A 71729-nucleotide genomic window follows, 5' to 3' on the forward strand; every position below is an offset into this window, starting at 1 on the left:
GGTCGCCGTGGAGACATGAGTTAGGGTTAGAGAAAGGTATCCTGTTGCAGCACCCTTCCCTACCCTTCCCCTCTCCAGAGCACCTCGTGCCTGCGCGCCCTGTTGCCTAACCAGATACCTTACCAGAATGTGATGTACTCATACTGTGGTGAGTATCTGGGATATACTGACTGGTATGTGGTTTAAAGGTCATACACAGACCTTAGACTGAACATGCATAGTGACTGTATATCATATACACTGTACTGTAAGGGCCATGCAGATAGGTACTGTAGTCACATACTATGGCTGTTGTATGACATGCAAGTATAATAGCAACCAGCAACCTGTGGTTGAACATGTGCATTGAGACATCCAAGCATAGCAGGGTACAGTATGTATTGTATGTACATGAGCAACCTCCAACCTAGACAGGCTGACACTATTCTTTAGTCTGTTGGCACACAGACCCTGTGTGGGTGATTATTAAATGAAGATCAGGCGCCACAGGCTAAAATGTCATTTTTTGGTATTGGTCCCTTTAATATTTTCAAAAAGTATCATATTACCGTCATCAAAATGTCACGAATTGTAACCGCTTTAAATGGACATACATCCATCATTTCAAAGCTCACGACATTGAATCACACATCATTTAAATGCCCATTTTATAGAGAATGTTACAAACTGGACTATATTGGGACATTGACACATTTTGTGTTGTTTTGGCTCTGTACTCCAGCACTTTGGATTTGAAATGATACAATGAATTTGAGGCTAACGTATTCTCATACCCTCATGGCAGGTAGCCTAGTGGTGACAAGGTAAAAATCTGTCGATCTGCCCCTGAACAACCCAGTTAACCCACTGTTCCTAGGCAGTCATTGAAAGTAAGAATTTGATCTTAACTGACTTGCCTAGTTAAATAAAGGTTAAAAAAAAAATCCATATCAGGTGAACTGTTTTGAAATTACAGCCTCTTTTTGTGTATAGTCCCCCAATTTGAAGGGACAAAAAGTATTGGGATGAGTTCACTTATATGTGTATTAAAAATGTCAAAAGTGTAGTATTTGGTCACATATTCCTAGCACGCAATGATTACGTCAAGCATGTGACTCTACAAACTTGTTGGATGTATCTGCTGTTTGTTTTGGTTGTGTTTTAGATTTTCTGCCCAATATATATATATATATATATATAAATAAAGGTATTCAATTTGTGCCCACATTCAACTGTGATATGATTAAGGGGGAAAAATACACTTATTGGGGTGTGGTGCCTGGCCTTAGATGCATAAAGCTAGGCAGACTATGTTTCTGTGCCCCCCTCAAAAGAAACACACAAACACGCACAAACAGACAAGCACGCTTGCGCATACATTCATGAGTATCGTATTTGAGGGGTACAGCAGTACTATGTTCATTCCGCCAACATACACTACATGGCCAAAAGTATGTGCTCGTCAAACATCTCATTCCAAAAGCATGGGCATTAATATGGAGTTGGTTCCCCCTTGGCTGGGATGGCTTTCCACTAGATGTTGGAACATTGCAGCGGAGACTAGCTTCCATTCTGCCACAAGAGCATTAGTGAGGTCGGGCACTGATGTTGGGCCATTAAGACTGGCTCGCAGTCGGCATTCCAATTCATCCCAAAGGTGTTTGATGGGGGTTGAGGTCAGGGCTCTGTGCAGGTCAATCAAGTTCTTCCACACCGATCTCAAGAAACCATTTCTGTATGGACCTCGATTTGTGCATGGGGGCATTGTCATGCTGAAACAGGAAAGGACCTTCCCCAAACTGTTGCCACAAAGTTGTAAGCACAGAATCGTCCAATATGTCGTGTTAACATTTCCCTTCACTGGAACTAAGGGGCCTAGCCCAAACCATGGAAAACAGCCCCAGATTATTATTTCTCCTCCACCAAACCTTACGGTTGGCACTATGCATTCGGGCAGGTAACGTTCCCCTGGCATCCACCAAATCCAGATTTGTCTGTCAGACTGCAGATGGAAAAGCGTGATTCATCACTCCAGAGAAGGCATTTCCACTGCTCCAGAGTCCAATGGTGGCGAACTTCACACCACTAAGATCACCATGCACAACGATTGGCACTGTGCACGGTGATCTTAGGCTTGTTTGCGGCTTTTCGGCCATGGAAACCCATTTCATGAAGCTCCCAACGAACAGTTCTTGTGCTGACGTTGCTTCCAGAGGCACTTTGGAACTCGGTCGTGAGTGCTGCAACCGAGGACAGACGATTTTTACATGCTACGCGTTTCAGGACTTGGCGGTCACGTTCTGTAAGCTGGAGTGCCACTTCAAGCTGAGCCGTTGTTGCTCCTAGACGTTTCCACTTCACAATTACAGCACTTACAGTTGACCGGGGCAGCTCGAGCAGGACATGACATTTGACAAACTGACTTGTTGAAAAGGTGGCATCTTATGATGGTGCCACGTTGAAAGTCACTGAGCTCTTCAGTATGGGACATTCTACTGCCAATGCTTGTCTTTGGAGATTGCATGGCTGTGTGCTCGGTTGTATACACCTGTCAGCAATGGGTGTGGCTGAGCTAGCCAAATCCACTCATTTGAAGGGGTGTCCACATACTTTTGGCCAGTGTAGCTCCTGGTTCAGACTTGCCTGGTGCTGACTAGAAACAGAGTGTCATAGTGTCACTATAAAAGTAATTTAACTGTAATAACAGATCTGCTTTGATCAGGACACCAGCCCAATACTCAACGCTATTCCCAGAGAACATGCTCCCAGTCGGTTAGATACATCAGAACAGAAGTTATGACATAAACACTGGCTGTACATTAATGTAGTGCATTAACCTTGGGGGCACCTTGGACCCTAGTCTATCTCTGTAACACCCATGTGCATCACCTCCTTGTGTGTGTGTGTGGGTGGGGGAGGGGTGACAAACTGACTTAGGTGCACCAAGTTTGTCTCATATTGGCTTCTCTGTCAGTCATATAACTGTATTCCCTCTCCAGCTGATCAATCCTTTGTGTAGTGGATATGTCCTCTGACAGCCCCTCAGAGCCAGTTTAATCCAGCCGCAGCCTTTCCTTAGGGCAGCTGTTGTTGTTGGGGTGAATGGGGAGACTCACCTAAGTTTATAACAGTCAAGAGTCAGGATCACCGTCAAGAGTGCAGCCGGAAGACCGACAGGACAGATAGGGAGTGCAGTGAGTGATCCATGTGATCTGAATTTAGCTTTAAAAAGAAGCCAGTGAATGATAGATGGTCAGTAGTATTCTGAGGGGTACAGATTAGATTAAAGCAACTGTGCCAAAGCAGGCCTAGTACTGTGATTCATAATAATCATTCTGATTCACAGTAGTGTTTTGTGCTATTGCTGTAGAAATAGTTCCGTACTTCAATAAGGCTTTTGGTGCAGTCAGTGCATGTGGAGACAGCAAGGGTGGATGGGACTCTGTGCATTGTACTAACCAGGGACAGCAGGGACACTGGAAATCAATTATCACATTCCGTGTTGACCTGGCCCCACTGAGAGGCCAGCCAGAAAAGCAACAGCATGCTGGGTTAAAGCCAAGTCCATCAGCAGACAGGGCTCTACTTGGGTAATAGTAAAGGGTCAAACTCCCAACACACACACACACACACACACACACACACACACACACACACACACACACACACACACACACACACACACACACACACACACACACACACACACACACACACACTCTCACACAGGACCAGAGAGGAACAGGGGCCTCATTTATCAGTCATGAGTTAATGTCTCACTAAATAAATCAAAGGCATACAACACTGTATTTTTGTGTTCTCGTGAACGAGCGTTTACAACCCTGTCTGGAAAACGCTGTCCATTCACCTTTTATGATAACACAAATGCCTTTGCTGTTTGATTTGGAGATGTTGGAACTGAGCCACAATAGTTCCTAAAACTAAGCGCAACGGAAATGTAATCACATTTCTGTAGAGGTGTGGGCAGAATGTATTCATCTTTTGCAGTGACTTTTTCAAACTAACATCGCATGCGCCTATAGCGAGTACCAAACACTGGCCGCCACGCATTCTGTAAGATTGAATGTCTATTCGAGCAATTTAAAAGCAAATGCTACAGCCCACACTTTTATGCAGAAGACAAATTGTTGTTCAACATTTTGTTAAATCAATACATGATTCTGTTTCTATCTCCTGCCTTGGCAAAGGCTCTGAGATGAAATAGGCTGTGATGTCACACTCCTGATAAATGGGATTTGTTGTGTTGCGGTCATAAACCAGTCAGGACATCAACCAGTCATGACATAAACCAGTCATGACATAAACCAGTCATGACATAAACCAGTCATGTCAGAAAAGGAGAGATGTCCTGCAATATGAGTATGATTAGGCCTATATAATAAAACCATTAGGAACACCTGCTCTTTCCATGACACAGACTGACCAGGTGAATCCATGTGAAAGCTATGATCCCTTATTGATGTCACTTGTTAAATCCACTTATATCAGTGTAGACTCCAGCCACTTTAATAATGGGAATTGATGGGAAATTATGTAAAATATATCACTAGCCACTTTAAACAATGCTACCTAATATAATGTTTACATACCCTACATTATTCATCTCATATGTATATGTATATACTGTACTCTATATCATCTACTGCATCTTTATGTAATACAGGTATCACTAGCCACTTTAACTATGCCACTTTGTTTACATACTCATCTCATATGTATATACTGCACTCAATACCATCTACTGTATCTTGCCTATGCCACTCTGTACCATCACTCACTCATATATCTTTATGTACAGATTCTTATCCCCTTACACTTGTGTCTATAAGGTAGTAGTTTTGGAATTGTTAGCTAGATTACTTGTTGGTTATTACTGCATTGTCGGAACTAGAAGCACAAGCATTTCACTACACTCAGATTAACATCTGCTAGCCATGTGTATGTGACAAATAAAATTTGATTTGATTTGATGAAGGGGAGGAGACAGGTTAAAGAAGGATTTTTAAGACTTGAACCATTGTGACGGATTGTGTATGTGTGCCATTCAGAGCTTGAATGGCACACATACACATGGCACACATACACATTAAGTGCCTTTGAACGGGGTATGGTGGTAGGTGCCAGGCGCAGCGGTTTGTGTCAAGAACTGCAACGCTGCTGGGTTTTTCACGCTCAACAGTGTCCCATGTGTATCAATAATGGTCAACCACCCGAAGGACATCCAGCCAACTTGACACAACTGTGGAAAGCATTGGAGTCAACATGGGCCAGCGTCCCTATGGAACACTTTCAACACCTTGTAGAGTCTATGTCCCGACGCACTGAGGATGTTCTGAGGGCCAAAGGGGGTGCAACTCAATATCAGGAAGGTGTTCCTAATGTTTTGTACATTCAGTGTGTATGACTATGACCATTCAACTCTCAATCAGGCACATCTATGTGTTGTCTCTCGTTTTTCTTTTAAAAGGGAGTCAATAGAAATCCCAGTGTGCTCTACTTTGAAGTTTCTTCTTAATCTCTGCCATCCTATGACATCACAGGTTTTGTAGTTCTGTGGGTTACGAGGCACAGCCGGAAGGGGGGCTACAGGGAGGAGTCAAACCACTATGTGACCAGTGTTTTTCAAACCTCCATTGCCATCGTGACGACCCCCGCTCCCCGTGCCAGGTCCTGCGCCCTGCTCCACCTCATCCTCAGGGTCCATCTGCTCACTCTTCTTCTTGACGTAGCGTTCGTACAGCACCATGACCACCCCGATGGCCCACGCCGACACCGTGCCCGCCGCGAAGATGACGAAGCCGATGGCGATGAAGAACAGGTAGTCCCACGATCCCAGGCCCTGGTGGCACCGTGACCGCAGCTGCAGCCCCAGCTCACCCAAGCGCTGCCCCCGCAGGTCAGGAGGACCACCACACACCGTCTGGCCCTCGTCTGGAAGAGAGAACACAGCACAGGTGGGGGTTAATGACATTACTTACGTAAGTCATACTGAAACCTGCATTGGAGACACAGCAGTAAAAGCCTATCACTAGCTGTAATGATTGGAGGTTTTCTTAGGCATGTCACCTGACCAGTAAAAACTCTGGGTCCTAGTCATAGGCTACAGTAGTGCAGACTGTTTTTCCTGGTCAGGTCACATGACCAGGAAAGAGTGCGGGCCCTAGTAGTCATAGCAATTAGTACTGAGCCCATACAGTATTACCAAAACAAGAACAACTAACTGACACCATTATTATGATCAATTCCCTAACCCTAATTTGAGAATAACTCTTAGGACTAGGCCTGCCAAGGTTAAGACAACAGTAGTAGTTGGTTTTTCTCTATAAAAGCTGATGTGGGAAATACTCTAAGTCAGACGCATTAGTCAGCACACTGCGTACACATAATAATGATGAACATGTTCTTTGAAGCGTTGCAGTGTTGGGGAGCGCGTAGGTTACCCACCCAGGGAAGGTGATATCAATATTATAATTCATCAAATCGAGATCTCTGGCCTGTTGAATAATTCACACACATTACATTATATAGTTTTACATAACATTCATGAGAGATGGACAACACACACACACACACACACACACACACACACACACACACACACACACACACACACACACACACACACACACACACACACACACACACACACACACACACACACACACACACACACACTCCCTACTGAAATATCTTTCCATTTGCAGCTATAATAAAAACTACCATGTAGGAAAACAGTACCTGCTAAATCATTTTCTATTGCTAGATATTGCTCCACTGTTGGACATAGAAGCATGAGCATTTCGCTGCCCCTGCGACAGCATCTGCAAAACTGTGTGCGGGACCAATAAATGTTGATTTGTTTCCCTTGTCAGAAAATAACCGAACAGGAGTGACAGCCCGCTATTGGTGTGTTGTCACGTCGATATTACATCACACCAAGTTCAAGGCATTTGAATAATTCAAGTGCATTTCAGCCCCTCTGGATATCACTGGGTATACTCTCTGTCTTTTGTGTCTGACTGGTATGGTAGTTAGCATGGCTTTTCATCTTCTAAGCTGCCTGGCACCAACAGGCTCCTAGTTGGATCATGACTAAGCCCCTCACTCACTCAGAATTCGTGAATCTCAATAGAAAAAAGGGGATGTTTGTTTTGAATGTCAGAACAGGGAACTGCTGTTCTGTAGCTTTAAACACCTGACTGACAGGTGACACCTATTGTACGGGGGTGGGGGAGAGGAAATGTTTGTGTTTTGGGATGCATTAGTTTGATTTAGTACGTTGGTCTAATAACAGATGCTATCGATCTAATGATGCTAATACTGTGTGTGTGGCTGCCTGGGTATCATCTGAAAGTCCCCGTTTGTTAGGGGTAATATTTCGAAAGAAGAAAAAAGCCTGGAATGTGCTTGCAATACTCATAGTGTTGGAGAATTTAAAAGGACACGCTTTAATTTGCTTTTGTGTTCGCAGCTTTTTGTGTTGGGGGGTCTCTCTCGGGATGAGATCAAACGACTTTAGCTTTTTCTGCCTGGCTGGCTGGCTGACTGGCTGGCTCGCTGACTGGCTGGCTCTGCTCTGTTCTGTATTCCGTGTTTCATTCCAGCAGACTTTGTTAAGGGCTTATTTTGCCCAACAGAACCTGTGCAGGCAGGCTTTGTCCATACATTGTGCATGTACAGTATGGACTTTTTGAGGAAATGGAGACATACAGTATGTTGTGCTCGTTTCACTTTAGAGACATTTCAAATCCTTAAGTACAAATCTGAATGGAGCTACAGACAATGATATGTACTGAAACAGAATAGCACAAGGGAAGGGCCATAATATATCCGATTTACATCACATGAATACTTAAGTGTTCCATTGTGGAAATCCACACCATATATTCTTGATTTGCCTTAGCCTACACCACAACTGAACCTTTGCTCTCCGTCTTTGATTGTTTAATTAAAGGCAGGGCAGATGCATGACCCAGTAAATAAGGGGGTACATAACTACCAATGGAGTTAGGGATAAGGGATAACAACAGAGACAGGCCGAGATTTGCTGTTGCCTCCAAAGACATTCCATTTTGTCTTCAGATGCCCTGAGAGTTTAGAAACATATATAGCAGCACAGATGTGTGACACACACAGCACTACACTTGGAACTGTCCTCTGACCTAGCTAGCCTCAGACCTCCTGACACCACTACAGTAGCACTCCTTTCAATAATACAACACGCTACCCTCCTCTTCCCAGTGAACATGAAGTACTCCTTCCACTTCCTCTACTTAGCTAGAGTTCATTCTCTCCCCAAGGCATGGAAGCCCCCGGGCCACACTCTCACCCCCCTTTGTGGCCGACATCAAAGGAGAGGCTTCCTCTCCCCGTCCCGTCCGCACACAATGCTATTCCTAGCGTCTCTCCGTATATATAACTACTAACTACAGGCAGTATGCTAATCTTCGGGAGGCGAGACAGCAGTGGAGAATCTGTTAGTTGCTTCTGTGAGTTTTTCTTCCCTTCTTCCTTCTATCAATGCATTATTTCTAAGCTGCTGAGAGAACGACAGGCGGTGCCTCTCAGAACAGGTGAGATCCAGACGGCTGATGGTGACGATCAAAAACACAGCATCTCTATACACCTTCTGTCCTTCTGCTTTATACAGTACCCCCCCCCGTCCCCTGTCCCCTGTGTGCATGTGTGTGTGTGTGTGTGTGTGTGTTCTCCCTTTCTGGGAGCTGTGACTGGAAGGGACTCCGCTCCAAATGAAAGCAGACAAAGGAAATAAGCAGCAAGTAGAAGAGCTCTTACAGGACTAGTTTAGGATTCTGCCTGAGCTGCAGAGGAGAGGAAGACAAGCTGGTCTGTGTGCGCATTTGATGGGAGATGCCTGTTAGTAAGTGTATCATGGTGTGACAGGCGCTTGCTCAGCGAGATGCACTATAAATACACTTGAAGTCGGAAGTTTACATACACTTAGGTTGGAGTCATTAAAACTCGTTTTTTTTAACCACTCCACAAATTTCTTGTTAAGAAACTATAGCTTTGGGAAGTCGGTTAGGACATCTACTTTGTGCATGACACAAGTCATTTTTCCAACAATTGTTTACAGACAGATTATTTCACTTATAATTCACTGTATCACAATTCCAATGGGTCAGAAGTTTACATACCCTAAGTTTACTGTGCCTTTAAACAGCTTGATAAATTCCAGAAAATTATGTCATGGCTTTAGAAGTTTCTGATAGGCTAATTGACATCATATGAGTCAATTGGAGGTGTACCTGTGGATGTATTTCAAGGCCTACTTTCAAACTCAGGGCCTCTTTGCTTGACATCAAGGTGGAGAAAAAAAATCAGCCAAGACCTCAGAAAAAAAATTGTAGACCTCCACAAGTCTGGGTCATCTTTGGGAGCAATTTCCAAACGCTTGAAGGTACCACGTTCATCTGTACAAACAATAGTACGTAAATATAAACACCATGGGACCACGCAGCTGTCATAACACTCTGGAAGGAGACTGACTGGTGCACTTCAGCTGTCATAACGCTCTGGAAGGAGACTGACTGGTGCACTTCACAAAATAGATGGCTTCATGAGAAAGGAAAATGATGTGGATATATTGAAGCAACATCTAAAGACATCAGTCAGGAAGTTAAAGCTTGGTCGCAAATGGGTCTTCCAAATGGACAATGACCCCAAGCATACTTCCAAAGTTGTGGCAAAATGGCTTAAGGACAACAAAGTCCAGGTATTGGAGTGGCCATCACCAAGCCCTGACCTCAATCCTATAGAAAATGTGTGGGCAGAACTGAAAAAGCATGTGCAAGCAAGGAGGCCTACAAACCTGACTCAGTTACACCAGCTCTGTCAGGAGGAATGGGCCAAAATTCACCCAACTTATTTTGGGAAGCTTGTGGAGGGCTACCCGAAAGGTTTGACCCAAGTTAAACCATTTAAAGGAAATGCTACCAAATACTATTGAGTGTATGTAATCTTCTGACCCACTGGGAATGTGATGAAAGAAATAAAAGCTCAAATAGAAAATTCTCTCTACTATTATTCTGACATTTCACATTCTTAAAATAAAGTGGTGATCCTAACTGACCTAAGACAGAGCATTTTTACTAGGACTAAATGTCAAGAATTGTGAAAAACTGAGTTTAAATGTAGTTGGCTAAGGTGTATATAAACTTCCGACTTCAACTGTAGCTACCCTTTTAAGTATTGCTACATCCCAAAAAAGCAGGGAATACCACTCCAAACTGAACAAAGCCAAAATCTGATGTACAGTACATTAGTTTGTCAAGATACAAGAATACAACAGAAAAAGAAAAAATTCTTATTCAAAACTAATGTTGTTGCATAGTGTAACTGACTGGATTTGAACCCAAGTCTATCGCGCACAACTAGACTGTTAGTCCACTGAGCTAAAGGCCTAAGGCACTAACTGAAGTGTTCAAGTCTAAGGCAAGGTCACTGATCACATGAGTGTGGTTCCATGAGGCACGTTCGTTACATATAGGCATATACACGGAGTATACCAAACATTAAGACATTAACACATCCCGCCCCTCTTTTGCCCTCAGAACAGCCTCAACTGGACGGGGCATGGACTCTACAAGGTGTCGAAAGCATTCCACAGGGATGCTGGCCCGTGTTGACTCCAATGCTTTCCACAGTCGTGTCAAGTTGGCTGGATGTCATTTGGATGGTGGACCCGTCTTGATACACACAGGAAACTGTTGAGTGTGGAAAACCCCAGCAGCGTTGCAGTTCTTGCAACAAACCGGTGCGCCTGGCACCTACTACCATACCCCGTTCAAAGGCACTTAAATGTTTTTGTCTTAACCATTCACACATACACAATGCACGTCTCAATTGTCTCGAGGCTTAAAAATCCTTCTTTAACCTGTATACATCCCCTTCATCTACACTGATTGAAGTGGATTGAACAAGTGACATCAATAAGGGATCGTAGCTTTCTCCTGGATTCATCTGGTCAGTCTGTGTCATGGAAAGAGGAGGCGTTCATGTTTTGTATACTCAGTGTAGTTTGTTGATTGAAGTGTTTCCGGTTGGTGGGGCATGTGCAGGTGGACCCAGGCAGAGATTCACTGGTCATTTTATATATATTTTCACATCTCGACACTGTGGGTTTTGGGATTAAGTCTTAATTGCGTGTTATTTGATCGTCTACAATTGCTGTTTCAAAACGTATCCTAGGCCCCGTGATGCAGGCAACCACGCATGAAATGTATGCAGTAAAGGAATACAGATAACTGCCAAAATAAAGGAAACACCAACATAAAGTTTCTTAATAGGGGTTTGGTCCACCGCGAGCCAGAACAACTTCCATGTGCATTGGCATAGATTCTACAAGTGTCTGCAAACTCTACTGGAGGGATGCGACACCTTTCTTCCCCGAGAAATTCCATAATTTGGTGTTTTGTTGATGGTGGTGAAAAATGCTGTCTCAGGCATCGCTCCAGAATCTCCCACACGTGTTAAATTGGGTTGAGATCTGGTGACTGAGACACACACACACTTTAAAACCCCTATGCTCATTTGAGACCCCTCTTTCAAACTCACTGAGATCTATTTTTTTAGCCATGGTAGCCAAAATAATGTGCAACTGGGCATTTTTATACATGACCCTAAGCTTTATAACTGTCTTAAATGTCTTAATGTTGAGGTGTAGCAGACCTCATTCATGAACTCATAATGAAACACGTATTGAGGAGATCCAGAATGCACTTTGTGCACCAAACAAGATCAGGCTTAGAGTCCTGAAGAAGAACCCACTGAAGAACCTGAGATTTTCCCATAAATCAGCAGCTTATTTCTAAACTGCTGAGACAAGGACAGATGGTACCTCTCAAAACAGGTGAGATCCAGACGGCTGATAGTGACGATCAAAGGGACTGAGCTGATATCTTAGAACACAGCATGTGGTTGTGAAAGTGAAGTGCTTTTCAGTGAGCATTTCAGGAGTGTGAACACTCTAAAACAAGTAAATCAAATCAATGATGAGAGAACAGTCAGATTAACTGATAATGGACACAGACATGGTGGTGTAGCAGGAAGATTGGCTTGCTGTGAACTAAGAGGTTGCGAGCTCAAATCCCAGGAAAGGACAAGTTGAAAAAGTATTACTGTATAAATGAACATGCACAATGTCAATTGTTGGTCAAATATGTAACCACAAAGAATAGATCAAATGTCATAGTTACATATTGTCTCTGTATGTGTATTTCTCTCTGAAAGTGCATACAGTTTTACCTTGAAACTTGAATCCCTCAACGTGGATCCAAAGACAGAGGTCTTCATTGTCGCAGTCGCAGCTCCAGGGGTTCCCGCTGAGGCCGACAGAGCGCAGGGTGGGCAGCCCGATGAGAGAGCTGATGTTGAGCACCGTCAGGTTGTTTCTACTAACGTCCAGCACCTGCAGCGCCGAGTTCTCCGCAAAACTGTCTGGGTGAATGTCCCACAGGCCGGGGTTGTCCGTCATCCTCAGCATCACGAGGCTGGACAGCGGCCCGAACGTCCTGTCCTCTATCCGCGTCAAGGTGTTGAAGGACAAATCCAGGTAAGCAAGTTTCCGCAGGTTACCGAATGTGGACTCCGAAATCTCCGTCAGTGAATTGTTGCTACAGTCCAAATACACCAAGTCCGACAGGTAGTTGAGCTGAAGCGGCGGAAGCTCCATGATGCGGTTGTTGGAGATGATGAGCTGCCTCGTGGAGAGTGGCATTTCGGTGGGGAAGGTGGTGAGGTGCTGCCCGGCGCACTGGACCACCAGCTGGTCATCGCACACGCAGCGTGCCGGGCATCCCGCCGTCAGAGCCGGGGACGGCGCCACCCCCATGACGAGGATCAGCAGAATGATGAACCGCAAGGATTGCGCGCTGGGCTGCGGGGCAAGACGCATGACACCGCCAAGGACTTCATCAATTCCGTTTGAACAAACCACCCACTGGGGACAGACGTCAGTTCAACGTCTAGTTTTGATTTACATTTGTTTGGTAATTGAAATCCACAAAAAAGTTACCATGTCATTCGATTAAGGTTAAAAGTTGAATGAAAAAAATACGAAATCCCCTTATGTTGATGACTTTTGGCAAATCCAATCAGTTTTCCACGTTGATTCAAAGTCATCACATATAATTTTATGGTTGAAATGACATGGAAACAACGTTGATTCAACCAGTTGTTGCCCAGTGGGCACGCCGTCGCATTCTTCATTGATAGCATATGTCCTCTGCCAGTTATCAGTTAATGTTAATGCTATTAACCAGGCTAATTTAAAATGATCATCCAATTATAGTTACCTGATATTGAGGTTTGTTGTTGGCCACTTGTCCTCGCAAGTTGTCATTGTAGTTCATTCCGAGAGTCGCCTCACGTTTGGGTTTTCGTGCGTATTCATTATAGGACTCAAGACGCCCGAGCTCTCCACTCAGTTCCAATTCAATGGTATTCGATTTGGTCGATTAGAACATTTTTCCTCCAGTATCAATCTTTTTTTGCGTAACAACTGCCATTTGAACTCACTATGCAGGAGAGTTCATTGGCGCGTCGTAGACAAGTGTTATAATGGTATTTTGGTCTCCTGCAAGTGTGGTGGAGTGACTGCCTTCTCTGAAACTGAGCAACGAATGAGAAGGTGGGCGATTTGGTGTGCTCACTGCTCACGCGTTGCATTGAGTGTGTGGGGAGAGAGAGGAGCTCAAGGAAGCATAAACAACTGGAGTCAAGCTGTCACAAAAGCTAGAAGAGGCTACCTAATTCTACCAATGTACCCAAAGCGTTCTAGAAATAGAATGCCTAAGTTGTAGCCAATTGTGACACTATAATGATCCAACATAATACTCTATTTATCTCAGTTTAATAATAACAATAATTCATTACATTTGTAAAGCGCTTTTCTCAAATCCCAGGTTCAACAAGAAAAATAGGGTTCTGGGGGTAACTAGCCCGTCTAAGCGCAATGTCTAATTGCTGACACATAAAAGCAACATTTGGAGAAAAAAAATAGTATGTGGATGAAGGTCATTCTCGGGTGACTAAACCATAAAGGGAAATAAATGGCTACAGTTGACACTTGAGTTATTTCATGAAATGTTGTTTTTAGAAAAGGGGCATTTTTAAAGTACTGTGGTAACGATACCCCCCCTAAATTGCATAGGGTTTAAGATTATGGCATAGGGTTCAAATCCATTTAATCTGTTTTATTTAGAAATGCTTTAGTAAGTCATACTTAGAAGCTAAGTCTATTTGTCCTGTTTTAATTGTTTAAATAAAATATGGGGGGAAATGGTGTTGCACATGTCACCATTAATATCTGCACTATGAGGAGATTTGATGTAAAGTCCCTCTTTTTAACTCACCTGCACATTCATTGTCTTTGTTGTTCCTTTTCTATACAATCAATTATGTACAATTGCACTAAATATTATTTGAGTAATGCAATATTTTAAATCCCAGCGGTCTTCAAAATGACATTCAGAAGCAAAAGGTTTTCAATAGTTGTTTATAATTGGGCTCCTGAGTGGCACTGCATCTCCGTGCTAAAGGTGTCCCTACAGACACACTGGTTCGAATCCAGGCTGTTTAACAACTGGCCGTGATTGGGAGGCGCACAATTGGCCCAACGTCGTCCGGGGTAGGCCGTCATTGTAAATAATAATTTGTTCTTAACTGACTTGCCTAGTTAAATAAAGGAAGAAAAAAAAGTATTTATTGGAATGGAATATATCATTTAATAACAATGACTTAACTAATTAATTCAGTGTAACATTGATGTGGCAACTCTCTTATGCTCTGCTAATTTGTAAATACGTCACAAATAAAACCATCCCCAGTCAAATTGGGGCCCACCTCCACTGCTCACACCTAATCTAGTCCCCACCTGAGAGAAGCCAATTGAAAAGCTTTTTCTTAAAAACGTAGCTAGCTATCAAGCTATATGACATACATACAATGCTGTGTAAAATAGCTAAAAGGCTATAAAATAACATTAACTGTAAAGCTATCAGTCACTAGTGGAAACATTTACAACTGCAATTAAGTTACGTTATCTTTTTCATGTGTTTTACCTCAGACAATCTGGTAATAAGGTTGCTAGCTAGCCCTCCTAGCAGTTTATGCTAACTAGCTAGCTGGCTAGCATTTACTGCTAGTGAAGTTGCTAGCTAGCAAGTAAGCATTAACTAGCACTAACGGTGCCAGTCATTGTCGAAATGACAAATAGAAACATTCATAACCATAAAGGGGTAGCTAGCCCCCAGGGTCCTAGTAGGGGGGGCGAGTTTCCCACAAAGCGCTCATGCAACAAATTGCTAACTTACTCAAAAAGTATCAAAAATTTTCCCGTCTAAACAAGTGAATTATTTATCTTAAGGCTTTCATACTTGTATATTTAAATATATTATATATATATCTAACTTCATTGGCATATATCTACAACATATATCTACAAATAAAAATACATCAACTTACTACAAAATCGTTTTGTTGAAAGTTGTGCTAACATAATTGCAAAAGGGTTTTCTAATGATCAATTAGCCTTTTGAAATTATAAACTTGGATTAGCTAACACAACGTGCCATTGGAACACATGAGTGATGGTTGCTGATAATGGGCATCTATGTGCCTATGTAGATATTCCATTCAAAATCAGCTGTTTCCAGCTACAATAGTTATTCACAACATTAACAATGTCTACACTGTATTTCGGATCAAGTTGATGTTATTTTAATGGACAAAACATGTGTTTTTCTTTCAAAAACAAGGACATTTCTAAGTGACCCCAAATTTTTGAACGGGAGTGTATGTCCCTGCTTCAAAAAGAACAAAGAGGCATCAAAAATATTAGTGCATTTATTCACACTTCTCATAAGGAGATAGTCACAATCCTTTCAAGACCAGTCTCAAAGCTTCTGCCATTCAGAAAGTGTACTTTGGCTGCTGTTTACGTTTACTGAGAATATAGTGCCATCTAGTGTGGTAGTATTGTTAAATCACTACCTCTTGTAAAACAGGATTCCATTCCCTTTGATCAACAGATAGAATGCACATTGAATGTATGCATTCAGTTGTTTACATTTTATATTGAGAATAATTAAGAATACAATTAGGAATTAGAATACTAAAATGGACATGAAAGTTCTTATCACAGTATAACATGTCAGCATTTTGGTCAGAGACTTGGTCACCCATGGTCACCCAGTGGTGTGATGAGGTATTGTGTACAACAAAGAATGTTAAGATAATCATCATAGCCTACTGTGCAGATCAGCTAGATTCGTAGCCAGTTTAAGTGGAAACATTCCAATAATTTTTCAAATTAACTGCCAATATGGCAACATTCCATATAGACAATGGAGTCAATCAGTACCAGCCAAAAGTTTGGACACACCTAGTCATTCAAGGGTTTTCTTTATTTGTACTATTTTCTACATTGTAGAAAATGAAATAACACACATAGAATCGTGTAGTAACCAAAAAAAGTGTTAAACAAATCGGTGACAGCTTTGCACACTCTTTGCATTCTCTCAACCAGCTTCATGAGGAATGATTTTCCAACAGTCTTGAATGAGTTCCCACATATGCTGAGAACTTGTTGGCTGCTTTTCCTTCACTATGCGGTCCAACTCATCTCAAATCATCTCAATTGGGTTGAGGTCGGGTGATTGTGGAGGCCAGGTCATCTGAGGCAGCACTCCATCACTCTTTCTTGGTAGCCCTTACATAGCCCTTACACAGCCTGGAGGTGTTGGATCATTGTCCTGTTGAAAAACAAATGATAGTCAGATGGGATGGCTTATCGCTTCAGAATGCTGTGGAAGCCATGCTGGTTAAGTGTGCCTTGAATTCTAAATAAATCACAGACAGTGTCCACAGCAAAGCACCCCCACACCATCACACCTCCTCCTCCATGCTTCACAGTGGGAACCACACATGCAGAGATCATCTGTTCACCTACTATGCATCTCAAAAAGACATTGGTTGGAACCAAATATCTAAATTTTCGACTGACCAAAGGACACATTTCCACCGGTCTAATATCCATTGCTCGTGTTTCTTGGCCCCAGTAAGTCTCTTCTTCTTATTGGTGTCCTTTAGTAGTGTTTTTTTTGTTGCAGCAATTCGACCATGAAGGCCTGATTCACTCAGTCTCCTCTGAACAGTTGATGTTGAAATGTATCTGTTACTTGAACACTGTGAAGGATTTATTTGGGGTTCAGTTTCTGAGGCTGGTAATGAACGTATCTTCTGCAGCAGAGGTAACTCTGGGTCTTCCATTACTGTGGCGGTCCTCATGAGAGCCAGTTTCATCATAGCGCTTGATGGTTTTTGCGACTGCACTTGAAGAAACTTCAAAAATTCTTGAAATTTTCCAGACTGACTGACCTTCATGTTTTAAAGTAATAATGGACTGTCATTTGTGTTTGCTTATTTGATCTGTTCTTGCCGTAATGGACTTTTACCAAATAGGGCTATCTTCTGTATACCACCCCTACCTTGTCACAACACAACTGATGGCTCAAATGCATTAAGAAGGAAATAAATTCCACAAATTAACTTTTAACAAGGCACACCTGTTAATTTAAATGCATTCCAGGTGACTACCTCATGAAGCTGGTTGAGAGAATGCCAAGAGTGTGCTTACTTTGAAGAATCTCAAATATAAAATGTATTTTTATTTGTTTAACACTTTTTTGGTTACTACATGATTCCATATGTGTTATTTCATAGTTTTGATGTCCACTATTATTCTACAATGTAGAAAATAGTAAAAAAATAAAGAAACCCCCTTGAATGAGTAGGTGTGTCCAAACTTTTGACCGGTACTGCATATTTATACAGAACGTGTGAATAAAACATGTATAAACTGTGTTCATAATTATATGACAATGTTGTAGGTTCAAATTATATTAGACAATTTCTGATATATCACATTCCTTACTTACTTCATCACCTATGCCTCTACTAACATTTAGACTGATTTGGATTTCTCCATGACCACCACGGCTGTCATTTTCATACTACTCTGGAACGTTGAGGGTTTATGCCAGCCTCTAGTAATTTGATTTGATCTCTATGGTTGTGAGTGAAATATAGCCCTGTTTAAACTCATTAGGAAGTTTCACACTCCCCCACCTATATTATGGTATGGCCCATGAACTCTACCCCACTACGTGAAAGCGCCACGCCTCTCCTGTGTGTTAATTTGTGACTCATCTATGCAGGAGCAGACGAGGCAGGATTACTGACAGGAAGAATACAGACAATTTGCGAACATTATTCAGATAATTTACAGGTAAATACTATTTGTTTTACAAGTAGTATTCAATGTGATGTGTTGTTGCTGGATATAATGCTGCACTCCTAGTTCTCCATTGGCTTAACCTTATTTTGGTTATTAGCGCACCAAGTTTAACTGCATTTACCCGGTTGAAAATGCGTCAAATGCGCATTTTATGTTTTCCCTGGTAACTTTTATGTACTACACATGCATAGACGATATTTCGAATCAAGCAGCTGGTCTCATATACTTACGTAACATAGTAAACGTAAATCTGGGACACTCAATAGTATGATATGTTATGTTTGGTATAGTTACTTACGGCAAAAAGTTGGGTGGTTAATCTGTTTTATGAATGTATGTTTACCCCTGCGTCCAGGTTGAATCAAGGGGTGAAACCTTGGTAAGGGTAAAGGGTTTTTAGTAGCCTAGTTACACCATAAACTAGCCTACAAATAGACAGAATAAGTACATTTCATATTTGCATAGAAGCCTATGCTCCATGGCAGTGGAATAGCTTTCATGTATAATGTCCTTTAAAACACAAGGCCTACGAACTAATCTGTTACCTGATTGGATTGAACTTTCAACCAGTATTTTATCTACAGTGAAAGTGGGATAGACCAACTCACCTATAGTAGGCTATGCATTTTCCTCTTGCAGATCAGTGCCAGGATGGTTGTGCTGTCTAAAGAATATGGGTTTGTCGTTCTCACTGGTGTTGCCAGCATAGTCATGATCGGCCACCTCGCCGTGAAAGTTGGCAAAGCCCGCAAGAAGTACCAGATCAAAGTGAGTGGCCCGGGACCTGGGACAGCTAAATGGATACGGCTTACCATGTGACTTCCTCTGACCAGGAAACATTTTGGGCTTAAGTTACAGCCTTAAAGAAGGACCCAGTTTTCCTAACCTCACTAGTAAGCCTACTCTGTGTTTGCTAAGAAAACCTAATCTTCTCTTCTCTGTTGGACAGTACCCTCAGATGTACAGCGATGACCCAGATACCGGAAATATCTTCAATTGCATCCAGCGGGCCCATCAGAACACGTATGTAGTAATACTATAGTATGTACATGTACATGTAGTAAGTAGCTGACAGAGTCAGCAGAAAGAACACAAGATGTTTTCACACACAAGAGTTAACATTTCTTACTGTGATATTAGGTCCACTAATAGTTGTTATTTCTTTACAGCCTGGAGATCTACCCCGCCTTCCTCTTCTGTCTCACCATCGGTGGCCTGCATAGTCCTGTAATTTGACTTCCATTTATTAGTTTACTCTATGTTAAATTCACATACCGTGCATGCCAGACTGTACAGCTGATTACTCAAAGTATATTCGGAAGCACACTCATCTGTGTCTCTGCAAAATTTGATTCCCATTCATTAATCCTTAACACTTTTACGATGGTCATACCAAGGATCATTTAGCAATTTGATTTGGAATTTTAGGACCCATTTAGGTATAAAATAAAACATAAAATATGTTATTTGATGAAACATTGAATTTGGGCTTACTGCTATTAGCCCATAGAAACACATTGAATACAGATTCATACATGTAAAAGCAAATAGTAACAAATTAATCAAAAGGAAGTTTGTTTTAAAGTGTCTGTCCTATATTTGAGAGAGAATTTTCTGAAAAAAAAAAGGTTTTCACCTATATTTTCACCTATATTTTTAACACTTATATTGGGGGCCACTTAACTACTTCCATGTATACTTCCATTAATTATTTTAACTGATACTGGGCTACCTTCAGGGCGTCCTGGAGCAAAACATTAGTGTGTAGCCAAAACTCGGCGGTACCGGCTTAAGATGAGTCCTATGATGAGTCCCATGACACTTGTGGGCGGCGTAGAGCAAAACGGAGAACACCATTGTGTTCATGAGAGTCCTCTTTCCATAGACTGGTCATATTAGTCAGTAGGCCAAACCTCGGGGGGCTACAGACGTTTTTGTGAGAAGACCGATTTTTGGGATGTTTCATGGTCTGACAAACAAACACCTCTGTAGCTCGGCTACCTTCCACCACAGATGTGGAAGACCACCATTGGCGAATGAGGTGGATTGAGATCCAGCCCATGATTAAACAGACACATTTTGGAGTTTTTTATTTATTATACTAATTAGATTTCTTCGGGGGTGCGGACATTGACTTTTTTTTTTTAAGGTATTAAGAGTCTTCTGTAGTATACTAACAGGGAGCCTTGTGTGTTACAGCGCCTAGTCAGTGGTCTTGGAATGACTTGGGTTATAAGCAGGGAGATCTACGCATACGGATACTCCACTGGAGGTAAGACAATAGATATGCTTATAATACAATAGTTGATCAAAACAAAACCATATGGCAGCCATTACTCAAGGGTTTTGTTCTATGTTATCCTTCCAGATCCTAAGAAAAGGATGCGTGGGGCGTTCGGGAACATTGCTCTGCTGGGCATGATGCTGATCGTAGCCAACTTTGGCAGAACCCTGTTGGGCTGTGGTGACTGGGTGTGGTCTGGGATGAGACCGGGCATGAGGTTCTCAGCTCCCCTTCCTGCTACCATTCCCCAGTGAGGTACTGCAACCCCATCCGACCCCAATCTAATAGTAGTAGAATGTCTCTTGGGGTCATCCATACATGTGTATGGCATATGTAGAAAGACATAGTTCAGTAAACGTGGAAACGGACAACCACTGCTGTTTGTGCCTCATTCCATAACTACACCACCCCAACTCCTCCCTGACCCACTTACTGAACACTGACAGGCCCAGAGAACCTTCTGCAACGAACGACAGAGGCGGCACATGCTTCACCACATTGATGAACCTATTCTTTGTGAGCGTGATGTTTTAATAAATATATTTGCCAAAACTGTATTCTTAATTAAATAATGACTTTAATGCTGGTATCCATGGTCATGTGTGAAATGTGTGTTTTAATGCTGTTATCTATGGGCGTGTGGGAGATGTGTGTAGGTGTATTAGGAAAAAGGTTGCCAAGAGGTTAATAATGTGTGTTTGTCCTCATTGTTCTGAGTTGCATAGTTGTCCAAAGTTCACACACTACCTCTAAGTCTACATGCAGACACAAACACACTATTACCTTAGCCATTAGGCAATTTCTGTCCTTGATTTGTTGAATAGGTTTGGATTAAGGCTGGGGACTGTACTAAGTAACAATACAATAACTCTCTAAACTTGTGAATCCCTCATCTGCTGAAGAGTTGAAAGCACACAGCTAAAAGGGTTTCAGTTTTATTATCAAACAAAGGAACAAGTCCTTAAAACATATTTCTTACAGTTAACTCTGCAACTGTATATCATCCTGTATCACTTTAGGCACTTACAGGTAAATCACAAGTTAAACACTAAATGTGATTTGTTGCAGTGCAAGACAAAACATGTCATTTTCAATCTAGATGTAATTTAAAACCTCAGTTCTTAGACATTGCTGTTTCTTCATTTAGGTATTTCCAATTTACAAATCTAAAGGATCATTTGGTGAGACAACTATCAACTGAATAGTTAATAAATATGTAAGTGTACATTTTGCATTCACATTTTGATAGTAACATTTTTCATAATTTGTGTTTCACAAAGTTCCTTAACCGATCACTTTCACATGAAAGCTTCTTAACACCCTGCCTGCTTAACTCAAAAGCCAGCCACACCAACATGTCAGAGGAAACACCATTCAACTGATGACGAAGTCTACCGACAGGCGACCAGCCTGCTACAAGGAGCCAAGTAAAGCCCCCCTGGCCAAACCCTCCCCCAACCCAGACAACGCTGGGCCAATTGTGCACCGACCTATGGGACTCCTGATTACAGCTGGTTGTGATCCAGCCTGGGATCAAACCCAGGTCTGTAGTGATGCCTCTAGCACTGTGATGCAGTGCATTAAACCGCTGCCCTACTCAGGAGACCTAGATATGGTTTTTAATCAAGTCACCCTTATTCTAGGGGACCCCCTTTCTGTCACTACCCCCTAAAAAATGAACTTCTCTCTGTACATTGGTTAAATGTTTTTTATTTTGCCTTTATTTAACTCAGCAAGTCAGTTCAGAACAAATTCTTATTTTCAATGACAGCCTAGGAACAGTGGGTTAACTGCCTTGTTCAGGGGTAGAACGGCAGAATTTTACCTTGTTTGCTCAGGGATTCAATCTTGCAACCTTTCAGTTACTAGTCCAATGCTCTAACCACTAGGCTACCCTGCCTTTTTGGGGTTACAATTACAGAATCTTTACCAGTTCTCATGCAAGTAAGACCAAGGATGGGTGTTTTTCAAGAAACTCAAGCCCTTGTTAAGACAACCCACTAGGCATTCTGGTTTGAAAGAATACTTCACTCATGGGGTGGCAGGTAGCCTAGTGGTTAGAGCGTTGGGCCAGTAACCGAAACAGCTAATCAATTTTCTGACAAGGTAAAAATCTGTCGGTCTGCCCCTGAACAAGGCAGTTAACCCTAGGCCGTCATTGTAAATAAGAATTTTTTTCTTAACTGACTTGCCAAGATATATTTAAAAAAAATGTTTGGCCAGGTAATGGATTAGAATAGTCCCATAACATGGAGACTGGTGAACATTTAAATCACCTATGGTCCCTCTACAGTAAGCATCTTTCACTCCCTGTCTATTTCCCCTCTATCATGGTCCTTGGCAACATCATCAAATGTGGCATCGTGTTTTCTTCATACATTACCAACTAATTTGGGGACTCCACTTCCACTCATATCCCCTAGAGGGCACTGTGACTGTTTCTATAGCACAATAAAGTGGTCTGTGCTGTGTATGACCTGTATAAGGAGGGGGGGGGGGGTACATTACAAAGAACAAAACAGACCTCTGTGCAGATGAAATGTCTGAAAGCTTCAAAGGGAATAATGATGGTGTTGGCCTAATGTCGAAACGGAACCTCTGATGTCCTAATACTGCAACCCCTGATTGGGTATTGAATGCCTTCTAATTGTTAACATAATACAATCAAATTGGAAACTGCTCGGCAGGGGGAATCATAGTGAGGCAACATGGTCACTGGCAGAGGGCCTCCAATCCAGTCAAAAGCTTTGCCAGGATCCAAAACGGTGGTCGATTGGGTGTCTGCTGTGTAGCTGGGCTAGAAGTAAAGTTGACTGTTGATGATGAGAGGGTTCCGTCATCAGTAGGTGTAAGTGTATCTGGAAAGTGGTGTGCCTTCCATCAAGTCATCCTGGACAGGAAGACAAGAATAGGACTAGTTAATGTTGAAAAACACTAGATCACTTCAAATTCATCGAAATCATATATCCCACATCAAATGACATGCCATAGAAGACCTGAATCTAGCATGTCCAGTAGAGGATGCTCACCATGGGTAGATCCTGCAGTCGGTGGAAGTCAGGGTGATCGGTCCGTTGGCGGAATTTGAGGAAGAGGACAACAGAGACGATGGCTGTGGTGATGATAAAGATAGAGACCAGGCTAGCCAGCAAAGGGTCCAGAGGAGAGTGGAGGTGTGGCCCTTTGTCTGAAACAAAATGTCAAATGCTTTGATTGATTCATTGGCTAATTTGATGCGTAATTTGCTATCTGGATAATCAGTGAATTAGTTGATTGGTTAATTGGTAAATTCTCCCCTTACCCTCATCTCCAACGGTGAGCTCTGATGGAACCTCCTGGTGAGGCGGGCCAGCAGGGACATGTACTGGGGTGGAGGTCTTGGTGTGCTCCGTGGTGAGGGTTTGGGTTGGAGCAGGGGTCAGTGCTGGGGTGCTGGGTTGGACAGAGGACTGGATCGGTGTTAAAACATGGGATGGAGGTGGGGTGGTATCTAAAACAGGAGGAGTAGAGGTGGTGAGGTGGCCTCCAGCAGGGACAGGGTATGTTGTGTCCCCTAGGGTGGAGGTCAGTCCTGCAAGGGAGGTGCTCTTTACAGGGGACGAGGAGGAGGAGCTGTCTGAGAGAAAGTCCCAGAGAAATAGAATTACAACATTATTATACATTGAGTGTACTAACACCTGCTCTTTGCAAGACAGACTGACCAGGTGAATACAGGTGAAAGCTAAGATCACTTATTGATGTCACTTGTTACATCCACGTCAATCAGTGTAGATGAAGGGGAGGAGACAGGTTAAAGAGGATTTTTTAAGCCTTGAGACAATTGTGATATGGATTGTGTATGTGTGCCATTCAGAGGTTGAATGGTCAAGACAAAAGATTGAAGTACTTTTGAACGGGAAAAGGTAGTAGGTGCCAGGCTTAGGTTTGTGTCAAGAACTGCAACGCTGCTGGGTTTTTCACGCTCAACAGTTTCCGGTGTGTATCAAGAGTGGTCTACCACCAAAAGGACATCCAGCCAACTTGACAAAACTGTGTGAAGCATTGGAGTCAACAAGGGCCAAGGGCATCCCTGTGGAACGCTTTCGACATCTTGTAGAGTACATGCCTCTACGAATTGAGTGTCACGTCTTGGTCTTAGTATTTTGTGTTTTCTTTATTTATTTGGTCAGGCCAGGGTGTGACATGGGTTTATTATGTGGTGTGTTTTTGTATTGGGGTTTTAGTAGGTATTGGGATTGTGGCTGAGTAGGGTTGTCTAGGAAAGTCTATGGTTGCCTGAGGCGGTTCTTAATCAGAGGCAGGTGATTTTCGTTGTCTCTGATTGGGAACCATATTTAGGCAGCCATATTCTTTGAGCGTTTCGTGGGTGATTGTTCCTGTCTCTGTGTTAGTGTTCACCAGATAGGCTGTATAGGTTTTCACGTTCCGTTTGTTGTTTTTGTTTGTTCGTGGTTTCATTCTTAAAGATGTTTGTTCGTGGTTTCATTCTTAAAGATGTATCGAACTAACCACGCTGCATTTTAGTCCGACTCTCCTTCAACGGAAGAAAACCGTTACAGAATCACCCACCACACCAGGACCAAGCAGCGTGGTGACAGGCAGCGACAGCAGAAGCAGCGAATAGAGGAATGGACCTGGGAGGATGAATTGTTCGGAGAAGGACCCTGGGATCAGCCTGGAGAATATCGCCGCCCCAAAGAAGAAATGGAGGCGGCGAGAGCTGAGAGGCGCTGGTATGAGGAGAAGCAACAGCGGCAGCAGGAGCAACAATGTCGGGACTACACTACTTGGGAGGAAATAGACAGGTGGGCGGTCGACCCAGAGAGAGTGCCGGAGCCCGCCTGGGATTCGTTGGAGCAGTGCGAAGCAGGTTATCGGAGAATGGAGTTGGCGAAGCAAGCATGGCGGCGCGGACGGAAGACCGAGAGTCAGCCCCCAAAATTTCTTGGGGGCTCAGGGAGAGTGTGGCAGAGTCAGGGTTCAGACCTGAGCCAACTCCCCCTGTTTATATTGCGGAGCCAAGGAGGAGACCAGAACCAGAGCCGGTGTTGGAGGTGAGTGAAGCAGAGACTGTGAAGGAGTTAATGGGGAAAGTGGAGGAGAGAGTTATGAGGGAGTTGCTAGTTTGGTGCTTTAAATACGATATTCACCCGACGGAGCGTGTCGGGGATTTAATGGCACCTGGGTCAGCGCTCCATACTCGTCCTGAGGTGCGTGTTAGTCGGCTGGTGAAAATTGTGCCAGCCTCACGCACTAGGCCTCCTGTGTACCTACCTAGCCTTGCACGTACTGTGCCAGTCATGCTCTCAGGCTCTCCAGTACACCTTCACGGTCCGGTCCATCCTGTGCCACCTTCACACACCAGTCCTCCGGTGGCAGCTCCCGACACCAGGCTTCCTGTGCGTGTCCTCGGTCCAGTACCACCTGTGCCAGCACCACGCACCAGGCCTTCAGTGCGCCTCGCCTGTTTAGCGCAGCCAGAGCCTTCCTCCTCTACAGCGCTGCCGGAGCCTCCCGCCTGTTCAGCGCTGCCAGAGCCTTCCTCCTCTACAGCGCTACTGGAGTCTCCTGCCTGTTCAGCGCAGCCAGAGATGCCAGCCTGCACGAAGCAGCCTGAGCTGTCAGCCTGCACAGAGCAGCCAGAGCTGTCAGTCTGCACGGAGCAGCCAGAGCTGTCAGTCTGCACGGAGCAGCCAGAGCTGTCAGTCTGCACGGAGCAGCCAGAGCTGTCAGTCTGCACGGAGCAGCCAGAGCTGTCAGTCTGCATAGAGCAGCCAGAGCTGCCAGTCTGCATAGAGCAGCCAGAGCTGCCAGTCTGCATAGAGCAGCCAGAGCTGCCAGTCTACATGGAGCAGCCAGAGCAGCTAGATCCGCCAGTCAGCCAGGATCCGCCAGGATCTGCCAGTCAACCAGACTCTTCCAGATCTGCCAGTCAACCAGACTCTTCCAGATCTGCCAGTCAACCAGACTCTTCCAGATCTGCCAGTCAACCAGACCCTTCCAGATCTGCCAGTCAACCAGACTCTTCCAGATCTGCCAGTCAACCAGACTCTTCCAGATCTGCCAGTCAACCAGACTCTTCCAGATCCGCCAGCCAGCCAGGATCTGCCAGAACCACCAGCTAGCCAGGATCTGCCAGAGCCTACTACCTGCCTGAGCTTCCTCTCAGTACTTGGCTTCCTCTCAGTACCGGGCTTCCCCTCAGTGCCGAGCTTCCCCTCAGTGCCGAGCTGCCCCTCAGTGCCGAGCTGCCCCTCAGTCCCGAGCTGCCCCTCAGTCCCGAGCTGCCCCTCAGTCCCGAGCTGCCCCTCAGTCCCGAGCTGCCCCTCAGTCCCGAGCTGCCCCTTAGTCCAGTGGGGTCCTTGGTGAGGGTTATTAGGCCAAGGTCGGCGGCGAGGGTCGCCAATCAAAGGACACGTTACAGGGGGACTAAGACTTGGTTGGAGTGGGGTCCACGTACCGAGCCGGAGCCGCCACCGTGGACAGACGTCCACCCGGACCCTCCCCTATGGGTTTAGGTGTGCGGCCGGGAGTCCGCACCTTTGGGGGGGGGTGGGGTTCTGTCACGCCTTGGTCTTAGGATTTTGTGTTTTCTTTATTTATTTGGTCAGGCCAGGGTGTGACATGGGTTTATTATGTGGTGTGTTTTTGTATTGGGGTTTTAGTAGGTATTGGGATTGTGGCTGAGTAGGGTTGTCTAGGAAAGTCTATGGTTGCCTGAGGCGGTTCTTAAATCAGAGGCAGGTGATTTTCGTTGTCTCTGATTGGGAACCATATTTAGGCAGCCATATTCTTTGAGTGTTTCGTGGGTGATTGCTCCTGTCTCTGTGTTAGTGTTCACCAGATAGGCTCAGTCACTTTGGTTTTTCTTTTTTCCTTGTTTTGGAAGAGAAGAGAAGGGCACCCCGGAGCCAAACACTATTCCTGCATCCTGGGTTGGTGAGATGGAGGAAGAGGGGGGATGTCGGGAGTACGGATGGTGTTCTCACCGGTAGATATGGAGCAGGGGAGCATCGGGTGAGTCTCCTGTTTTTTTTCTGTCTGGGTTTAGAATTTGAGTATTACATGTTTTTATTTTATTCTTTCATGGGGTCTAATTTTACTTTTGTTAGTTTAAATGTAAGGGGTTTAAGGGATTTTGTTAAGAGGAGGGCGGTTTTTAGTTATTTGGAGGGTGTGGGGTTTGATTTTTGATTTTTACAGGAGGTTCACCTGAGGGATGGAGGGGATGTTAGTAGGTTTAAGAGGGAGTGGGACAAGGGGGAGTCGGTTTGGGGTATTGGGGGGGTGCACTCATCGGGGGTAGGGATTTTGTGTGGGCACAGGGAGGTCAAAGTGGAGGATTCTTTTGTGGTAATGCAGGGGAGGGTTATAGGGGTGGATGTCACGATAAGGGATTGTAAATTTAGATTAGTGGTGGTGTATGGGCCACAGGTGGTGGCAGACAGGAGGGAGATGGTGGACTGTCTGACGCCCCTGTGTGTCACAAATAGGAAATTAGTGATTGGGGGGGATTCTAATACAGATTTAGGAATAGGGGGGGATAGCAGTGCAGGCGCCATTGCCGGGCTAATGGCTTGCCATGGTCTGGTAGATGGTGGTCTGCACACTACTCCGAAAATGGCCGGTCCTACATGGCGCAACTCCAGGGGGGTTGAGCGGAGGCTCGACTATATTTTTGTACCCAGGTCTTTGGGTAAAGTTGTCTGGGCGGCTGTTGCCTGTTTTCTTTTCGGATCACGACGGGGTGCTCCTGCAGGTGGGGTCGCCAGTCTGCCTCTTTGGTAGGGGGTACTGGAAGTTAGATCGGGATGTGCTGGAGGAGCAGGCTTTTGTTGACGGGTTTTTGGGTTTCTTTTGGAGGCTTGAAGGCCTCCGGTCCATGTGCGAGGGGGTGTTAGAGTGGTGGGAATTAGTTAAGGTGAGGATTAGGGCTTTTATAATAGGGTATTGCAAGAGGAAAAAAAGGGAGGAGAGGAGGGAGGTGGATCGTATCCAAAGGTTAATTGAACTTGAGTACGAGGCAGGCAACCTCAGCGGGTCGTGTGACTGGGAGATTTCCACAACCCTAAAGGTGCAGCTCAGGGAGTTGCAGGAGCGGAAGGCTTGAGCTTTCCTGGCGCGTGTGCATAGTGGCTTTCTAGAACATAATGAGACTTGTTCTGCTATGTTCTTTAAGTCGGTTAGGGCCAGACAGAGTAGGAAGGTAATGCATGGCGTTAGGGAAGAAAATGGTAGTATAGTCAGAGAACCAGAGGATATGGTCAGGGTGACAACTGATCATTTCCAAGGTTTATTTAAGGGGAAATAGATGTAGAGAAGGGAAATGTGTTTTTAGAACACTTGTCCAGGCGGTTGCCGGAGGACATTAGAGAAGTGATGGAGGCCCAGATTTCACTAGAAGAGGTTGAGAGCGCTCTTAGGAGGATGGGAAAAGGGAAGGTGCCTGGGATGGATGGGCTGCCGGCTGAGTTTTATCTCAAGTTTTGGGGTATACTTAGACCAGTGGTCCTCGAAGTCTTGAAGGCCATCCTTGAGACGGGGGTCCCGGGGGGATCAATGGCTGTTGGTGTGCTGTCACTTTTATATGAGAAGGGGGAAATAACAAACCTTGGCAACTGGCGGCCGTTGACCATGCTGTGTGTAGATTACAAGCAACTTGCAAAGGTTTTAGCAGAGCGGTTGCGGACAGCCCTTCCCTACGTCGTCCATGAGGATCAGACTTGCGGGGTAGAGGGCCGCTCTATTAGATGGAAACTACAGTTAATCAGGGACTCCATCGCTTGGGTTGAAGATAGAGGACTGCCTTTAATGGTAGCAGCGCTAGATCAGGCGAAAGCCTTTGATCGCGTGAATAGATCCTTTTTATTCAGAGTGTTAGGGCGATTAGGATTTGGGGAGACGTTCATACGTTGGATTCGTACATTATATGTCGGAGCGGGTGCCGAGTTAGTGTAAATAGTCACTTGGGTGACGTTTTTGACCTCTCGTCTGGGGTCAGGCAGGGGTGCCCACTCTCGGCTCTCCTCTTCGTTCTGTACATAGAGCCTCTGGGGGCTGCCATTAAGGCAGACACAGGGGTGGAAGGCTTGTTGATCCCTGGAAGTGGTGGGCTGCGTGTTAAGATAACGTATTACGCCGACGACACTTCCTTGCTGCTGTGCAAGGACTCTTGCCTGACAAGGTCCCTTGCCATCTTTGGGGATTTCACCCGAGCGTCGGGAGCAGTTCTGAACCATGCAAAGTCTTCCGTCAAGTTTTTCGGAAGATTGCGCGGTAGAACGGATGTGCCTGGGGGGGTTCTCTCTCTGTGAGGGGGCCCTGAGGATTCTCGTGGTCCATTTTGAGACCTCCGGCTCAGCGACGCTAAACTGGAACATGCGTATCGCAGTGGTACAGAGGAAGCTAGCAATGTGGAAGGCTAGGTATTTGTCTTTTATGGGAAAAGTCCTGGTCCTAAAGGTGGATGTGTTGCCGTCTCTTTTGTATTTGGCGTACATCTACCCATTGCCGGCTTGTCTGAGGAGGCCTCTAGTGAGGCTTGTGTTTCAGTTCATGTGGAGTGGCAGGTGCGAATGGGTCGCCAGGGCACGCATGATCTGTCCCATCGGGAGGGAGGTAGGGGGTACCACATTTCCCCCTCAAGCTGGACACAATTTTTGTTTCTTTCTTGTTAACGGAGCTTGCTCATCCAGTGATACACCCGTCCGGTTACCTCCTGCGGGTGTTCTTCTCGTATCAGGCGAGAAGCGTAATGGTGTCTAACACGGGTCCTTGGGCGGAACAGCTGCCGTGGAACTTTGGTCATGCGGCCAAGTGGCTGCGTGCGCACACTGAGGTTGAAGTTGCCCGAGTGGGTTTAGATCACAGGCACCTGTACGAGGAGGTCAGAAAGGCAGGGAGTCCGGCGCCTGTAGTGGGCATCTCAGAAGTGGTCTGGGAGGGAGTGCAGGTGCGTGGTCTGGACAACAGGCTCAAGGACCTGAATTGGTTGAGCCTCCATAAGTGCTTGCCGGTACGTTCCATCATGTACCGGTATAGTTTAGTGCAATCCCCCACCTGTCCAAGATCCTCTTGTGGCAGGGAGGAGACTGTGCGCCATGTCTTTTGGGACTGTGCCTTTGCCGGAGTAGTATGGGATAGGGCACGGGTGTTGTTAGGTTTGGTAAGGGGGGATTTTGTATTGACGTGGGCCAGGTTAGAGAGAGGTGTAGGGAGAGCGAGAGGGACGGATAGGGACAGGTTTCTGCTCTGGCTTCTCATGAGTCTCTTTAAACGGGGGCTGTGGGAAGCCAGGCAGAACATGGTGAAGACAGGGAGAGATTGGGGGGTGGAAGGGATAGTGAGGAGGGTGGAAGGAGATTTGAGGGGGAGGATGAAGAGGGAGAAGAGGAAGTGGGGGCAGCATGCTGCTCGGGAGAGGTGGAAGGGGGGTTTAAGGCTGGGTGTCATTTAGATTTGTAAGGGGATAGATTAGGGACGGGGAGATAGGGAAAGGTATTTTGTAGGGGGACGGGGAGGGAAGATGTTTTGTTTGGGGTTTATGTTTAGTTAAATTATTTTAATTAAAATACCATTATTTGAGTATGTATGAAAATTATGAGTTGTAAAGAATGAATGGTATTGAAGATAATAAATTATTTTTTCATTAAAAAAAAAAGCTGTATAGGTTTTCACGTTCCGTTTGTTGTTTTTGTTTGTTCGTGGTTTCATTCTTAAAGATGTATCGAACTAACCACGCTGCATTTTGGTCCGACTCTCCTTCAACGGAAGAAAACCGCTACATTGAGGCTGTTGAGTCCGCACCTTTGGGGGGTTCTGTTGAGCAGGTGGGTCGGAACCCAATATTAGGAAGCTATTCTTAATGTTTTGTACACTATGTATAATAACTGTATTACATAGTGTACACATACAGGATCTCTAAGTAAGATACAGAGAAAGGTTCTGCAATGCCAAGCCTTTTTTCATGTACCATCATTCCTGATTCTCCTAAATTAGGCTTGGCTTATTATTTGAAATCAAAAGGAGAGGAATTAGACAAACAACGCAAGTATGTGCACAAGAGAGAGAGAGAGTGGGAGAGAGCGAGACTGAAATCTGGATGTTGTTATGTAACATTGTGTGTTTTTTCAGTGTCAGACAGAAGAGGTGTCAGACACAGAAGACACGCTCAGCATCGACAGAGAGAGTTATATTTGTCCGTCCAGTAAAACGATAGTTCCTACATCACGTTGCCACATCCCACTCTACACCCCTCAACTTTCTATACCCCTGGTATGCTGCCTGGCGGTGGGTTGGAACCTGAGGCAAGCTTCTGTGTTTGCAAACAAGCAGCTTTTGCAGAATGCGGCTCTCTATTTTCAGACTGTACACAGTCCACTGGTACCAGCTACCTCATGGGGAATATAGGCAGGCTTAATGTCTTTGATAGAAGTCAAATATCCTTTGGGTTACTGTACCTGCGAGAGTGGCGTTGTCTTGGGTGGCGGTAACGGTGTTGACTGTGTGTGCAGGTGCAGGCAGAGACGTGGTCATCTGATTGGTCAGAGCCATGTCATCCCAGTCACCAGCATCTGTAACAGACTCTGATTGAAGCAGCCTGTCGCCGTCAATAAAAGCTGGTTTGGTTGGGGCTCCATTCACTTGGTCTGGAGAGGTCTGTTTGGCAGGACTTGGCTCTGGCTCCTCCTCATCTTCATTGACCAATGGGAAGACTGGGGATGCAGTGGACACGCCCTCATGCTGGAAGGCGCCTGGGGTGACAGGGGGCAAAGAAGTGCTCTGACCTGCAAGAAAAGAATGATGAGGTCACTGTAGAAATATAATGTTCTGGTGTTTTATTTTGTTGTGAATAGATGAAATAGCTAATAGACTTTACAAAAACATGACTGGGAAATAAGTAGGAAAGTCATATCATTAGGCCTACAGCATGTGTTTCCAGGGTAACTGTGTGACACACGCAGCTGTTGAACAGAAGTGAATGTTGTTCTGTAATTAGTGTCAACAACACAATTTGGGATGAGTGACCTCTGGTCAGACATGGTGTTCTACACATAATGCTTGATTATATGTTTGAGAAATTCTAAGAGTATTTCTACTGGCCCATTCGTGTCAATAGAAACTTCCTTCACTATAATAAACTGATAATAACCCGCACTGACACGCAGTCCTAGTGTATAACCAATCAATGAACACTGCCAAATAAAATAGGTAACATTAGGCTACATCTAAATGTAACCTACATTATACAGATTGTCCTACTGTCATCAGAACATACTGCGATGACAAGGTAGACTGAATGTGGAGCACAAAATATCGCTCTGCTCAGCGGGCTGTCTACTCAAAACACATCACACACACGGTTGACACCCAGGCCTACCCTTTGTCTCCGATGAACGGGTAAAGATCACCAAGGCACAAAGCAGTAGATTATTTTCAATATTCATTTCACTTGCTGCTTCCCGTGGATGACTAAACGCTCAACCGCAATAATGCCAGTTATCTTCTTCTTTGCTGGAGCGTGTTCTTTTCTGTTCTTTCCGTTAGATTAGTTGACAGTGAACATCACTGCTAAAAATACATACAGGGGACTGGCATTGGAGAGAAGGGGTGGGGTTGATATGTGAAGCGCGTCGCGCAATGTCAGTTTCAAATGTTTTGCCCAGCTCCGTCAGGACGACGTCTGTCGATGGAACTCAAAGCCCACAGTGTGTTCTGAATGTGTCACCGCCCCCCTTCACGTTGAGGGGGCGTGCCACCCCCCAGCTGTCACTGCTGCACCGCGTGCCCCCCCGCTCCGTGCGCACTGGGTAAAACACTCATTTCTGGGCATTCCTTAATCAGAAATACTGATAGGCCCTACACAGGCAGAGTTATAGATCTGTTGTAAAGATTCACTATGTTTAAATGATTGTAAGAAAATTATATAGACCTGACACAGGAGGTTGGTGGCACTTTAGTTGGGGTTGATGGGCTTGTGGTAATTCCTGGAGCGGAATTAGTGGAATGGTATCGAAACACATCAAACAGGTGTTTGATGCCATTCCATTTGCAGTACATAACTAGTGACTGGTAATAGGTAACTGCCAAAATAAAGGAAACACGTAGTATATGGTATATAGAAAGCAGACACTTCCACACGTGTGGTTCACCCACTTTACGGCTAATATTATGAGCCGTCCTCCTCTCAGCAGCCTCCTGTGATAGACTGTTGGATAGACCAGTATTTCCTCTTAAACTTTTAAAACATTCGCCAAATCTACCAACAGAGGTCAGTGTTTCAACATGATCCTGTCATGTGCTGCTGGACCTGTTGGTTTGTGGTCAGTACCATGGTCAGCATGTGTCAATCACAACAGGACAATGAACGCTGAAAACCTTTCCCGACAACTCACTTTTGACCTTGACTAGCCTAGCCTATTGGCAGGGGCCACCTCTGTGTCATCAACAGCATTGACTGATAGAGGGAGACTTTTTAAAGCCCACGGAATGTGGGCGGCAGGCGCAACAACATAAGTGTGGACATTAACTGATTTTCTCCTATAGCCAACAGTAGAGCCCCAACCCGGTGTCATAAGAATTAACCGTGGAGAACGTTGAGGGGGTAAGTTGTCAAACTCATACGGTGTGCAACAGAGACATGGTTTGATGCAGTACCAAAACACAGCTCTCATTCAGTCTGAAAGCAACTTGTTCATCTCAGTCTGTGCAGCTGTAGAACAAATATTTGTCTCTCCCAGGCTTTCTAAATATCTCAGCAACATTATGGTTATATGCTATGTGACAATGATATTGTTTACCAAATAACCTAATTGCACAAATTAAAGTCTTGGTTTACAGTTGAAAAATGCAGAGACTAATTGCAATGGAATTTTGACCTTTAACAAATACAGAATAGCCTGTTTGAATCACATTTCACAGGCAATGGGCTGTTTGTATGCAGTAAACTAGTTCAATGGGGTATAGAAGGAAGGAGGCTGTTGTAATATTGTGGGTCATTCCCTGACACCAATATGATTTGAGTCCCTCTGACCTTTAAGTGTATTTTACATATTGGGTCACCAAAATCTAATTTTAAAAGCATTTTTTATATAAATTGAAATGTCCCATGTAATGAAGGTTAAGAAATGTTACATTCATTGTATTTTTAATATGAGAAAATATGTATTCAACTGACACCAGGCGTTTTGTCATGTCCTCCATGGCCTACACTTAATTTGTACTTCGGATGAGACTAATAACATTTTCAAATAATCCATACATTTTTCCATTGATGTAAACATATGTATATATTGTGCTCTTTTGCTGAGAATGTAATTCTTTCCAAATAAATTCATGATTATTGATTAAAAGCACACTATTGAGTTGCATACCTCAGTCTACCCTCAACCCCGTTACGCCAACCAACCAAAATAGTGAACTTATCGTTATGTGACATGATCAACGGGAAATTATATTATACAACTCTTCTGAACAACATGGTGCAAAGACAGGTACATTTGATATCTATCTTTGATCCATTTGTATTGTTAGATTGGGGTCATCAAGCTCAACCACACATCTCTGTTACATGAAATAAAGATTGAAAAACTGCTACTTATTGAAACTATATTTTTTTTATTGAAAAAGATATATGCAATTTATTCATTGTATGCATGCCATGTGGTCTCCTGTTCTTCACCACATTAGGAGCAGTGGACATATTGAGCCAAAAAAACTAAACCTGTCACACTCAACCCTGTTCCTTGTTTGATCATAACAAGGTTGTGAGCCTGACAGGGTTGAGTTTGTCACTTATATATTATTTTTTATTTTTGGGGGGGTATATCAGCTTTTACATTGCAGATAGATGGTGGCTTCCGTCAATGTGATTGTCTGCGTCATTTCCAATCCCCCATATTTTTTTGTAAACATACAGTGCATTCAGAAAGTGTTCTCTTTGAATTATTCCACACTTTGCTACGTTACAGCCTTATTCTAAAATGGGATATATCTTTTTTAAAGTCCTCAATATACACACACTTTACCCCATACTGACAAAGTGAAAACAGGTTTAGACATTTTTGCAAATGTATTAAAAATAAAACAAAAATACATTATTTACAGAATGTATTCAGACCCTTTGCTATGAGACTCGAACTTGAGCTCTGGTTTATCCTGTTTCCATTGATCATCCTTGAGATGTTTTTACAACTTGATTGGAGCCCAGCAGTGGTAAATTCAATTGATTGGACATGATTTGGAAAGGCACACACCTGTCTATATAAGGTCCCACAGCTGACAGTGCATGTCAGAGCAAAAACCAAGCTATGAGGTCGAAGGAATTGTCTGTCGAGCTCTGAGACAGGATTGTGTCGAGGCACAGATCTGGGGAAAAGTACCCCAAAAAATTCTGCAGCATTGAAGGTCCCCCAAAACAGTGGCCTCCATCATTCTTAAAGGGAAGAAGTTTGGAACCACCAAGACTCTTCCTAGAGCTGGCCGCCCAGCTCTAGGAAGAGCAATCAGGGGAGAGGGCCTTTTAAAAAACTTTTTTTTAAACCTTTATTTAACTAGGCAAGTCAGTTAAGAACAAATTCTTATTTTCAATGATGGCCTAGGAACAGTGGGTTAACTGCCTGTTCAGGGGCAGAACAACAGATTTGTACCTCGTCAGCTTGGGGATTTTAACTTTCAACCTTCCGGTTACGAGTCCAACGCTCTAACGCTCTAACCACTAGGCTACCCCGGCACCTCCCTTTGTCAGGGAGGTGACCAAGAACCCGATGGTCACGCTTCATTGTTCCTCTGTGGAGATGGGAGAACCTTCCAGAAGGACAACCATCTCTGCAGCACTCCACCAATCAGGCCTTTATGGTAGAGTGGCCAGACGGAAGCCACTCCTCAGTAAAAGGCACATGACAACCCGCTTGGAGTTTGCCAAAAGGCAACTAAAGACTCAGACCACGAGAAACAAGATTCTCTGGTCTGATGAAACCACTCTTTGGCCTGAATGCCAAGTGTCACATCTGGAGGACACCTGGCACCATCCCTGCGGTGAAGCATTGTGGTGGCAGCATCTCTGAATGTCCTTGAGTGGCCCAGCCAAAGCCCGGACTTGAACCCGATCGAACATCTCTGGGGAGACCTAAAAAAAAAAAGAGCTGTGCATCGACGCTCCCCATCCAACCTGACAGAGCTTGAGAGGATCTGCAGAGAAGAATGGGAGAAACTCCCCAAATACAGGTGTGCCAAACTTGTAGTGTCATAACCAAGAAGACTATAGGCTGTAATGGCTGCCAAAGGTGCTTCAACAAAGTACTGAGTAAAGGGTTTGAAGACAAATCAAATCAGATGTTATTGGTCACATACACATGGTTAGCAGAGGTTATTGCGAGTGCAGCGAAATGCTTATGTAAATGTGATATCAGTTTTTTTATTTTTAAACATTTACAAAAATGTTTTAAAAAAACAGTTTTTGCTTTGTCATTATGGGGTATTGTGTGTAGATTGATGAGGGAAAAAAAACGATTTAATTCATTTTAGAATAAGGCTGTAACCTAACAAAGTGTGTAAAAATTTAAGGGGTCTGAATACTTCCCGAATAATTATTTTCCTTCATTATTTTCCTCTAACCCTACCGTCCCTCCCCTAATTGGAGTAAACTAATAAACAACCACACTTAGGCTTCTACTTCCAGCTTATACATACTATATACATTTTACGGACACAATCTATTTTTACAATAGTTATATTTTGTTTTTTTTAGGCCCGTCCTTCATCTCCTCACAACCCCTCCCATCTACCGGTCACGGCCGTTGTTGGTGGAAGAAGGTGAGGACCAAGGTGCAGCGTGGTATGTGTCCATATTTATTAGAATGAACACGGAAATAACCAAAATAACAAAGAGAAACGATCGAAAACCGTTCTGGCTGGTGCAGACACACAACAGACAACAGAAAATAATCACTCATGAAACACAATAGAAAACAGGCTACCTAAATATGGTTCTCAATCAAGGACAACGATCGACAGCTGCCTCTGATTGAGAACCATACCAGGCCAAACACAGAAATAGCAAATCATAGAAAAGCTAACATAGACAACCCTGACCATGGCCAAAACAAAGACATAACAAAAGAACTAAGGTCAGAACGTGACACTACCTCTGAACACCATCCAGTTTTGATTTCAATTTGCAGATTGACCTTCTCTTATAAAAATAGCGTCAGTGACTCATGCATGAATATTAACAACATACGCGACACTGTGACATCATTGTGTGAGACCAATCATTGAGTACGGCCATTTGTGACCCCACCCACCGGCTTACTTGGTTGGAGGTCAGTACCAGATATCAAACCAGGCTGAATATCCCGTTTGGTTCCAAATAATCAAGCGGGCCATGGGCAAATGGAAATGAAATAAGAACCATGATATTCACGGCCCTTCATGGTCCTGCAGTGAAAATGTGCCTTAAGATGACTTGTTCTGATGACCTATTCAATGTTATTCTCTGATATGTTTTTAATTATTTTTTTTTTACTGCAGTTGGGTTAGTTAAACTCAGTTTAATTCAAATAGATATCTATTGTCCTCATTTTCATAGTTATATCTATGAAATACAATGTTTATAGTAAATCAAAACCAATTTATATGGAAGCCATATTTGTAACTCTGTTACCCTAGTCTCAAAACTGTTACATGCCAATTTTGTGATAAAATGTTGTAAAGGAAATTAAATATGAATTTGATGTTTGTTGAGCTGTCTGAAATGTTTAGAGCAATCATGAGAATATAGATTTTTGTTCAAATTCTGAAGTGAAACCATACTTTTGCAAAAAATGTATAAGGCCACTGACACACAAAGTATCCATTTCAGGCTTTAGTATAGCAAGTGTGTGATTTTATATATATTTTATATTTGCAATTATTTAATTAATTTCCGGGACATATGATTAATAGGGAAATGTTTATTTTATTACAACTATAATTTATAATCATATTCAGACAACTTACATATAGTGTCCATAATGGGGTTGAAGACAAATGGTGTCCATATAAGAAAACTTGTCGATAATAATAGGGCTTTTATGCCTGAGAAAATATGATTTCTTGGAAGTTAAATATGTCCTTCATTACTTAGGGTGTTCAGATTTTTAGAATATTTTGGATTAAAAAAAAAAAATTGAAAAATGGCAAAGTCCAAATTGTACCCATTTGGTGGGATAACCCTTATATCAGTAACATACTGTGCTAATTATAACCACCACCATGTGATTGGGATTAGTTGCCATCAGCAACAACACTCAGACTGATGCAGTTGGCCATCCTGTGTGCATTATTGGCTGCTACACCAGCATACCTTCTTTATCAGTGGCATTGTCATTTTCACATTTCTATCCCTATTGAAAATTAAATCATTTGAATTGAAAATGTCCTCTTCCCTCTTCCCTCTTCCCTAGGCCCTCCACCAGCTGTACTATGACCCAGACATTGAGCATAAGGACAGTGGCTGACTCAGGCCCAGATCTCCCCTCAGGCCTGGTAGTTCTGCTGGCCTCTGCTCAGCCCAGACAAGGTCCGCTCCAGCACCATCCTACAACCTCCCCTGTACTTTCTACACAACCTGTTGTGTAGTATAATTCCTTTCCTGCTTGTATTGCACTCCATATCCCAATTCATAATCCTGTATAAACCTGTAATCTTCTCATTATCACACCATTGTCAAAACAGCTTCCCGAAATTCAGTTCTTTGGTGTCAGCATCCTCAACAGAAAGATCTCCCTCCACTGGGCTGACCTCCCCACAGACCAGCACCACACCCACATCTCCCACTTTTCATCAGGGTCCAAGATGGTGCTGACCAGGCTGTGTTTGGCCCTGGCCTCCCTGGCCCTCAACACCATGCCTCAGGCCTGGACCAAGGCTGTGGTTGACATGGTCAGGCTCTTCCATCCAGAGAAGGCTGGGGCTGGGGATCAGGGTGGGGCTGGGGTTGTAGGTGGAGGAGATGGTACGGAAGAGGAAGTGAACACCCACGCCACTGTCCGGCCCTGCTGGAGCTCCTTACTGTGCTGCCAGAGGAGTTCCTGCCGGCTGCCAACGGCTTGTTGTGTCCAGCTGAGAGAGGTTCTGGCTGGGGAATGGACAGCTGTGTGTCCCCTGCTGCACCAGTTGCTCCAGAGGCAGGAGACCCCCAGCCAGGTGAAGGAGCGGGCCCTGTGCTGCCTGTCCAGCTGTGTGGGACCGGATGTTCCCCTGCATGGGTAGAGCGAGGGTTGCTGAAAGACTGTTTCGCTGCTCTGTCCAACCCAGAGCTCTTCAACATGGCCGTGGAGATATACAGTATGTATACTGTAGCTAAGAAAGTAATACTATGTGAATGTTGTGTTGTAAGCTGTTACTAGCCCATGTGTCTTACCCTAATAATTTGGTCAATTTTCACCTCTTAATTTCGCAAAATTACAGAATGCCTCTTATCCACTCATCATTCCCTTATGCCATAGGTTGTACATCTCAATTGTCAGTAGAAACCACATTTGTTTAAGCAAGTCAGCCATATCAGCTGTCTTTTAAAAAGGCAGTAAACGAGGCTGAATGAACTGTTTCGCTGCCAGACAAGGCTCCGCTGATAGCCAGGTGAAGCGGTGGTAAGGATTCACTCCATGGTGCTGGAAAGAAAGCTCTGCTCTTGGGACAGCTTTATGTAGGCCCTAACAGTTTGTTGGCACAGCTTGTCGCCGTTATAGTGCAATTAAAGTATTCTTTAGTGTTGTGTTGTGTAGTGTCTTTGCTGGCGTGCATCTAAAATTGTGTGGGGAATTTCGCCACTGCACAGGACGTACTGGTCAAGCAAATCCACAAGATCAGTATAAATTCCTTGTCTTGAAAATAATCAAGTTAGACTGTTGCTGGTGATTAACTGTTTATTTACTGTGTAGGGATGGAATTTATGACCATTTGTGTGTCCATGTGTGTGTGTGTGTGCAGATGCGGGGCCTGCACTTCCTCTTCTCTGTCCTCCCAGTAGAGGAGATTCTGACCAGCCTGACCTCTCTTATCAACCCTTACGTCCAGAGACTAGACACACTGGCACATCATGAGGTAAGAACAAGGAAATGGTGCTCATACAGTGCCCTTTTTCCATACAACCACATAAAATATGTGTTGGACACAAACTTACAATACAGTAAAATGCAATGTAAATAGGTTGCATACTGTGTCTCTTCCCTGCCTGTTTTATCCTTCCACCCACTCTTACTGTAACCTTTTCTCCCACTGTATCTCTATATTAATTTTGTCCTGATCTCTCCTTTGCCCTTTCTGTAGCCCAGCCCCACTACTAAGCTATGTATCATCCGCATGCTGCGCATGCTGTCCAGTCTGTTCACTACGCTGGACATCAGCAGGCAGGACCAGGGATCAGAGGGCACCACCCCAGCCCAGGCCAGACCCAAACCCTGTGAGTCTCCTCCCAACTCGGTCTTCCTCACTTTCTTTTGCCCTCTCTTACACTCTCCCACTTTCTCCCATTCTCTGTCTCGGAACCTCTCTCACTACCCAGAACTATTGTCATCTTGTTGACTTTGTCTGTGCTCTGTCAGGTGGTGTTGGTCTTACAGCCGGTGTTCACATTGATCAAGACCATCCTTAGTAAAGTGGCTCAGACTCAGAAGTGGTGAGAGTAAGTACTTTAGACACTATGTGCATGAGAATGTTACAAAACCTACTGCAGCTGTCATACTGCACATACAACACCCGTTCTGCCAGTCACATTCTGTTAAAGGTCCCCACAGCACACAAATCCCTGGGTCACTCCTCTTTTCAGTTCGCTGCAGCTAGCGATTGGAACAAGCTGCAAAAAACACTGAAAATGGACCGATTTAATCGCAATCTTCATTCAAAGACTCAATCGTGGACGCGCTTACTGACAGTTGTGGCTACTTCGCGTGATGTGTCGTTGTCTCTACCTTCTTGCTGTTATCTGTGCCCAATAATGTTTGTACCATGTTTTGTGCTGCTACCATGTTGTGCTGCTGCCATGTTGTGTTGCTACCATGGTGTGTTTTCATGTGTTGCTGACATGCTATGTTGTTGTCTTAGGTCTCTCTTTATGTAGTGTTGTCTCTTGTCGTGATGTGTGTTTTGTCCTATATTTCAATTTAATCCCAACCCCAGTAGGAGGCCTTTTGCCTTTTGGTAGGCTTTCATTGTAAATAAGAATTTGTTCTTAAAACCTTTAGTGACTAGGGGGCAGTATTTTCATTTTCGGAAAAATAACGTTCCCGTAGTAAACGGGATATTTTGTCAGGACAAGGTGCTAGAATATGCATATAATTGACAGCTTAGGATAGAAACCACTCTAAAGTTTCCAAAACTGTAAAAACATTGTCTGTGAGTATAACAGAACTGATATTGCAGGCGAAAGCCTGAGAAAAATCCAATCCGGAAGTGCCTCATGTTTTGAAAGCTCTGCGTTCCAATGCGTCCCTATTTAGCAGTGAATGGGCTATCAACCAGATTACTTTTTCTCCGTATTCTCCAAGGTGTCTACAGCATTGTGACATAGTTTTACACATTTATGTTGAAAAATAGCCGTAAGCGGCTACATTGCGAAACTGGTCACCTGATGTCTCACAGAGTGATTCTCGAGTAAAATACAGAGGTAGCCATTATTCCAAATGGTCCTACTGAAAAACGAATTGTCCCGGTGGATATATTATCGAATAGATATTTGAAAAACACCTTGAGGATTGATTATAAACAATGTTTGCCATGTTTCTGTTGATATTATGGAGCTAATTTGGAATATTTTTCAGCATTGTCGTGACCGCAATTTCCGGTCATTTTCTCAGCCAAACGTGAAGAACTAACGGACCAGATTGATTTTTGGCTACAAAAATAATTTTTCTGGAAAAAAAGGAACATTTGCTATCTAACTGGGAGTCTCGTGAGTGAAAACATCCGAAGCTCAAAGGTAAACGATTTAATTGGATTGCTTTTCTGATTTTCGTGACCAGATTGATTACCTGCTGCTAGCTAGGCATAATGCTATGCCAGGCTATCGATAAACTTACACAAATGCTTGTCTTGCTTGGGCTGTAAAGCATATTTTCAAAATCTGAGATCACAGGGCTAAGCTGTGTTTGAACATATTTCACTTGTGATTTCATGACTATGAATATTTACTAGTAAGATTTTTTGTCCGTTGCTTTGTGCTAATTAGTGTCAGTTGATGACAATTCTCCCGGATCTGGGATGGGTAGTTACAAGAGGTGTTCTTAACTGACTTGCCTAGTTAAATAAAGGTTAAATAAAAATTACAAATAAATCAAATGTAAATGCCTAGTTAAATAAAAGTTCAATAAAAATGACAAATAAATCAAAATGTAAATGCATCTGTATTTCCATCGGAGTATGTACTGTACATCATAGCCACAGGAAGTAGGAAACAGGAAACAGCGGAGGGAACACCCCCCTATCCACATCGATGGAACAGTAGTGGACAGGGTAGCAAGTTTTAAGTTCCTCGGTGTACACATCACAGACAAACTGAATTGGTCCACCCACACAGACAGCATCGTGAAGAAGGCGCAGCAGCGCCTCTTCAACCTCAGGAGGCTAAAGAAATTTGTCTTGTCACCAAAAGCACACAAACTTCTACAGATGCACAATCGAGAGCATACTGGCGGGCTGTATCACCGCCTGGTACGGCAACTGCTCCGCCCACAACCGTAAGGCTCTCCAGAGGGTAGTGAGGTCTGCACAACGCATCACCGGGGGCAAACTACCTGCCCTCCAGGACACCTACACCACCCGATGTTACAGGAAGGCCATAAAGATCATCAAGGACAACAACCACCCGAGCCACTGCCTGTTCACCCCGCTATCATCCAGAAGGCGAGGTCAGTACAGGTGCATCAAAGCTGGGACCCAGAGACTGAAAAACAGCTTCTATCTCAAGGCCATCAGACTGTTAAACAGCCACCACTAACATTGAGTGGCTGCTGCCAACACACAGACTCAACTCCAGCCACTTTAATAATGGGAATTGATGGGAAATTATGTAAAATATATCACTAGCCACTTTAAACAATGCTACCTAATATAATGTTTACATACCCTACATTATTCATCTCATATGTATACGTATATACTGTACTCTATATCATCTACTGCATCTTTATGTAATACATGTATCACTAGCCACTTTAACTATGCCACTTTGTTTACATACTAATCTCATATGTATATACTGCACTCGATACCATCTACTGTATCTTGCCTATGCCGCTCTGTACCATCACTCATTCATATATCTTTATGTACGTATTCTTTATCCCCCTACACTTGTGTGTATAAGACAGTAGTTTTGGAATTGTTAGTTAGATTACTTGTTGGTTATTACTGCATTGTCGGAACTAGTAGCACAAGCATTTCGCTACAGTCACATTAACATCTGCTAACCATGTGTATGTGACAAATAAAGATTTGATTTGATTTGATTTCTAATAAGTAACCAAATCATTGATGGATCAATAGATAAAATAAGAGCCTCATCTGCCCCTGCAAGCTGGTCGCCATACACCTCATCTGATTGGTAGTTTCGCACAAACAGTAAACCGGCATCACACTCCATCTAATTGGTTGAGTAGATGGGCCTTCGGACATTGTGGCTGTGCTAAAAGCGCACACCAGTGGCCAATGTCGCCCCTATTTTGAATTCATTCCTGTCCTATAGCAGAAGTTTTCCTTTAGGTTCCACTAGAGGTCTTCACGGGTCCAAAAAGTTGGACCTTTTCCGAAATGGATCCATGGCTTTCCCACCCGACCCGATATGCATAAATTATCACTCTTATAACGGAGACCCGTTCCGAATGGACCAGTGGACAGTCAGACCCTTTCCAAAAAGGAAAACCAGACCCAAACAGACCCCTGCTGGTTTGGATACGAGAGACGCGTTCAGAGCGATATTGGCTAAATGATCCAAACTGCCAATTTTTTTTAAATTATAATAATGTGTTTCGATGTGCAGCATATTCAAAAGTTTATAGCCTATTGTTTTCTTGGTTTTTACTTCCCTAAAACAATAATTGTCCACCTCACGGTTCAGTTGTCAGAGATTTGAGCGCTAAATGCATCAGGGCATTGCATACACCTATAGGCCCAGGCATCCACCGTATGATATTCATATTTTAAAAAATGTAAAGGAAGAGAAGCTTAGGCCAGCCTAGAAAGAGCGAGAGAAAGATAGAGATATGCTGGCACCATGTTCCCAACACCGACATGCATCTCTTTGTAGTTGTCAGATAAGCCACTACTGCTATACAGATATTGATGTACAGAAGGAGGCTAATTCGTGAATTTTCGATCCGAATATTTAAGCATTATGTTGTTAGATTAAAGGAGTAACTCTGGCAGGCCTAAAACATTCTTCCTCAACTCAAGTTCAGCTGTCGCTAGTGCGCACTGCCTTCATAAGCCTGCAGTAGCTAATAATAGCCATACCACACCAAACCTTCACAAAGTTTCTTAACTTCAAAAGTAAGTCAAGTCATTGTTTATAGGGAAAATACAAACATGTTATTTTATTGCGGCATTCAATTAAGTTTTGCACATTGCCCTCTTTTGTTTTTCCTTTTCATGGTTTGAGTGTGAGTAGCCCTAGGCCTACTAGTAGTTCTATTATATTGTGTCAAACACAACATTACAGTTGGAACTTAATATGGCCAAAGAAAATGGCTCAACAGAATTAAATAAAAAATTTGTTGCATATTTAAAAAACATGGTTTGTAAATTAAATACGAAGCACAAAATTAAAAAGACGGAACATAACTTAGCCAACGAAAATGTCTGAACAAAATGTGTGTTTGTTGCTTATTTAAAGAACTGGTTTTGATTATTAAATGGGCCTACAATAATACAAATAATGATATATACAATTTTAATAATAATGATAAAATAAATAAATACAGGTTTCAAAATTGCATCAAACCTCAGGTCGGATTTCGGAATTTCGGGTCTGTTGGACCTGTGAAGACCTCTAGGTTCCACCTCTGAAGAATGATGCAGGCTGCTCATAGATATTCACGAATTGGGGGTTGGAATGTTGTGAGTGATTTCCAGCTGTCAGTGTAGCTAGCTAGCATGCTAACATTAACTAGCTAACTAATAGTATCTGTTGTTGCTACACCTTATGCAAAAGATTAGCCAGCTAAGCTATGGCTGGATCTGGAGCTGGATTTGTCATAAGCATATAGGGAAAACTTTGCCACAGATGGATAGGGGAAACCAGTATCTTTGACTTTGCCATCTATTGTTATCTCCAAAGTTTTGGCATCTTCCACAAATTGTGGCCTCGAATCTGCCGTAGAAATAGAAAGAATAACATGAAGCTTCTGTAATATGGATAGCAGGGTTCTCACAGCGAGGGGAAGTCAAATGATAGGCTACAATGACTTAGCTCATGATGCACGCTGCAAATTATATGTAACACCCTGACTGCATCGGACACGAAATGAAACATCAATACTTGATGTAACAGCACAAAATAGATAAACTAGTTAGTGGAATTTTCTTTCGCAGGTGCCTTTTCATTATAGTCGAGACACTAGTGATTTCTAACTGTACCAATCAAAGCAGTGAGAGTGGTCAAAACCTGAGACGGAAGAGAAAGCGAGACACCCCACTCGCTTTATTTTTTTGGGCTCAATGAAAGTCAATGAACAAAGTAGACCTGACCCAGCTGCTATTGCATTGGTGTCTATGGGAGACCACCCCGAGTGGCACAGCGGTCTAAGGCAATGCATCTCAGTGCTAGAGGCGTCCCTACAGACCCCCTAGTTTGAATCCAGGCTGTATCACAACTGGCTGTGATTGGAAGTATCATAGGGCGGAGCACAATTGGCCCAGCATCGTCAGGGATTGGCCGGGATAGGCCGTCATTGTAAATAAGAATTTGTTCTTAACTGACTTGCCTAGTTATATAAAAAGTAGACTGAACTGAGATTTTTTTTTTCAATGGTAAAAGGCCTGAGTGAACTATCATCTTTGCTGTAGCCAAATATGATCTATTATATTGCTCAGCTTTTTTGCGACCTCTCAAACTTTGCAGGTGTTTCTGATTAATAAACAGTGCCATGCTGGTGGGTGGTACCATTCAAATAAACCCAGCCCTAAATGAAATATAGCAAAAAACACATCATTGGCACAAATTTGCATGAAGCGGGAAGTTCAGTTTAGTCACTTCAAGCACCACTGATGCAGACCTTTGGAACATCCACATTTTAAAAAGTCTGATAAATCCATTTAATAAATATACCCTACCTACACCATCACAATAAATCCATTTAATATATATATACCCTACACCATCACAATAAATCCATTTAATATATATATACCCTACACCATCACAATAAATCCATGATATATTTTAGACAGGTCTAAAGAAAAATAAAATGAAGAAAATTTTGTTTATTTCAGAAGAAATACTCTGAGTTGTTCTTAAGTCAGGCCCTACCTGATCTACCTATGCCATTTGGCTGCGGGCTACACTAGATCATTTAGACAAGATTTGCTTAGAATTCTGCGGCATTATTTAATGTATTATGAAGAACACAAATTGAACATGGCTGAATAAAATTGAAAGGATATTTTCTCAAAATTATTTGAGGGAGTGCACATTCTATTCTGTGTTGAGCATTAACAAAGAAACAGGTACTCCTCCTCCTATGTTCTTAATTTCGAGTTATATATGCAACATTAGTTGTGATAAACGTTGGGCTATATGTTAGAATTTTTTTATACATTCTAAGGCTGCATGACGCAACAATAACGATGAGTTGAAAAATGTAGCATGAAAGGCATGAGGTCTGCTTTGTTTCTTGGCCAGGCTGCACACACTTCACAAGTCTCTCATTTGACAAGCACTTGATAATGCCTCAAATTTCCCAAATTTGCATCGCCATAATGCCCCCTAAAAAATCTATGCCTTTCACAGCCAGTGGCCATTGTGCCCTTGAGCTGAATATATTATATAATAATAATAATATATTCATTATGATTCCCTTCTCCCGGCTGCATGTGAAGCCCCTCTACTCACATGACTCTCAGATATCTAAATTCTTATTAGCCAATGGCCGTCACACGATCGTTTCCTTCTCACAGGTATCTCAGGTCTTTTCTTACAGGCTACAAGTGAAGATAGAGACATCAGGGACGCAACTGCACAAATCCTTATTGAATTTCAAGGTGCATATTGAAGATGTTGGAAGAACTGTCCACATTTACTTTTCATCAGCCAACAAGATGAGTAGGCCTAACAAACAGCAAAGACACTCACCTATGTCAATCTACTATCCCCAATTGTAAAAAAGTTGACCTATTCTGTTTGTCAACTTGTTATTCTGTGCAAGAAAAAAATATTGCAAACATAGTCTGGGACAGTTGTGGGACGCGATAGATTAAGATTAATACAACCTCTAGCATCAAAAAAAACATTTAAAAGCAATGAGGCTGATTCAACAGATCAGAATGTTTAGCTTAAAATATTAGGCTATTTCTTCACATTATAAGTGCAACAATGCATACACGGCAGTAGGCTATTAGTGCAAATGTTTCAAAATGCAATCAATTAGTGACCACAGATGCGATTATGCATGTAATGCTTTATTATAAAGGTGCATTTTTATGGTGAAAATTATCTTCCCCAAACATGAAACTCAAGCGCAGCCTATCTTATTCCAGTTACTAATAAGCCAGTTAGGCTCTACACCGGATGAAAAGCGGATTAATGTGCTTAATTTTTAAAAAAAATTCCCAGGACACTTTTCCCGTGGTTCATTTTCATGCCAGCCAGGTAGGCTATACTCTTGTTGTAAAGAGAAGCAATGTGCTTAATATTAGGAAAGTTGAGAAATAAATATAGTAGGCCTAGCCTATAGAAAGCTTTTTATTAGAGGCCATAAAAACTTTTTTCTCTCACTCTATTGCATAGCCTGTAGAAATGTTGCCTAACATGACCTCATGGGCTCTCATTAAGTGTTTGAATATATTTTTGATGACATTTGCAATTTTTTATTTTACGAGGCAAGTCAGCTAAGAACAAATTCTTATTTTCAATGACAGCCTAGGAACAGTGAGTTAACTGCCTGTTCAGGGGCAGAACGACAGATTTGTACCTTGTCAGCTCGGGGGTTTTGAACTTGCAACCTTCCGGTTACTAGTCCAAACCACTAGGCTACCCTGCCGCCCCATTGACGTCAGAGTGATTAGAGCAGGGGTGTCAAAGTCAAATGGACGGAGGGCCAAATAAAAAATTTAGCTACAAGCCGAGGGCCGGACTGTTCGAATGTTCATTGAAAAAAATTTAAATGACGCATATAGTCTAGTGAACCTAATTGAACCTACTGAAAACCTAACAAATATATTCCAATATGATCAGATAAATAAAGCAATATTTTCTTATGGCTCTGTCAGTAATCTTTAATTTTCAACAGACACAAAAGACAAATTTCCTTTATATAAAAATCCCCATAACATGAACATTAAATGAAAGAAACCGGTATTCAAGGCACCATCAGTAGCCTATATTTTCTATTTTAGCAAAAGTGGGCTAAATTTACTTCAAAGAAAAAAACAATAATAGCAATTTTCTATCATCCACTCAACTGAAATATTTTTAAAATATAATTGGATTGAAATACAATAAAATAAAGTGCAAAAATCTATTAATCAAAAACAACACTTTGTTTAAGGAGAAGTAACATGCAGTGAAAACAAATATTAAACTTTAACTTTTAAACTTGAACTGAGTAAAAACTCTAAATATGTGATTGCACAGTAATGTTCACTTGTTTGAGGTTGAGGGTGATACTTGGTGGTGTCCCATCTTTTCCACAAGTTCATCAATGTTCAGGCTCTGAGCTGAGGAAATCCTCAGAATTGAGTGGAGGTGTTCAGCAGTAAGTCGACTTCTGTGTGATGTTTTGTTCAAGTTCATCAAAGAAAACAGTTGTTCACACAGGTATGTGCTGCCAAACATAGACAACGTTTGAGCAGCCTGGATGCGCAGCTGGGGCATTGTGTCGGGAGGAAACGGGCGAACTCCGCAGCACCCACTGCCGCATATTTTGCCCTCAGTGCATCATTGCATTGGAGGTCAATCAACTCCATTTGGAGGTTTGGTGGTGAGCTTTCCACGTCAACAGCAAATGGGTTACCGAGCAGTTCCAACCTGCTTTTTGTGCTTCAAAGTCAGCAAATCGGCGTCGAAAGTCAGCGGCAAGCATACCTATTTTATCAGCCAACTGTGCGCTCGGGAACGCACTGGTTTCTCTTTCATGGTCTGGCAGCTGGGAAAGTGGCTCAAATTTTCTTTCCGCATCTGCGTCTCCCACAGAGTCAGTTTGGTTTTAAATGCCTTCACTGTACTGTACATATCAGAGATGACACGATCCCGACCCTGCAGCTGCAAGTTCATTGCATTCAGATGACTCGTAATGTCACACAGAAAAGCCATTTCACACAGAAACATTTCGTCTCGGAGTTGTGTTGTGTCTTTCCCTTTGCTGTCCAAGAACAGACAAATCTCCTCACGAAGCTTGAAACATCTTTGAAGCACCTTTCCCTGGCTTAGCCATCGCACCTCTGTGTGATAAGGCAAATCACCATGCTCCGTTTCTAACTCTGTCAGAAATGCCTTGAACTGGCGGTGATTCAAACCTTTGGCTCTGATAAAGTTAACTGTGCGCGTGATGATGCTCATTATGCTCCATTTTCAAGGCTTTACCGCACAACGCTTCCTGGTGTATGATACAATGATAAGCTGTCAGCTCACCTGTCGCGTTTTCCTCTTGCATCTTTTCCCGTATCTTCGCCACCAGTCCGCTCCTGTGTCCACACATCGCAGGTGCTCCGTCGGTTGTCAAACCCACAAGTTTTTCCCAAGGCAGCTCCATCTCATTTACACATCTTGACACCTCTTCATACAAATCATGCCCCGTAGTTGTGCCATGCATAGGACGTAAAGCCAAAAACTCCTCTGTCACGCTTAGGCTGGAGTCCACTCCGCGGATGAAAATTGACAACTGGGCAATGTCAGAAATGTCGGTGCTCTCATCCACAGCCAAGGAATATGCAATGAAATCTTTTCCCTTTTTCACAAGCTGCTCTTTTAGATTGATGGACAACTGGTCTACTCTCTCGGCAATGGTGTTTCTGCTCAGACTCACATTTAAAAAGAGTTGCCTTTTTCTGGGCAAACTTCGTCACAAACTTTAATCATGCAGTTTTTGATGAAATCCCCTCCGTAAATGGCCGGGCTGATTTAGCGATCTCTTCTGCCAAAATAAAACTGGCCTTGACAGCAGCCTGGCCTTGTGATTTGGCTTTTTTGAACAGAGCCTGTCGAGATTTGAGGCCTCGTTTTAATTCCTCTGCCTTTTGTAGCCTTTGTTCCATGTCCATATTCTTGTTTTTGTCCGCGTGTTTCGTTTCATAATGTCGTCTCAGATTATACTCTTTCAGTACCGCCACACTTTCTCCACACAGAAGACACACAGGTTTTCCAGCTACCTCCGTGAACAAATACTCCGACTCCCACCTTGTTTGAAACCCCGGTTCTCAGTGTCCACCTTCCGTTTTGCCATTTTTGATGGGTATCTGAAAGTTAATTTTACTGTGATGCTGACAACTGCTGTGCCAATAAATATTGAAATGAAGCAGCCTACTGCTCAGTGCGTCACCGTTGCATTGTGGGAAATGTAGTATTGGTGCGTGTAAAAGATCTGCGGGCTGCCGGCTTGCTGCGGTCTGCGGGCCGGTTCTAATAATAAATCAAGATCATCCCAGGGGCCGTAAAAACCTTCTCGCGGGCCGGATGTGGCCCGCGGGCCTTGACTCTGACATATGTGGATTAGAGGGACAATAAAGTGTTGAGTACCTGGCAGTTAGCAAGTTTGGTAGGCTACTAATGACATCAGCAGCAACAGCTCTTGGAGAAGCTAAGTTACCGTGATTAAACAGTCATGTGGAATTTGACTGCTGTCATGACTCGTGACCGCCGGCAGTAATACAGTCACCTTAACAGAACAGGTTCAGAGCCAACATGGCCTACACAGCTTGTAGTCATCGGATTAACCAAATTATAATGATCACAAAAATATTCAACAGGAGTCTGATGAAACCAGACACTCTTGTCAATGTCAACCCCCCACCCCCGACCCCCGTGCGTAGCCCCGCCCAGACTGCTTGATGTATCCAGACCAACACCACACTTATGACCATCACAGAAGGGTATGGTCAAGATGATCTATTGTATTGACAAGATGGTCGAGTTAGGTGGAACCATTCTAACCAATGAGAGGGCAGAACAAAAGGAACAACTGATATAAAGATGAGGGGTGTTAAATATGTGATATCGTCAACCGCCTGAATTCAATGTAACTGCTAGCTGTACTCTGTACTGCGTGATAGTAAACCCGAAATCCAATCCATGTGTACAAACTTAGTTCTAAATTGTTGGCTATAACATTAATATGCTGTCAACGGTGTGTAGACGGTGTAGCGATTAGTGGTTATGGTATGAAGGTTTGGCCTGGGTAAGTTTTTGCACCTGGTCACAGACAGCTGTTGCGTTGTGCACTGAAGTCCACAAGCAAAGGGAAAAGGTGAGAGGAGTAGAGCGCGTAGATGCGGGAAGAAATTATGCAACAAGCAAAGTGATGATGCTGTATGTGTCTGCTATGAAAGTGAACTGTGTGTGCGGGTGATCTGTGGTCAAATCAAATCACATTTTATTGGTCATACACACATGGTTAGCAGCTGTTAATGTGAGTGTAGCGAAATGCTTGTGCTTCTAGTTTCAACAGTGCAGTAATATCTAACGAGCAATCTACGATTGAACAATAACTACATAATACACACAAATGTAAAGGGATGGAATAATAATATGTACATATAAATATATGGATGAGCGGTGGCCGAGCGGCATTGGCAAGATGCAATAGTTGGTATAAAATACAGTATATACATATGAAATGAGTAATGTAAGATAAGTACACATTATTAAAGTTGTATTTTTTAAAAGTGACTAGTGATACATTTATTAAAGTGGCTAATGATTTGAATCTGTATGTAGGCAGCAACCGCTGTGTTGGTGATGGCTGTCTAACAATCTAATGGCCTTGAGATAGAAGATGTTTTTCAGTCTCTCGGTCCCAGCTTTGATGCACCTGTACTGACCTCGTCTTCTGGATGGTAGCGGGGTGAACAGGCAGTGGCTCGGGTGGTTGTTGTCCTTGATGATCTTTTTGTCCTTCCTGTGAAATTGGGGGCTGTAGGTGTCCTGGAGGGCAGGTAGTTTACCCCCAGTGATGCGTTGTGCAGACCGTACAACCCTCTGGAGAACCTTACGGTTGAGGGTGGTGCAGTAGCCGTACCAGTCGGTGATACAGCCCGACAGGATGCTCTCAATTGTGCATCTGTTATAGTTTGTGAGGGTTTTCGGTGACAAGCCAAATTTCTTCAGACTCCTGAGGTTGAAGAGACGCTGTTGCGCCTTCACCGCACTGTCTGTGTGGGTGGACCATTTCAGTTTGTCCTTGATGTGTACACCGATGAACTTAAAACTTTCCACCTTCTCCACTACTGTGTATTCATTCTGCCGATTCTGAATGAAAGCAAACGGAATGACAAAGGGAGGGACCTACCTGAGGCCAAGCTCCCTGGGGTCGAGCTCCCTGCCATCCAAGATCTCTATTTCAGACGGTATGAAAGGAAGGCCCAGAAAATTGTTAAAGACTCCAGCCACCCAAGCCATAGACTGTCCTCTCTGCTTCCGCGTTAGCAATTGGTACCGCAGAAACAAGTCTGACACCAACAGCCTCCTTCTATCCCAAGCCTTAATATGGCTAAATAACTAACAAAATGGCTGTGGTCTATCTGCACTGACTCTTTTCTTTTATTTACATTTGCACGCTCACAGGACTCTCACTCATACTGGACGCACACACAAACACACTTCATTTTCTCATACACATATCACACGCACACACATTCATATTGACACGACACACACACACACACACACACAAACTCACATACAATCATCATATGCGCTGCTGCTACTCTGTTTATCATATATGTATCCTGATGCCTACCCAATGGGCACACACTGGTTGAATCTTCGTTGTTTCCACGTCATTTCAATGAAATTACGTTGAACCAACGTGGAATAGACGTTCTATTTCTTATGTGTTTTTGTTCTACTTTACTTTATAGTATAATACTTTTACTACTGATATTGATTACTGCATTGTTGGGAAAGTGCTTGCAAGAAAGGTATTTCACTGTAAAACTTGAATTAGTCCAATAAAACCTCTTGTTTGGACTAATGAGGACTGTTTGGACTGAGTATACCCCAGATCAGCTAGATGCAAGCAAGGGTGTGCAAGGCGGTATTGAACTTGTCGCTGTCTGTCACCTTGATTACTCAAATTTGTCTCTCGGCCTGTGACCCACATTATAAACATTAATTTGTAGGCCAGGTTATAGCAACCTCATGATGGGTATAGGGCAAATGCAAGTATCATGTAGTAGCCTAAACCTATCAACGTTACAATGAACTGGGTAAATGGAATTTGATTGACAGTCATCCAATAGACGGGTTGGTTGTTTAGCAACATAACCAATGTGTGCGCAACTATGGGGGGGACATACAGGGTTTGCTTAGATTGTTGACAACATGTAAACTATTTTTAATCTCCAAACGTTTATTGAAAACAAATACATTTGCACAACAAGCACTTGTTGTCTCTCAAATACACCGTTACAGTTGTTGGTTAGCTCGCTAGTGAATGTTTGCCACATTGGCATTGACATGAAATTAATCAAAACACCTGGTATGGTATCAAGAACAACATCAAACTTTCCATTGGTTCTGTATGGCCTGTTGAGGATGGCGCTGGGTGATCTTGCCGCAAAATCATCTCCCACTAGCCCCTCTGTCACTGTGTTGAAGCCAGACACACACATCCTTTTCTCAGAGTCAAAGCTGATATGGAAGACGTTTCCATGGATTTCAGCCATCTACTGCATGATACAAAAAAAAAAAAAAGCACCTTAAAACTAACTGCAACTGTTATGCCAGTTGACATTAAATACATTTTCTTTGAACTTTCTGAGATCATCTGATTTGTCTCCTTTCACACCAAGTTCTCCCTCGAAGCCTTCAGTGGTGTCAGAAGTGGGATGCCCACTGGATATTTTATAGATATTTTATGGGCCATTTCACAAAGTTGTTTTGGGGCACCTGCAGGGCTGTGCTTATGCATATTTAAATCCTACCACTTGGTGGCACTCTCTCTCTAGAATGATGATGACTGGTGACTACCTCCCTGTTGAATATAGAGCTCTGAACCAGGAAGAGGTATTATTAGAGGGGGGGATCAGGAATGTGTGAGTGCTTGTGCGCCAGTGAGTGTGTGCGCATAAGCGAAAGAGAGCAAGAGAGAAGAGCGAGCAAGGAATCCCTCCCTTAGTTATAGTCCAGCATATACTGTGGCCTAGGCTGTGCCTTGCTTGCATATGACCTCAGCTCCAATGCCTAAGGCTAAACAGACACGCGGTTAACCAGCGCTCATCCAAATTACAGTGACTCTGGGTTCCCTTTCGCCTGATTTAGTGGTTGTGTAGTTCCCTCTCTTATGTTACTCTGTTGTTTTTATAGTATGTCAGATGTACTCACACAGCCTTTCCAACCCTTGTTAAATTGAACAGGTTATTTGTTGGCCATTGAATAAACAGCCAGTGAAATGCTACGGTTGCTGACACCATTGAAAAACAGAACCCGATAGCTCCTTTTTTTTCTCAGTTCTCGAGATGTTGGAAAAGAGACATCAGCAGTATAGAATCAATGTAGAAAGACTATTTCTCAAGGAGATACACTGTACATTTATATACTATCTATATCTAATCTCTCCCCTTGAGCCACTCTGCTTATACTCATATAAAGCTATAGGTCAGTCCTCCTGTCATGGCATGATGTAAGATTGATTGACAGCTGACAGGGCAGCCAGATAACACCCAGGTTATACATTTGACCCCAGATTTAACCTTTTAAACCAAGTCCTGTCTTCACCCTACCACCTCTCTTCACCAGACATAATACTAAACCCAAATACATTTACTCAGCGTCCTACGGCAGCTTGCAGCCCTCTCGCCGTAGCCCACCTATTAGTAGACAGTTGGCACCCTGTGGAGATGACCCTTGACCCCTCAGAGGCTATAGATAACATCAGTGCAATGTCATGAAATTGCCTCACTCACTCCTTGTCGGCGCAGTGTTGTGGCATATACTGTATGGAATACATGTAGGCTATGTAATAAAAAATATAGGATTGAAAAAAACTAGGTAATATCCAAATGATTCAAGTCAATTGAAAATACTTTATTTATCCCAAAAGGAGCTGCATGAGCAGTGTCATTGGGTTTAAGACATAAGACACATACATGGCCTACATACTACAGAAAACACATGCATGATAATACTGTAGTGAAACGTGAAAACTGTATTATTGTAATACTTACTTGGATTTATGATAATACGGTAATGTGTAGTTTGATTTGAAATCAAGAGAGAGAGAGAGTGGGGGGGAAGAGACAGTGAGAGGGACAGAGAAAGAGACAGAGATACAGAGAGAGAGAGGAGAGAGCTGGATCAAGTCCCTATCCGGCAGAGACAAGCCCGAGCAACATGACCAAAATAACCCAGTCAAGCATTTCATTGTGGGTAGTGAGTATGAGGATCGTTGTAATGACACTGCCGGAGATCAGGCATGTAAAATAAACTATACTAAAGAGGGGGAAATGTTGATCTCTCATCTTTGGCTGATATTGAATCAATTCACTCAACATCTTTATGCCAGAGGTCACATCGTCACGGATGTGGACGGAGAGAAAGAGGGTAAGAAGAAGAGGGGAACAATAAGATAAGGAGTAGAGGAATGGGAGGAGAAGAGGACGTGAGACTCTCGTGCCGTCACCTGAGGGACTCCAGAACATTGGGGGACAAAGCTATTGTCCTCATTGTCTTCCAATAGCCTACACACAGTAGCTTACCTGTTGTTGGTCCATCCTCACCAGAACAGTCACAGAACAAGAACAGTCACAGAAAAACAACACCAACAGGCCTATATTGTCACAGGCAGGAACATTACAGCAGAGAAGAAAGTTATGACTATGTGACCTAGAAAATAGAATAGGCTCTTCCAGGTCACAGTGACACTCCAAAGTTGAGGTAACAGGGTGGAGGTGAAGAACAGGAACCTCTCCTGTGGTGTTTTAAACACATTTCATCACTATTATTGGAGCACGCTGTCCTATACGAGTTGTATCCATAATGTCATTGACTTTAGATCCATCGGGGGATCAAGCAGCTTATGTTCCATAAACCCCATGACTCACGGTCATATCGTGTTCACTCTACGTAGTGACTTAGTCGACTTGAAAAAGGTTTAGTCTGTTCTGTTAACACAATATTCTGGAACACTGTGTTCTGATGTTCCAATTGTCTGAAATGGCCTGAACTATTTTTTTAGGGTATTGGACGAAAACACAACACCAAATCAGATTTACCCTATGCTCCCCGACTAAGTCATATTGCATGGGGTAAACTTTGCTTGTATCCTACATTGCACTCCCATTCTTGCACAGTTTGATTACTGTACAATGCCCACATTCCAAATGGTCGTATGTGCAGTCTGAGACATTCTGACTGTATCATCCAAGAAGTCACCAGTCCAAAGAGTCACAGAACGGTCCATAGCAATTGATGGCTAATGACATCATGGAGAAATGTCCATGATCCATTTCTCACCCAACGACCTCCCTAAAGGTTAATCCCAGTGTGTGACACAGAAAATGAGTTTAGTCACTACTCCTAAGACCCAAGACAATTTACTAGTCATTACTAGTGTTGTGTCTCTACTGTTTGTACTGGAGAGCCATGTAATCCTAGATCCTGTACTGTCTATCCTCTTATTGTTTAGGCTGCAGCATCAGTCCCCTAACTCCCTAGGACGTGTTTTAACAACTTCCTAAGATAATGGCATATGCTTACATCCTTTAACGTGTGCGTGTGTGTGTATTTTTTTCCAGCAAAACGTCAGTCCTTGTTTGCAGACTTATCCCTTATGATCTCTCCAAATACACAGAGCTTGGAAAACCATCTGGTTTGCTGTTGCCAAACATACCACTGCCAACAGCACCACGGGACCACCATTTCTAAAGAGCTTATGTCTGAAAAGTCGGAGTCAAATCGATCAATAATGTAATAATACTTTTAGCAAAACTGTTTATTTTCAGTTTTACATTCTGTGGAAACATTGAGAATAGAAAGGTTCAGAACTTTTGTGAATCACAGCACAGTAGAAAAATATAGGGAAAATAGAAAGCGGATATGGAAGAGATAGATGGGAGGGGTTGAGTGGAGCTGAAAGTTGAGACTAATAACAAGATAACTAATGTAAAACATACTGTGTCCGTAATACGTATATGGGTTAAGAACCATGGTAAAAGAGCACAGTTTGAAAGATATGGCAAATAGAAATCAAACCGGACGGACATCAGTAAATAGATGGAAGAGGTTGAGGGACAGGAGTAAAAAACATACAAAATAGAACTATTGTAAAATAGACTGTGTCCATAAAATGTCTACAGTATGTATAAGCTGGAAGAAGAGGCCTAAGCATTGTTATTCACTAGTTTAATAGAATTAGGGGAGGGGTGGTAGGGTTAGAAAGTAATAAAATATATGTATGTATTGTTGAAGTCAGAGGTTTGCATACACATATAAACACATAAACTCAAGTTTTTCACAACTCCTGACATTTAATCCCAGTAACAATCCCCTGTTTTAGGTCAGTTAGGATCACCACTTTGTTTTAAGAATGTGAAATGTCAGAATAATAGGAGAGAGAATGATTTATTTCAACTTTTATTTCTTTCATCACATTCCCAGTGGGTCAGAAGTTTACATACACTCAATTAGTATTTGGTAGCATTGCCTTTAAAATTGTTCAACCTCTCTGGGATTAGTGGGACGCTAGCGTCCCACCTCGACAACTGCCAGTGAAATTGCAGTGCGCCAAATTCAAACAGAAATCTCATCATTAAAATTCCTCAAACAGACAAGTATTATACACCATTTTAAAGATAAACTTATTGTTAATCCAACCACAGTGTCCACACCATACAATTATGTTAGGACAGCGCCTAGCCACAAAAATCATAGATATTTTCCACGAACATTTGATGATATTCATCTGGTGGCACTCCCAGGACTCCATGTTACACAATAAATGTTTGTTTTGTTCAATAAAGTCCCTCTTTATGTCCAAAAAAACTCTGTTTAAATTGGCGCGTTGTTAAGTAATGCATTGTCTCAAATAACATCCGGTGAAATTGCAGAGAGCCAAATCAAATTACAGAAATACTCATCATAAACATTGATGAAAAATACAAGTGTTATACATAGGCTTAAAGATAAACTTCTTGTTAATCCAGCCGCTGTGTCAGATTTACACAAAACTCAGAAATAACGATATAATTCACACCTTACCTTTGAAGATCTTTTGTTGGCACTCCAATATGTCCCATAAACATCACAAATGGTCCTTTTGTTCGATTAAATTCATCATTATATCTCCAAAATGGCCATTTATTTGACACGTTTGAGCCAGAAAAACACTGGTTCCAACTCGCGCAACAAAATAATTAGTAAATTACCTGGAATCTTTGTCCAAACATTTCAAGCAACTTTCCTAATACAACTTCAGGTATTTAACGTAAATAATCAATAAAATTTAGACGGGATAAACTGATAAAAACAAAGTGGAGCGAGCTTTCAAACGCACCAAATTTCATCAACCAATGTCAGAGACGTGTGTATAGGTGGCAGGGAAGTCAGGCGCAGGAGAGTCAAACGGAGTGTAAAATGGAGTCTTTTAATAAATGGCATAATAAGTAACATGCTCCATAACACTAATAAGAAAAATGAATATAAACAAATATGGGTACGAAGTGCCTTAGAAATCTAGATCCCCATAGAAAACTCATTGAAAAGGAGAGTGACCTCAAAAAAATAAATTCCTTATTGGTTGGTCCTCGGGGTTTCGCCTGCCAAATAGGTTCTGTTAAACTCACAGACATCATTCAAACCGTTTTAGAAACATCAGAGTGTTTTCCTTCCAAATCTACTAATAATATGCATTTCCTAGCTTCTGGGCCTGAGTAGCAGGCAGCTTACTTCGGGCATGCTTTTCATTTGGACGTGAAATACCGCCCCCTAGCCGAGAGAGGTTTTAACTTGGGTCAAACGTTTCAGGTAGCCTCCACAAGCTTCCCACAATAAGTTGGGTGAATTTTGGCCTATTCCTCCTGACAGAGTTGGTGTAACTGAGTCAGGTTTGTAGGCCTCCTTGCTCGCACACGCCTTTTCAGTTCTGCACACACATTTTCTTTGGGATGGAGGTCAGGGCTTGGTGATGGCAACTCGAGTACCTAGACTTTGTTGTCCTTAAGCCATTTTGCCACAACTTTGGAAGTATGCTTGAGGTCATTGTCCATTTGGAATACCCATTTGCAACCAAGCTTTAACTTCCTGACTGATGTCTTGAGATGTTGCTTCAATATATCCACATAATTGTCCTGCCTTATGATGCCATCAATTTTGTGAAGTGCACCAGTCCCTCCTGCAGCAAAGCACCCCCACAACATGATGCTGCCACCCCCGTGCTTCATGGTTGGGATGGTGTTCTTCGGCTTGCAAGCATCCCCCTTTTGCCTCCAAACATAATGATGGTCATTATGGCCAAACAGTTCTATTTTTGTTTCATCAGACCAGCAGACATTTCTCAAAAGTACGATCTTTGTCCCCATCTGCAGTTACAAACCGTAGTCCTTTCAGGTTATGTTGATATAGGACTCGTTTTACTGTGGATATAGATACTTTTGTACCCGTTTCCTCCAGAATCTTCACAAGGTCCTTTGTTGTTGTTCTGGGATTGATTTACACTAGTCTCACCAATGTACGTTCATCTCTAGGAGACAGAACACATCTCTTTCCTGAACGGTATGACGGCTGCGTGGTCCCATGGTGTTTATACTTGCGTACTATTGTTTGTATGGTCCTTCTGTAGCTCAGTTGGTAGAGCATGGCACTTGTAACGCCAGGGTAGTGGGTTTGATTCCCGGGACCACCCATACGTAGAATGTATGCACACATGACTATAAGTCGCTTTGGATAAAAGCGTCTGCTAAATGGCATATATTATTATTATTGTACAGATGAATGTGGTTCATAATTTTTCTGAGGTCTGATTTCTTTGGATTTTCCCATGATGTCAAGCAAAGAGGCACTGAGTTTGAAGGTAGGCCTTGAAATACATCCACAGGGAGACCTCCAATTGACTCAAATGATGTCAATTAACCAATCAGAAGCTTCTGAAGCCATGACATCATTTTCTGGAATTTTCCAAGCTGTTTAAAGGCACAGTCAACCTAGTGTTTGTAAACTTCTGACCCACTGGAATTGTGATTCAGTGAATTATAAGTGAAATAATCTGTCTGTAAACAATTGTTGGAAAAATGACTTGTGTCATGAACAAAGTAGATGTCCTAACCGACTTGCAAAAACTATAGCTTGTTAACAAGAAATTTGTGGAGTAGTTGAAAAACGAGTTTAAATGACTCCAACCTAAGTGTATGTAAACCTCCGACTTCAACTGTATGTACAGTGCCAGTCAAATGTTTGTTCACACCTACTCATTCAAGGGTTTTTCTTAATTTTCTACTATTTTCAACATTGTAGAATAATAGTGCAGACATCAAAACTATTAAATAACACACATGGAATCATGTAGTAACCAAAAAAAGTGTTAAACAAATCAACATTTACATTACATTACATTACATTACATTTATTTTATATTTGACATTCTTCAAAGTAGCCACCCTTTGCTCTGATGACAGCTGTGCACACGCTTTTGCATTCTCTCAACCAGCTTGACATTGTCTCACCTGGAATGCATTGTAATTAACATGTGTGCCTAAAATTAAAAGTTAATTTGTGGAATTTATTTCCTTCTTATTGCGTTTGAGCCAATCAATTGTGTTGTGACAAGGTAGGGGTGGTATACAGAAGATAGCCCTATTTTGGAAAAGACCAAGTCCATATTATAGCAAGAACAGCTGAAATAAGCAAAGAGAAACAACAGTCCATCATTACTTTAAGACATAAAGGTCAGTCAATGCGGAAAATGTCAAAAACGTTCAAAGTGCAGTTGCAAAAACCATCAAGCACTATGATGAAACTGGCTCTCATGAGGACCGCCACAGGAAAGGAAGACCCAGAGTTACAGGGTCAATCAACAGACACATCTCAACATCAACTTTTCAGTGAAGACTGCATGAATCAGGCCTTCATGGTCGAATTGATGCAAAGACACGGAGGGGGTAAAAATATTTCTGGAAAATTGAATTACCATGAAAATTCCATGAAAATTATAGAATAACAAACTAATTATATATGTTGACTATAGCAGACTATACATCCTGTAGGTAAATTGTGGTTTCTTCTTCTCTGTATCTGGCAGTGGCGCGAATGATGAATGACTGTAGGCGTGTGCAGAGCAGCCTACAGTGCAGCCTGTCGGTTGGAGGCTTGACCAGTTTGAGCGGGGGAAATCTGAAGTAACAACTGCCACTGACAGAAAACTCCAGGGGTTGCTAAACGGCTGTCCTCCAAAAAGATTGTTATGGACTTGGGGGTCATGTACCACGCTCTTAAACTCAACCTACTGTCCGATTGCTTAGCTTACAGAAATGCACCACCTCTATGTGATGAGATCCAGATCCGGATTCGGATCCAAATTCACAGAGTGTCTACCTTGATGTTCAGAAAACTCTAGGGACCCCCCTTTTGCGCAGTGGAACCCAGAACGATGTGACCACTTGGGTACCATGCTGTCCTTTCAGCGCTACAATTCGTAGAGCCCTCAAATTCCTTAGTGAAATCTCACTTATTATTCTTCTTCTTACAAATAGAAGAGTATCACTTCTCACCACGGTGCTCTAATCGTAGAGTTACATGAAAGCGGAATCATTGTGTCGCAAGATCACAATGATTCATGAGAATTTTACTGAACAGAACATACTGTAGTATAGTAAGTCTATATGTTACACCAAAAACACCTCCTCAGCATGGCCGCCGTGAAGTAGTTTGGCTGGGGAGTGGGAGAGGGTGGGGGGGGCTCAGCACCCCTTCTTCTCGCAGCTATGCCTACATTTTTTCCCTTCATGTGGTCAAGACTCAACAGAACACACCCCTAGGCAGGATATATGCTTTGATTTCAAACTAAATAGGCTTACAAGAAAGTCTTATAGTTTGTTAACACCATTAACACCAAGATGTAAATGCATATTCCCTTGAAACAGATGGAGATCAAATGATTGGCATGCAGTTTGGACATTTTACCGGTAGAACGTGAAGAATTATCATTCATGATTGACAGTGATGGACTTAGAAATGAGCTATGCCTAACTTGGTGTTTAAGGGTATAACAAATATTTTTGTAAAGAACACAACACCACTGACAGTAACATATTGAAGCTTCCACCATATTTTTTCCCACCTCGCATATCTGCAAACCTGGAAGCATTAGGCCCTTGTGGTTAAGGGGAAGTGGTAGGAAGTGAATTGGGAGCGGCTGTAGGAGTCTTCAGACACAGCAGCACAGCAGCACTGTGGACAAGTTTGGCACCCATGCCCGGCACTGTGGGCCAAGGCTCATGTTGCGTGCTAACTAGCTCCCTCCCCCATCCTCTCACGCTATCCCGCTCTGCAATTATATGCTGCTGCTCCCACCCAAACATGCAAGAATAGGTCTCCTCAGTCAACAGGCAGACCAACTCATTCTGTCCTCAAACTATTACATCATGACCGTTTGGCTGAGCCAGAGGATTCAGGCTTAAATTAACTTTGACAGAGAAGCTAGTGACTGTGTCACACGACATAAACCGCCATGTGATGGGGTGAACAGTGATATTCTACAGTGTTGAGAGAGAGACTAGCACACTACATCTTAAACCATCACGCTAATAGAGAAAACATTGCTATTATCTTTGGCCGAGACACTGATGTGAACCTTTCAGCATGGAATGCCCTACCACAATAGATGAAGGATTTTTAAACACCCTTCATGTGTGTGTGTGTGTGTGTGTGTGTGTGTGTGTGTGTGTGTGTGTGTGTGTGTGTGTGTGTGTGTGTGTGTGTGTGTGTGTGTGTGTGTGTGTGTGTGTGTGTGTGTGTGTGTGTGTGTGTGTGTGTGTGTGTGTGTGTGTGTGAGCGCGTCAGTAGGCGCTGATATGGTTATACAGTGCCTTCAGAAAGCATTCGCAAAGCTTGACCTTTTCCACATTTTGTTGTGTTACATCCTGAATTTAAAGTGGATTAAATGGAGATGTTTTGTCACTGACTGGCCTACATACAATACCACAATGTCAAAGTGGAGTTATGTTTTCAGAAATGTTTACAAATTAATAAAAAAGGAAAAACTTAAATGTCTTGAGTGAATGAGTATTCCTCCACTTTGTTATTGCAAGCCTTGTTAAGTTCAGGAGTAAAAATGAGCTTAACAAGTCATTATCAATTATCTGTAAGGTCCCTCAGTTGAGCAGTGAATTTCAAACACAGATTCAACCACAAAGACCAGGGAGGTTTTCCAATGCCTCGAAAAGGGCAGCTATTAGTAGATTGAATATCCATTTAAGCATGGTGAAGTCTTTAATTACACTTTGGATGGTGTATCAATACACCCAGGGAGGTTTGCTCTTCTTTGCCTTGCAACGAAAGGGCACCTATTGGTAGATGTGTAAAAATAACCAAAGTAGACTTTGAACATCCCTTTGAGCATGGTGAAGTTATTAATTACACTTCGATGGTGTAGCAATGCACCCAGTCACTACAAAGTAGTGACTTGCCTAGTTAAATCAATTTCAACATGAGGCCAATGGTGACTTTAAAACAGTTAGATAGTTTAATGGCTGTGATAGGAGAAGACTGAGGATGGATCAAAAACATTGTAGTTACTCCAAAATACTAAACTAACTGACAGAGTGAAAAGAAGGAAGCCTGTACAGAATTTTAAAAAATTCAGAAACATGCATCCTGTTTGCAACAAGGTACTGAAGTAATAATGCAAAAAATTGTGTTGGCCTCCCGGGTGGCGAAGTGGTCTAGGGCATTGCATCGCAGCGCAGATAGTAATTACTAACAATTGGATACCACCAAAAGGGGGTAAAATGTTTGTTTTTTAAATAATAATAATAATAATTAAATATGGAAAGTGGCTGCATCATGTATGTATGCTTGTAATCATTAAGGACTGTGGAGTTTTTCAGGATGAAAAAGTTAACGGAATGGAGGAAAACCTGATTCAGTCTGCTATCCACCAGACATTGGGAGTTGAATTCACCTTTCAGCAGGACAATAACCTAAAACAAAAGGCCAAATCCTCACTGGAGTGGCCGAGTTACACTTTTAACTTAAACCACTTTTAACTTAAACCATAAAATGATCCAAAACCAATTTGAAAAAGCGTAAATAATTTAGAAAAAGAATAATGGGCAAATGTTCCACAATCAAGGTGTGAAAATTTCTTAGAGACTTACTGAGAAGGATTCACAGATGTAATCGCTGCCAAATGTACTTCTACAAAGTATTGACTCAGGGGTGTGAATACATATGTAAATAAGATATTTCTAAAACATGAAAACTATTCAATCCATTTTGAATTCAGGCTGTAACACAACAAAATGTGGAATAAGTTGAAGGGTATGAATACTTTCTGAAGCAACTGTATGCGGCTGAGTTCCATCTATCAAACAGCAGGTGGCTGTTGTGTCTCACACACCACATTTTCAAATCTGCCTCGCAACAGTATTCCCTCTCCCTTCTCTTCCCAGTCTTTAGGGTTTGTGTGTGTGTGTCCGTGCGTGGGTGCGTGCATCAGACAGAAGTGATGGCAGCAGCAGCACCTCAGCCCGGCCCCCCTAACAAAGACCTGCGGCCCTCTCTCTCCCTGCAGCCCTCTCTCTCACTCCCACACACTCATAAATAACCACACAGTGGCAAGCCAAGCCAGGCCAAGAGGGGAGAAATTGAGAGAAAAGAGCCTATTTAGACCAGCTCTCTTATGCCTTCCAACTGAACTTTTCAATGAGTCAGTCCTACAACACCCCCTCCTCCCCTCCATCCCTCCCTCCCTCCACCCCACCAACCTGAATCATCTCCAACACCAGAGGGAGGGTTAAGGCTTGCACACATTGCACCGAATGTGGATCTACCGTTCGTCTGCCAATCACTCAACGCGCTGTGTTTTAAGGACCACCCGCTGTAGACATCTGACTGCCAACATTTTTCATGGGTAATATATGTGAAATCGGTGCGCACTCGGTTCGTAAATTACATTCAGAGGTGCTAAGTACTCTGGGCCAACAATCACTTTTGGTGTGTCTGAGCCCTTAGAGACCCCCAGTATTTGTAATGGAGGATTTTTTTTTTTTTTTTGGGGGGGGTCAGAAGTAAAGGTCACAACACAGTGGAAGGAGGGGGGATAATAAATCCTGTAACCGTGGCGACAATGGTCGCTCTCCCTCTGACAATGGTTCCATTGTGGAGGGGAACTGCACAGTGTGTCGTGGAGCTAAAGCCCTAATGGAGTTATAGAGGGGTGGTGGCTGCTGTGTTCCAATGAGAGAATCATGCTTTATCCAGGCAGAGGTCCCTGCTGCTAATTCTCTCAGTCAAAAATATGCGTGTGTGTACACGCGTGTGTGCATCAAGCGTGAATGCATGTAAGAAAGAAAGAACAAATTCGAACGCAAAAGGCCAGTGATAACCTCAGATCAGATCAACATCTGTCCTGTCAAGCTTCATCCTCTCAGACACAACTGGTACATGTTACAGCTTTCGAATACCATGAATGTCTCAGTGTCACATCTGGTTGTTAGATTAGGGCCATTTGGACTGGAGTGACAAATCGAATTCAAATCAAATGTTATTTTTTCACATGCTTGGTAAACAACAGGCTAACATTGAAATGCTTACAGGTCCATTTGCAACAATGCAGAGTTAAAGATTTTTAAAAAAATATATAAAATATAAATAGTGACACTATGAATAAATAGACAGTGAATAATGAATAACCATAGAGTTAAAAACAACATGGCTATATACAGGGAGTAGTGAGTCGAGGTACAAGGTAATTGAGGTAGCTATGGTAGGGGTAAAGTGACTAGGCAAACGGATAGATAATAGACCATAGCAGAAGCATACGTGGCGCAGTAGCAGGAACATATGTGGTGAGTGTGAAAGTGTGTGAGTGTGAGTGTGTGTCGCGTCAGTATGCATGTGTGTACATGTTATGTGTGTGTGGGCGTATGTAGTGTGTGTGTGAGAGTGAGAGTGTGTGTGAGTGTGTCGCATCAGTATGCATGTGTGTACATGCTATGTGTGTGTGAGCGTGTATATGTAGTGTGTGTGTGTGTGTGTGTGTGTGTGTGTGTGTGTGTGTGTGTGTGTGTGTGTGTGTGTGTGTGTGTGTGTGTGTGTGTGTGTGTGTGTGTGTGTGTGTGTGTGTGTGTGTGTGTGTGTGTGTGTGTGTGTGTGTGTGTGTGTTTGGGTGTCAGTGTAAGTATGTGAGAGTTTTTGGGAAGAGTCCAGTGTGTGTGCATAGTCAGTGCAAGAGAGTTCGTTTTAAAAAAAAAGTGCAAGTAGGTAGAACGGGTAGCCACTTGATTAGCTATAGCAGCCTTGTTCAGCAGTCTTTTGGCTTGGGGTATAAGCTGTTCAGGGTCCTATTGGTTCCAGACTTGGTGCACTGGTACCACTTGCCTTGTGGTAGCACAGAGAAGTGTCTATGGCTTGGGTGGCTGGAGTCTTAGAATATTTGGGGGGTGCTTTCCTCTGACACTGCTGTAGCGGTGTTGTTAGAGAGGGGTAAAGATAAAGATTTTCTTCGGGCGCCTGGTAGGTATTAACCCTGCCGAAAGGAGTAGGATAGAGAGTAGGATAGAGTAGGATAGAGAGAGTACCACTACTAGACCCACACACATCAGCAGAAGAGATTGCCAAGAGTGTAGCATGTTTGCCAGATAGCCGGTGGAGAGAAAAGACCAGACACACCATAGAAAACCCACGTTACAGCACGTAAACACACGTAACCCACCAATAATAATAATGGCTGAGCAAGTGAACGGCAACTTCATAGACACAATTTACAAGAACGGACACAGTCATCAACATTAGAGGATTTCCAATAATCTGTATTACCTCCCAGTGGAGGAGTTTACTTTACAAACCAAACATGCTGAAAATAAATGCTACATCTGTAGCATCGCACACACAATCAAACTGCCGCGCCAACCAAGAACTACCTCCTAGAGAGCCGGAAGAGCTATCTTTATTTCCTCCTTCCTTACTGCTGATGCACTCTTAAAGTGGCAGCGCACAGTGAAGGCTCCGTGCAAGATTTCGCCACATCCTGGATGGCAGGGAGCTTGACCCCAGTGATGTACTGGGCCGTACTAACCACGCTCTGTGGTGCCTTGCGTCCAGGTGCCTTGCAGTTGTCGTACCAAATGGTGATTGTCAAATACCCCAGTCACCCAAGTCATAGACTGTCCTCTCTGTTACCGCATGGCAAGCGGTAGCGGAGCGCCAAGTCTAGGGCCAAAAGGCTCCTTAACAGCTTCTACCCTCGAGCCATAAGACTGCTGAACAATTAATCAAATGGCCACTCAGACTATTTACATTGTATATCCCGAGTGGCACAGCAGGCTAAGGAACTGCATCTCAGTGCAAGAGGTGTCACTACAGTCCCTGGTTTGAATCCAGGTTGTATCACATCTGGCCATGATTAGGAGTCCCATAGGGCGGCGCACAATTGCCTCAACATCGTCCGCGTTTGGCCGGGGTAGGCCGTCATTGTAAATAAGAATTTGTTCTTAACTGACTTGCATAGTTAAAATAAAAAATATATATCCTCGACATTGTAGTTTAACTTTTTATTTTCTGAAATAGATTTACTTAAGTTTATTTAGTAAATGTTTTCTTAACTCTTTTTCTTGAACTGCATTGTTGGTTAAGGGCTTGTAATTAAGCATTTCACGGTAAGGTTTAAACCTGTTGTATTCGGCGCATGTCACAAATAACATTTGATTTGATTTGATGCAGTCAGTCAAGATGCTCTCAGTGACACAGTTGTAGAACTTTTGGGGGATTTTAGGGCCCATGCCAAATCTTTATAGCCTCCTGAGGGGGAAGAGGCGCTGACGTGCCCTCTCCCCAACTATGTGAATGTGTGTGGACCACATTCATTCTTAGTGGTGTGAACAAAGAGGGACTTGAAGCTTTCAAATTTGGTGATGAGCTTTGAGGGGAATATGGTGTTGAATGCTGAGCTGGAGTCAAGGAACAGCATTCATACATACATATTCCCTTTGACCAGGTGGTGAGGGCAGTGTGGAGTGCAATGAAGAATGCATCATCTGTGGATCTGTTGGGACAGTATATGAATTGGAGTGGGTCCAGGGTATCTGGGATTATGTTGTTGATGTGAGCCATGACTAGTCTTTCAAAGCATTTCATGGCTATCGATGTGAGTGCTACGAGGCTATAGTCATTTAGGCAACTTACCTTGGCATTCTTGGGCATGGGGACTATGGTGGTCTGCTTGAAACAAGTTGGTATTATTGACCGGGTCAGGGATAGGTTGAAAATGTCAGTGAAGACACTTGCCAGCTGGTCAGCGCATACTCTGAGTACGTGTCCTGGTATTCCATCTAGCCCCGCAACCTTGCATATGTTAACCTGTTTATAGGTCTTACTCACATAAGCTACGGAGAGCAAACTCACACAGTCGTCCAGAACAGCTGGTGCTCTCATGCATGGTTAAGTATTGCTTTCGTCCAAGCAAGCACAGAAGGCATTTAGCGCGTCTGGTGGGCTTGCGTCTGGGTTTCCCTTTGAAATCCATTATAGTTTGCGAGCCCTGCCACATCCGTTAAGCATCAGAGCCGGCGTAGCAGGATTCGATCTTAGTCCTGTATTGACGCTTTACCTGTTTGATGTCTCGTCATAGGTCGTAAGGGGATTTATTATAAATGTCCAGATTAGTGTCCTGCTCCTTGAAAGCGGCAGCTCTAGACTTTAGCTCAGTGCAGATGTTGCCTGTAAACAATGGCTTCTGGTTGGGGTATGTACAATACCTTCAGCAAGTATTCAGACCCCTTGAACTTTTCCACATTATCTTATGTTAAGTTACAACCGTATTCTAAAATTGATTAAATTATTTTTTTCCCTCATCAATCTACAGGAAGGTAACCAAGAACCTGATGGTCACTCTGACAGAGCTCCAGAGTTCCTCTGTGGAGATGGGAGAAGCTTCCATGCGGACAACCATTTCTGCAGCACTCCACCAATCAGGCCTTTATGATAGAGTGGTCAGACAGAAGCCACTCCTCAGTAAAAGGTGCATGACAGCTCGCTTGGAGCTTGCCAAAAGACTCAGACTCTCAGACCATCAGAAACAAGATTCTCTGGTGTAACGAAACTTTGGTCTGAATGCCAAGAGTCACGTCTGGAGGAAACCTGGCACCATCCCTACGGTGAAGCATGGTGGTGGCAGCATCATGCTGTGGGGATGTTTTTCAGTGGCAGGGACTGGGAGACTAGTCAGGATCGAGGGAAAGATGAACGGAGCAAAGTACAGACAGATCCTTGATGAAAACCTGCTCCAGAGCACTCAGGACCTCAGACTGGGGCGAAGGTTCACCTTCTAACAGAACAACGACCCTAAGCACACAGCCAAGACAACGCAGGTCTGGCTTCGGAACAAGTCTCTGAATTTTCTTGAGTGGCCCAGCCAGAGCCCGGACTTGAACCCAATCGAACATCTCTGGAGAGATCTGAAAATAGCTGTGCAGCGACGCTCCCCATTCAACGTGATAGAGCTTGAGAGGATCTGCAGAGAAGAATGGGAGAAACTCCCAAAATACAGGTGTGCCAAGCTTGTAGCATCATAACCGAGAAGACTTGAGGCTGTAGTCGCTGCCAAAGGTGCTTCAACAACGTACCGAGGAAAGGGTCTGAATGCTTACGTAAATGTGATATTTCAGTTTTCAAATTTGCTAACATTTCTAAAAACGTGTTTTTGGGTTTGTCTTCATGGGGTATTGTTTGTTTGTAACAATTTGTGGAAAACGTCAAGGGGACTGAATACTTTTCAAATGCACTGTACAGTTTGTACGGTCACTGTGGGGACAACATTGTCAATGCACTTATTAATGAAGCCGGTGATTGATGTGGTAAACTTCTCAATGTTATCGGATGAAACCCAGAACATATTACAATCTGTGCTAGCGAAACAGTCCTGTAGCTTAGCATCCACTTCATCAGACTACTTCCGTATTGAGCACATCACTGGTACTTGCTGTTTGAGTTTTTGCTTGTAAGCAGGTAGCAGGAGGATAGTTATGGTCTGATTTGCCAAAGGGAGGGAGGGGCTTATATGCGTTTCTGTGTGTGGAATAAAGGTGATGAGTAAATTAGTAAAAGTCATAAGTGGATGGGGTGGTGTGAGGGGATGACAGACAGACAGGGAAGGTAATTGAGTCAAAGAGAAAGAGAGGGCAAGAAGAGAGGAAGAATGGGCAACATAATGAGGGCTCTAAAGTGCAAAATATTTTGCTGTGCGACCACAAGTTTTATTTTGGCAGCACTGTGCTACTAGGAGAAATTCTCCCAGATAATAATTGTTGTAAGGATTCATGTTGTAATGTTATTTCCGAGTGTCCTAGGAAAAAAACAGCGAGTGCAGATTCGATAGTGTCATCCTTGCACCATTACTATGTAACGGATGTGAAACGGCTAGCTTAGTTAGTGGTGCGCGCTAAATAGCGTTTCAATCGGTTACGTCACTTGCTCTGAGACCTTGCTCTGCTTTTGTGGAGCGATGGGTAAAGATGCTTCGAGGGTGACTGTTGTCGATGTGTGCAGAGGGTCCCTGGTTCGCGCCTGGGTAT

The 71729-nt window shown here is 43.1% G+C and overlaps 3 protein-coding genes and 1 long non-coding RNA gene across 6 annotated transcripts; 1 reads left to right on the plus strand and 3 right to left on the minus strand.

Annotated features, from left to right (window-relative positions):
* Positions 1-5583: 5583 nt before the first annotated feature.
* Positions 5584-13626, minus strand: LOC118395233 (leucine-rich repeat-containing protein 52-like). Its single transcript, XM_052463936.1, has 3 exons — positions 13317-13626; positions 12268-12898; positions 5584-5931 (listed from the first exon to the last, which is right to left on the minus strand). The coding sequence occupies exons 1-3, from the start codon at positions 13371-13373 to the stop codon at positions 5597-5599; spliced, it is 1023 nt and encodes a 340-aa protein (XP_052319896.1). The 5' UTR covers positions 13374-13626; the 3' UTR covers positions 5584-5596.
* Positions 13627-15849: 2223 nt separating this feature from the next.
* On the minus strand, positions 15850-19069 carry LOC127907645 (uncharacterized). The gene is made up of 2 exons (XR_008065271.1): positions 18928-19069; positions 15850-16775 (listed from the first exon to the last, which is right to left on the minus strand). It is a non-coding gene; the product is annotated as an uncharacterized LOC127907645 (long non-coding RNA).
* LOC118394856 (microsomal glutathione S-transferase 3-like) lies at positions 18157-21192 on the plus strand. Of its 2 annotated transcripts, none has more exons than XM_035788453.2 (6): positions 18157-18310; positions 18959-19087; positions 19269-19342; positions 19489-19546; positions 20519-20591; positions 20688-21192. In XM_035788453.2, the coding sequence occupies exons 2-6, from the start codon at positions 18971-18973 to the stop codon at positions 20855-20857; spliced, it is 492 nt and encodes a 163-aa protein (XP_035644346.1). In that variant the 5' UTR covers positions 18157-18310; positions 18959-18970; the 3' UTR covers positions 20858-21192. The 2 variants fall into 2 exon arrangements, with proteins under 2 accessions (XP_035644346.1, XP_035644347.1); XM_035788454.2 differs by having other exon boundaries at positions 18185-18310; positions 18937-19087.
* A 330-nt stretch (positions 21193-21522) lies between these two features.
* LOC118394855 (uncharacterized) lies at positions 21523-33322 on the minus strand. Of its 2 annotated transcripts, none has more exons than XM_035788451.2 (5): positions 32983-33322; positions 32063-32389; positions 23905-24093; positions 23633-23790; positions 21523-23493 (listed from the first exon to the last, which is right to left on the minus strand). In XM_035788451.2, the coding sequence occupies exons 1-5, from the start codon at positions 33047-33049 to the stop codon at positions 23443-23445; spliced, it is 792 nt and encodes a 263-aa protein (XP_035644344.1). In that variant the 5' UTR covers positions 33050-33322; the 3' UTR covers positions 21523-23442. The 2 variants fall into 2 exon arrangements, with proteins under 2 accessions (XP_035644344.1, XP_035644342.1); XM_035788449.2 differs by having other exon boundaries at positions 23905-24219; positions 32983-33321.
* Positions 33323-71729: the final 38407 nt, after the last annotated feature.

This window comes from Oncorhynchus keta, chromosome 15 (genome assembly GCF_023373465.1).
Source record: "Oncorhynchus keta strain PuntledgeMale-10-30-2019 chromosome 15, Oket_V2, whole genome shotgun sequence".
Taxonomy (NCBI): domain Eukaryota; kingdom Metazoa; phylum Chordata; class Actinopteri; order Salmoniformes; family Salmonidae; genus Oncorhynchus; species Oncorhynchus keta.

What these genes read in the sequence shown, in the direction of transcription:
- LOC118395233 (XM_052463936.1), bottom strand. Translation starts at nt 13,373, where the DNA reads ATGAACTACAATGACAACTTGCGAGGACAAGTGGCCAACAACAAACCT. An exon ending in ACAACAAACCTCAATATCAG is followed by an intron (nt 12,899 to 13,316) that starts GTAACTATAATT and finishes CTTGCCCCGCAG; the next exon opens with CCCAGCGCGCAATCCTTGCG. An exon ending in TGAGGGATTCAAGTTTCAAG is followed by an intron (nt 5,932 to 12,267) that starts GTAAAACTGTAT and finishes TCTCTCTTCCAG; the next exon opens with ACGAGGGCCAGACGGTGTGT.
- LOC118394855 (XM_035788449.2), bottom strand. Translation starts at nt 33,049, where the DNA reads ATGAATATTGAAAATAATCTACTGCTTTGTGCCTTGGTGATCTTTACC. An exon ending in GCTCACCGTTGGAGATGAGG is followed by an intron (nt 23,791 to 23,904) that starts GTAAGGGGAGAA and finishes ATTTTGTTTCAG; the next exon opens with ACAAAGGGCCACACCTCCAC. An exon ending in GACTGCAGGATCTACCCATG is followed by an intron (nt 23,494 to 23,632) that starts GTGAGCATCCTC and finishes CTTCCTGTCCAG; the next exon opens with GATGACTTGATGGAAGGCAC.
- LOC118394856 (XM_035788453.2), top strand. Translation starts at nt 18,971, where the DNA reads ATGGTTGTGCTGTCTAAAGAATATGGGTTTGTCGTTCTCACTGGTGTT. An exon ending in TCGGTGGCCTGCATAGTCCT is followed by an intron (nt 19,547 to 20,518) that starts GTAATTTGACTT and finishes TGTGTGTTACAG; the next exon opens with CGCCTAGTCAGTGGTCTTGG. An exon ending in ATACGGATACTCCACTGGAG is followed by an intron (nt 20,592 to 20,687) that starts GTAAGACAATAG and finishes TTATCCTTCCAG; the next exon opens with ATCCTAAGAAAAGGATGCGT.